This window comes from Ranitomeya imitator, chromosome 4 (genome assembly GCF_032444005.1).
Source record: "Ranitomeya imitator isolate aRanImi1 chromosome 4, aRanImi1.pri, whole genome shotgun sequence".
Lineage (NCBI taxonomy): Eukaryota > Metazoa > Chordata > Amphibia > Anura > Dendrobatidae > Ranitomeya > Ranitomeya imitator.
In genome coordinates, this window is record NC_091285.1 from 706,549,071 (window position 1) to 706,616,029 (window position 66,959).

The following is a 66,959-nucleotide window of genomic DNA, read 5'->3' on the forward strand; positions in this document are numbered from 1 at the left end:
TTTTGTCGGACAGGGCGTTGGAATGGGCTACGCCGCTGTGGGAGCGTGGTGATCTTGTGGTGCAGAGTGCTCTGCTGTTTCTGAGCACTCTGAAACAGGTCTTTTTAGGACCTCAAGTCACCCATGATACTGCGCTCCAACTGCTGGCATTAACTCAGGGTGAGTCCTTGGTCAGTCATTTTGCCGTCCAATTCCGCACGTTATCTTCTGAGCTGGATTGGTCGGATAGAGCTCTTATTCCCATATTTTGGAGGGGCTTGGCTGACCACGTTAAGGACGCTCTGGCCACTAGGGAGATTCCTGCCACACTGGAGGAGTTAATAACTGTCTCCACTCGAATTGACCTCCGTTTTAACGAGCGGAGGTTAGAGCGAGCCCAGTGTAGGCAGAGGTTTCGGTTAGCTCCTACCTTCGCCAAACATCTGGAATCTCCGGTCCTGGTACCTGAGTCACATGAGGCCAGGGAAGTGTCACAAGCGGGATCTAAGTCCCGGACCGCTTGTGCACTCAAGGTCTGTCATGTTTGCCAGCAGTCAGGACATCTAGCCACCAGATGTCCTCAGTGGTCGAGGAAACGTCAGCGTCTAGTGGTAGTAGGTGGAGGTACACTAGACACGGCGACGTTTGCCTCTAAATTGTCCATTAAGGGGACAATTACTATAGGCTCATTCTCCCACTCGGTAGAGCTCTGCGTGGATTCTGGGGCGGAGGGCAATTTCATGTCTTCTGCCTTCGCCCAACGTCACGCAATACCTCTGGTTATGCTAGCTCAACCAGTAACGGTACGAGTGGTGAATGGGTCGACACTGCCCTCACAGATAACACATCAGACCATCCCTTTTTCTCTGTCCATGTCGCCATCTCATCAGGAGATTATATCTCTGCTCGTCATTCCTGAGGGAATTGATGAGGTCCTGTTGGGAATACCTTGGCTACGGTACCACTCTCCTCATATCGAGTGGTCCTCAGGCAGAATTCTGGGATGGGGCGAATCTTGTGGGGGTAGGTATCAGAGGGAGTGCGTTCAGGTTGCTACTACAGAGGTATCCGCAGATCTATCCTCTCTCCCCAAGCAGTATTGGTCTTATGCAGACGTGTTCTCCAAAAAGGCGGCGGAGATCCTTCCGCCCCTTCGCCCCTATGACTGTCCTATTGATCTCTTGCCTGGTGCTGAGCCTCCCCGGGGTCGAGTCTATCCGCTATCTCTCCCGGAGATGGAGGCAATGTCACAGTACATCCAGGAAAATCTGGCAAGAGGATTCATTAGGAAGTCAGTGTCACCTGCTGGGGCAGGGTTCTTCTTCGTGCAGAAGAAGAATGGGGAATTGCGTCCATGCATAGACTACAGGGGTCTTAATGCTATCACCGTGAAGAATAAGTATCCTTTGCCCTTGATTTCTGAGCTCTTCGACAGGCTTCGGGGAGCTAGGGTATTTACTAAGTTAGATCTGCGGGGTGCTTGCAACCTGATTCGCATCCGTGAGGGGGACGAATGGAAGACGGCTTTTAACACCAGGGATGGGCACTATGAATATCTGGTGATGCCCTTCGGGCTCTGTAATGCCCCAGCCGTTTTCCAAGACTTTGTGAACGATATCTTCCGGGATATGCATTCCACCTCGGTCGTAGTCTATCTGGATGATATTCTCATCTACTCTCCAGATATAGACTCCCACCGGCGAGATGTTTGCAAAGTCTTCGACCTCCAACGGGCAAACTCCCTCTATGCCAAGGTGGAGAAGTGTATGTTCGAGCAGGAGTCCTTACCTTTCCTAGGCTACATCATCTCTGCCCAGGGATTGGCCATGGATCCTGCCAAACTACAGGCTGTGATGGACTGGCAGGAACCCCATTCTCTTAAAGCGGTGCAGCGCTTTATGGGGTTCATTAATTATTACCGCCAGTTCATTCCGCACTTCTCAACTTTGGTAGCTCCCTTGGTTGCCCTCACCAAGAAGGGGGCAAATCCCAAATTGTGGTCTGAGGAGGTCTCCAAGGCCTTTAACTCTATAAAGTCACACTTTGCTAGCGCTCCCATCCTACATCGCCCCGATGTTGATAAGCCATTTATCATGGAGCTGGATGCCTCTTCTGTTGGTGCTGGAGCAGTCCTCTTCCAAAAGGATGCTCAAGGTCGGAAGCATCCTTGCTTTTTTTTCTCCAAGACCTTCTCACCAGCAGAGAGGAATTATTCCATCGGGGACAGGGAGTTGCTAGCCATGAAGTTGGCTTTCTCTGAGTGGAGACATCTCTTGGAGGGAGTTTTCCCTTCCGAGTTTTCACAGACCATAAAAATTTGGTATACCTGCAGACAGCCCAGCGGTTGAATTCTCGCCAGGCCAGATGGTCCTTATTCTTCTCCCGGTTTCATTTCACCCTCCATTTTCTTTCTGGGGAGAAGAACATTCGGGCCGACACTCTCTCTCGCTCCGTTGTGTCTTCTGCGGAGGAGGAGCCTCGGCTTATTGTCCCCACCGAGAGCTTGAGAACTGTGGCTCCGGTTTCGCTAGAGTCTGTGCCTCCGGGCAAGACTTTTGTTCCATCCAGTTTGCGACCGGAGGTTCTCTCTTGGGCACACTCGTCCAGGGTGGGTGGACATTTTGGTTCCAAGAGGACATCTGAGTTACTGGCGAGGACATACTGGTGGCCGCATATGGCTCGTGATGTCGCAGAGTATGTTCGGGCATGTGTCTCTTGCGCCAAAAACAAGACTCCTCGGCAACGGCCAGCTGGTTTGCTTTACCCTCTGCCGGTGGCGGACAGGCCCTGGGAGATGGTCGGGATGGACTTTGTGGTGGGCTTACCCAAGTCTCGTAATTGCACCATTATCTGGGTGATTACCGACCATTTTTCCAAAATGGTGCATTTGGTGCCTCTTCCACGGCTACCTTCTGCACGGGCGTTGGCTGTCTTGTTCATCAAACATATCTTTCGCCTACACGGTATGCCAGACAAAATTGTTAGTGACCGGGGTCCCCAGTTTGCGTCTCGATTCTGGAGAGAGCTATGTCGTCTACTTTGTATTGAGTTGAATCTCTCTTCGGCATATCATCCCGAGACGAATGGGTTGGTAGAGAGGGCCAACCAGACCTTGGTCACATATTTACGACATTTTGTGTCTGCCAGGCAGGATGACTGGGCATCCTTGCTACCGTGGGCAGAGTTTGCGCTTAACAATGCCATAGCCGACTCCACCGGTCAAACTCCATTCCTCCTAAATTATGGCCAACATCCGCGTGTTCCTGTGCCCATGCCTGTGTCTTCTGCTGACTCCAGGGTGGCAGACTGGGCTGCGGAGGCACGGGGCATTTGGGATCGCACGCAGGATGCCATTCGGGCCTCCAAGGAGAGAATGAGGTCCTCCGCTGATGCTCATCGGCGTCCTGCTCCGACCTTTGCTCCTGGCGACTTGGTGTGGCTCTCCGCCCGTAACATCAGGCTGCGAGTTGAGTCCACTAAATTTGCTCCTCGCTACTTGGGTCCCTTCAAGGTCCTCGAACAGGTTAATCCTGTGGTCTACCGTCTGGCTCTTCCTCCACGCTTGGGTATCACCGACACCTTTCATGTGTCCCTCCTGAAACCCGTATACATGTCCCGGTTTTCTGAGTCATCTGCCGGGACATCGGGTTCGTCTACGGACGATTACGAGGTGAACGCTATTTTGGGGTGCAAGGTGGTACGTGGCAAAAAGTTCTATCTGGTGGATTGGAAGGGTTATGGTCCAGAGGACAGGTCATGGGAGCCTGCTGAGAACATTCGGGCCCCACAGCTCATTGCTGCCTTCGAGCGTAGCGAGGCCCAAGGAGGGGGGGGCCTTAGGAGGGGGGGTAATGTTAGGTCTCGAGTTTCCGCTTCTGCACAGGGGGAATCTTGAGCCATCTCCGCTGCAGTCTCCCATTCTTATCCAGCCACAGCGGAGTCTGCTCAGCAGGGACGTCGGTCTCAGCGTCTTGCTCGGTCTCACTCTGTACCAAGAGTCACTGCTGCTTCTCCAGCTTCTGCCATTAAAGCTAGTGCTGGTCAGCAGCGAGCGGACTTCTCTGGGACTAAGTCCTTGTCTGCACACACTGAGCATGCCCAGGGCGAGATCTCCCGTTGGAGATCGAGGGTCAGGTGCTCAGGCTCTGCAGCACATTCCATTGGTCCTTTTGGCAAGTCTTGGAAGGGCAAAACTTCTGTAGCCACTTCCTGTGCTGCAGCTTTATAAACTGCGCATGACCGCACGGCCATGCGCTAGTATAGTCTTTGATATTATGTGTGTGTGTAGATGGATGTATGTCGAAGGATGAAAGCTCCTAAATATCCCTCCCTAGTGTTGTTGACTGTTTGCGGATGATGGTAGCTATCTAGCGCCCGACTTGCCATCTGCACGTAACACACATCACAGCGTCCAGTTGCTGTGTCCGCCAGTACGGCGCCGTGCGCTTGCCTTGCGCTTTCCATACCCAAGCCTGGGTGGTTAGTGGCGTCCGTCAGTGCGGCATCGCACGCACTGTTGTGCTTATATATTATTATTAAGTTTCCTTATACACCCAGTTGCGGTGTTGTGCCAGCAAGGGTCTAATCGGACTTCAATTCCAGTTGGGGTTAAGTTCGCTGACTACTTGCTCGCGCTCTATGTGCGGTACAGCGTGTTAGGGCTAGCGGAACGCACCGAGTAGAAATAGATATTTATTATTAATGGTGCGTTCGCAGCCCGGGGTCCACCGTGCAGAAAGAACCCGCTGCTAGTGAATGGTGGCACAATATGGCGGTGTAGACTAGCTCTGTTACCTCACAGAGCAGCCGCGAGAGGAAAGCACTGCGCCCTGTTAGCCTCACAGGAGCACAAGCTTACTGCCAAGCTGATAGCAGTCTGTGGTTAAGCAACACGCAATCTCCTCACCGGAGAAGCCGGTATTCTAGGGGCTTATTTCAGCCGGGTCCCTGAACACACTCATACAATCTCCTCACCGGAGGTGCCGGTATTCTAGGGGCTTATTTCAGCCGGGTCCCTGAACACACTTATGCTAACCACACTGGCGCAAAGCACATATGACTTGATACTAGCGCATGGCCGTGCGGTCATGCGCAGTTTATATAGCTGCAGCACAGGAAGTGGCCATAGAACTTTTGCCCTTCCAAGACCTGCCAAGAGGACCAATGGAATGTGCCGCAGAGCCTGAGCACATGACCCTCGATCTCAACGGGAGATCTTGCCCTGGGCATGCTCAGTGTGTGCAGATAAGGACTTAGTCCCAGAGAAGTCTGCTCGCTGCTGACCAGTATAGGCTTTAAAGGCAGAAGCTGGAGAAGCAGCAGTAACTCTTCTCACAGAGTCAGACTGAGCGAGACGCTGGGATCGACGTCCCTGCTGAGCAGACTCCACTGCGGCTGGAGGAGAATGGGAGACCGCAGCGGAGATGGATCGAGATTCCCCCTGTGCAGCAGAGGAAACTCGACTCCTAACATTACCCCCCCTCCTAGGGCCCCCCTCCTTGGGCCTCGCTACGTTCGAAGGCAGCAATGAGCTGCGGAGCCCGAATGTGCTCAACAGGCTCCCAGGACCTGTCCTCGGGACCATAACCCTTCCAGTCCACCAAATAAAATTTTTTACCACGCACCACCTTGCACCCCAAAATAGCGTTCACCTCATAATCGTCCGAAGACGAACCCAATGTCCCAGCAGATGACTCGGAGAAGCGGGACATATACACGGGTTTCAAGAGGGACACATGAAAGGTGTCGGTGATACCCAGGTGTGGCGGAAGGGCCAAACGATAGACCACAGGATTAACCTGCTCGAGGACCTTGAATGGGCCCAAGTAGCGAGGAGCAAATTCAGTGGACTCAACTCGCAGCCTGATGTTACGGGCGGAGAGCCACACCAAGTCGCCAGGAGCAAAGGTCGGGGCAGGGTGCCGATGTGCATCGGCGGAGGACCTCACTCTCTCCTTCGAGGCCCGAATGGCATCCTGAGTGCGGTCCCAAATGTCCCGTGCCTCCACTGCCCAGTCTGCCACCCTGGAGTCAGCAGAGGACACGGGCATAGGCACAGGAACCCGCGGATGCTGGCCGTAATTAAGGAGGAAAGGAGTCTGACCGGTGGAGTCGGCTACAGCGTTATTAAGGGCGAACTCTGCCCATGGTAATAAAGATGCCCAGTCATCCTGCCTGGCAGAAACAAAATGTCGTAGATATGTGACCAGAGTCTGATTGGCCCTCTCTACCAACCCATTCGTCTCGGGATGATATGCGGAAGAGAGATTTAACTCAATGCTGAGAAGACGACAAAGCTCTCTCCAGAACCGAGACGCAAACTGGGGACCCCGGTCACTGACAATTTTGTCTGGCATGCCGTGTAGGCGGAAGATGTGTCTTATGAACAACGCTGCCAAGGCCCGTGCAGAAGGTAACCGTGGGAGCGGCACCAAGTGCACCATTTTCGAGAAATGATCGGTAATAACCCAAATGACGGTACAGCCGCGAGACTTGGGCAAACCCACTACAAAGTCCATCCCGACCATCTCCCAGGGCCTGTCTGCCACCGGCAAGGGATAGAGTAACCCAGACGGCCGTTGTCGAGGAGACTTATTTTTGGCGCATGAGACACACGCCAGAACGTAATCTCTGACATCTCGCAGCATATGCGGCCACCAGTACGTCCTCGCCAGCAGCTCAGATGTCCTTTTTGTCCCAAAGTGTCCACCCACCCTGGAGGAATGAGCCCAAGAGAGAACCTCCGGTCGCAAATTTATGGGCACAAAAGTCTTGCCTGGAGGCACAGACTCAAGCGACACCGGAGCCACGGTTCTCAAGCTCTCAGAAGGAACAATAAGCCGAGGCTCTCCTTCCTCCTCCTCAGATGACACAGCAGAGCGAGAAAGAGCATCAGCTCGAATGTTCTTCTCCCCAGCGACATAATGGAGGGTGAAGTGGAATCGGGAGAAGAATAAGGACCATCTGGCCTGGCGAGAATTTAGCCGCTGGGCTGTTTGCAAATATAATAAATTTTTGTGGTCTGTAAATAATTGAAAGGGAAAACGAGCCCCCTCCAAGAGATGTCTCCACTCAGAGAAAGCCAATTTCATCGCTAGCAACTCCCTGTCCCCGATGGAATAATTCCTCTCCGCTGGTGTGAAGGTCTTGGAGAAGAAGAAGCACGGATGCTTCCGACCTTGAGCATTCTTTTGGAAGAGGACTGCTCCAGCACCAACGGAAGAGGCATCCACCTCCATTATAAACGGCTTATCGACATCGGGACGATGTAGGATGGGAGCGCTAGCAAAATGAGACTTAGTAGAAGAAAAGGCCCTGGAGACCTCTTCAGACCACACTTTGGGATTTGCTCCCTTCTTGGTGAGGGCTACCAAGGGAGCTACCAAAGTTGAGAAATGGGGAATGAACTGGCGGTAATAATTAATGAACCCCATAAAGCGCTGCACCGCTGAGGAGGTGGTGATGGCGAACTCAGTCGAGGGGTTCAAGAGAGGCCTGGATGTCCCATTCTTATCCAGCCGCAGCGGAGTCTGCTCAGCAGGGACGTCGGTCCCAGCGTCTTGCTCGGTCTCACTCTGTACTAAGAGTTACTGCTGCTTCTCCAGCTTCTGCCATTAAAGCTAGTGCTTGTCAGCAGCAAGCGGACTTCTCTGGGACTAAGTCCTTGTCTGCACACACTGAGCATGCCCAGGGCGAGATCTCCCTTTGGAGATCGAGGGTCAGGTGCTCAGGCTCTGCAGCACATTCCATTGGTCCTTTTGGCAGGTCTTGGAAGGGCAAAACTTCTGTAGCCACTTCCTGTGCTGCAGCTATATAAACTGCGCATGACCGCATGGCCATGCGCTAGTATAGTCTTTGATATTATGTGTGTGTGTAGATGGATGTATGTCGAAGGATGAAAGCTCCTAAATATCCCTCCCTAGTGTTGTTAACTGTTTGCGGATGATGGTAGCTATCTAGCGCCCAACTTGCCATCTGCACGTAACACACATCACAGCGTCCAGTTGGTGTGTCCGCCAGTACGGCGCCGTGCGCTTGCCATACCCAAGCCTGGGTGGTTAGTGGCGTCCGTCAGTGCGGCATCGCATGCACTCTTGTGCTTATATATTATTATTAAGTTTCCTTATACACCCAGTTGCGGTGTTGTGCCAGCAAGGGTCTAATCGGACTTCAATTCCAGTTGGGGTTAAGTTCGCTGACTACTTGCTCGCGCTCTATGTGCGGTACCGCGATCCTGTGACGCAACAGGATCGCTTCCTTCACGCTGGGTGAGGTTTAACCCTCGTTTGTATATTATTAGTACCGCCATATTGTCCGTCATTACTTAGCAGCAGGTTCCATCTCTGCACGGTGGACCCCGGGCTGCGAACGCACCATACTCTATCTGGTTTATTATTTGGTGCGTTCCGCTAGCCCTAACATTATACTAGCGCCAGGGTCTGGCTAGTAATGACGGACAAACAGCTATCCCTGCGGTATATCCAGCAGCTGGAGGGTAGGTTGGCAGCTCTTGAGAGCGCAACCTCAGCTGTGGATGTTACCGCAGTTGCTGTACAGGCTGCAAGCGTGGCTGCAGCAACCTTGTCCATTGCCACCCCTGTTCCGACATTTTCTCGCCTCCCGCTGCCAGAAAAATTTTCTGGTGATAGCCAATTTTGTAGGGGATTTGTCAGTCAGTGCTCTATTCACCTCGAGCTCCTGGCTGCACGTTTTCCCACAGAGCGGGCTAAGGTGGGATTTATAGTGTCTCTTTTGTCGGACAGGGCGTTGGAATGGGCTACGCCGCTGTGGGAGCGTGGTGATCTTGTGGTGCAGAGTGCTCTGCTGTTTCTGAGCACTCTGAAACAGGTCTTTTTAGGACCTCAAGTCACCCATGATACTGCGCTCCAACTGCTGGCATTAACTCAGGGTGAGTCCTTGGTCAGTCATTTTGCCGTCCAATTCCGCACGTTATCTTCTGAGCTGGATTGGTCGGATAGAGCTCTTATTCCCATATTTTGGAGGGGCTTGGCTGACCACGTTAAGGACGCTCTGGCCACTAGGGAGATTCCTGCCACACTGGAGGAGTTAATAACTGTCTCCACTCGAATTGACCTCCGTTTTAACGAGCGGAGGTTAGAGCGAGCCCAGTGTAGGCAGAGGTTTCGGTTAGCTCCTACCTTCGCCAAACATCTGGAATCTCCGGTCCTGGTACCTGAGTCACATGAGGCCAGGGAAGTGTCACAAGCGGGATCTAAGTCCCGGACCGCTTGTGCACTCAAGGTCTGTCATGTTTGCCAGCAGTCAGGACATCTAGCCACCAGATGTCCTCAGTGGTCGAGGAAACGTCAGCGTCTAGTGGTAGTAGGTGGAGGTACACTAGACACGGCGACGTTTGCCTCTAAATTGTCCATTAAGGGGACAATTACTATAGGCTCATTCTCCCACTCGGTAGAGCTCTGCGTGGATTCTGGGGCGGAGGGCAATTTCATGTCTTCTGCCTTCGCCCAACGTCACGCAATACCTCTGGTTATGCTAGCTCAACCAGTAACGGTACGAGTGGTGAATGGGTCGACACTGCCCTCACAGATAACACATCAGACCATCCCTTTTTCTCTGTCCATGTCGCCATCTCATCAGGAGATTATATCTCTGCTCGTCATTCCTGAGGGAATTGATGAGGTCCTGTTGGGAATACCTTGGCTACGGTACCACTCTCCTCATATCGAGTGGTCCTCAGGCAGAATTCTGGGATGGGGCGAATCTTGTGGGGGTAGGTATCAGAGGGAGTGCGTTCAGGTTGCTACTACAGAGGTATCCGCAGATCTATCCTCTCTCCCCAAGCAGTATTGGTCTTATGCAGACGTGTTCTCCAAAAAGGCGGCGGAGATCCTTCCGCCCCTTCGCCCCTATGACTGTCCTATTGATCTCTTGCCTGGTGCTGAGCCTCCCCGGGGTCGAGTCTATCCGCTATCTCTCCCGGAGATGGAGGCAATGTCACAGTACATCCAGGAAAATCTGGCAAGAGGATTCATTAGGAAGTCAGTGTCACCTGCTGGGGCAGAGTTCTTCTTCGTGCAGAAGAAGAATGGGGAATTGCGTCCATGCATAGACTACAGGGGTCTTAATGCTATCACCGTGAAGAATAAGTATCCTTTGCCCTTGATTTCTGAGCTCTTCGACAGGCTTCGGGGAGCTAGGGTATTTACTAAGTTAGATCTGCGGGGTGCTTGCAACCTGATTCGCATCCGTGAGGGGGACGAATGGAAGACGGCTTTTAACACCAGGGATGGGCACTATGAATATCTGGTGATGCCCTTCGGGCTCTGTAATGCCCCAGCCGTTTTCCAAGACTTTGTGAACGATATCTTCCGGGATATGCATTCCACCTCGGTCGTAGTCTATCTGGATGATATTCTCATCTACTCTCCAGATATAGACTCCCACCGGCGAGATGTTTGCAAAGTCTTCGACCTCCAACGGGCAAACTCCCTCTATGCCAAGGTGGAGAAGTGTATGTTCGAGCAGGAGTCCTTACCTTTCCTAGGCTACATCATCTCTGCCCAGGGATTGGCCATGGATCCTGCCAAACTACAGGCTGTGATGGACTGGCAGGAACCCCATTCTCTTAAAGCGGTGCAGCGCTTTATGGGGTTCATTAATTATTACCGCCAGTTCATTCCGCACTTCTCAACTTTGGTAGCTCCCTTGGTTGCCCTCACCAAGAAGGGGGCAAATCCCAAATTGTGGTCTGAGGAGGTCTCCAAGGCCTTTAACTCTATAAAGTCACACTTTGCTAGCGCTCCCATCCTACATCGCCCCGATGTTGATAAGCCATTTATCATGGAGCTGGATGCCTCTTCTGTTGGTGCTGGAGCAGTCCTCTTCCAAAAGGATGCTCAAGGTCGGAAGCATCCTTGCTTTTTTTTCTCCAAGACCTTCTCACCAGCAGAGAGGAATTATTCCATCGGGGACAGGGAGTTGCTAGCCATGAAGTTGGCTTTCTCTGAGTGGAGACATCTCTTGGAGGGAGTTTTCCCTTCCGAGTTTTCACAGACCATAAAAATTTGGTATACCTGCAGACAGCCCAGCGGTTGAATTCTCGCCAGGCCAGATGGTCCTTATTCTTCTCCCGGTTTCATTTCACCCTCCATTTTCTTTCTGGGGAGAAGAACATTCGGGCCGACACTCTCTCTCGCTCCGTTGTGTCTTCTGCGGAGGAGGAGCCTCGGCTTATTGTCCCCACCGAGAGCTTGAGAACTGTGGCTCCGGTTTCGCTAGAGTCTGTGCCTCCGGGCAAGACTTTTGTTCCATCCAGTTTGCGACCGGAGGTTCTCTCTTGGGCACACTCGTCCAGGGTGGGTGGACATTTTGGTTCCAAGAGGACATCTGAGTTACTGGCGAGGACATACTGGTGGCCGCATATGGCTCGTGATGTCGCAGAGTATGTTCGGGCATGTGTCTCTTGCGCCAAAAACAAGACTCCTCGGCAACGGCCAGCTGGTTTGCTTTACCCTCTGCCGGTGGCGGACAGGCCCTGGGAGATGGTCGGGATGGACTTTGTGGTGGGCTTACCCAAGTCTCGTAATTGCACCATTATCTGGGTGATTACCGACCATTTTTCCAAAATGGTGCATTTGGTGCCTCTTCCACGGCTACCTTCTGCACGGGCGTTGGCTGTCTTGTTCATCAAACATATCTTTCGCCTACACGGTATGCCAGACAAAATTGTTAGTGACCGGGGTCCCCAGTTTGCGTCTCGATTCTGGAGAGAGCTATGTCGTCTACTTTGTATTGAGTTGAATCTCTCTTCGGCATATCATCCCGAGACGAATGGGTTGGTAGAGAGGGCCAACCAGACCTTGGTCACATATTTACGACATTTTGTGTCTGCCAGGCAGGATGACTGGGCATCCTTGCTACCGTGGGCAGAGTTTGCGCTTAACAATGCCATAGCCGACTCCACCGGTCAAACTCCATTCCTCCTAAATTATGGCCAACATCCGCGTGTTCCTGTGCCCATGCCTGTGTCTTCTGCTGACTCCAGGGTGGCAGACTGGGCTGCGGAGGCACGGGACATTTGGGATCGCACGCAGGATGCCATTCGGGCCTCCAAGGAGAGAATGAGGTCCTCCGCTGATGCTCATCGGCGTCCTGCTCCGACCTTTGCTCCTGGCGACTTGGTGTGGCTCTCCGCCCGTAACATCAGGCTGCGAGTTGAGTCCACTAAATTTGCTCCTCGCTACTTGGGTCCCTTCAAGGTCCTCGAACAGGTTAATCCTGTGGTCTACCGTCTGGCTCTTCCTCCACGCTTGGGTATCACCGACACCTTTCATGTGTCCCTCCTGAAACCCGTATACATGTCCCGGTTTTCTGAGTCATCTGCCGGGACATCGGGTTCGTCTACGGACGATTACGAGGTGAACGCTATTTTGGGGTGCAAGGTGGTACGTGGCAAAAAGTTCTATCTGGTGGATTGGAAGGGTTATGGTCCAGAGGACAGGTCATGGGAGCCTGCTGAGAACATTCGGGCCCCACAGCTCATTGCTGCCTTCGAGCGTAGCGAGGCCCAAGGAGGGGGGGGCCTTAGGAGGGGGGGTAATGTTAGGTCTCGAGTTTCCGCTTCTGCACAGGGGGAATCTTGAGCCATCTCCGCTGCAGTCTCCCATTCTTATCCAGCCACAGCGGAGTCTGCTCAGCAGGGACGTCGGTCTCAGCGTCTTGCTCGGTCTCACTCTGTACCAAGAGTCACTGCTGCTTCTCCAGCTTCTGCCATTAAAGCTAGTGCTGGTCAGCAGCGAGCGGACTTCTCTGGGACTAAGTCCTTGTCTGCACACACTGAGCATGCCCAGGGCGAGATCTCCCGTTGGAGATCGAGGGTCAGGTGCTCAGGCTCTGCAGCACATTCCATTGGTCCTTTTGGCAAGTCTTGGAAGGGCAAAACTTCTGTAGCCACTTCCTGTGCTGCAGCTTTATAAACTGCGCATGACCGCACGGCCATGCGCTAGTATAGTCTTTGATATTATGTGTGTGTGTAGATGGATGTATGTCGAAGGATGAAAGCTCCTAAATATCCCTCCCTAGTGTTGTTGACTGTTTGCGGATGATGGTAGCTATCTAGCGCCCGACTTGCCATCTGCACGTAACACACATCACAGCGTCCAGTTGCTGTGTCCGCCAGTACGGCGCCGTGCGCTTGCCTTGCGCTTTCCATACCCAAGCCTGGGTGGTTAGTGGCGTCCGTCAGTGCGGCATCGCACGCACTGTTGTGCTTATATATTATTATTAAGTTTCCTTATACACCCAGTTGCGGTGTTGTGCCAGCAAGGGTCTAATCGGACTTCAATTCCAGTTGGGGTTAAGTTCGCTGACTACTTGCTCGCGCTCTATGTGCGGTACAGCGTGTTAGGGCTAGCGGAACGCACCGAGTAGAAATAGATATTTATTATTAATGGTGCGTTCGCAGCCCGGGGTCCACCGTGCAGAAAGAACCCGCTGCTAGTGAATGGTGGCACAATATGGCGGTGTAGACTAGCTCTGTTACCTCACAGAGCAGCCGCGAGAGGAAAGCACTGCGCCCTGTTAGCCTCACAGGAGCACAAGCTTACTGCCAAGCTGATAGCAGTCTGTGGTTAAGCAACACGCAATCTCCTCACCGGAGAAGCCGGTATTCTAGGGGCTTATTTCAGCCGGGTCCCTGAACACACTCATACAATCTCCTCACCGGAGGTGCCGGTATTCTAGGGGCTTATTTCAGCCGGGTCCCTGAACACACTTATGCTAACCACACTGGCGCAAAGCACATATGACTTGATACTAGCGCATGGCCGTGCGGTCATGCGCAGTTTATATAGCTGCAGCACAGGAAGTGGCCATAGAACTTTTGCCCTTCCAAGACCTGCCAAGAGGACCAATGGAATGTGCCGCAGAGCCTGAGCACATGACCCTCGATCTCAACGGGAGATCTTGCCCTGGGCATGCTCAGTGTGTGCAGATAAGGACTTAGTCCCAGAGAAGTCTGCTCGCTGCTGACCAGTATAGGCTTTAAAGGCAGAAGCTGGAGAAGCAGCAGTAACTCTTCTCACAGAGTCAGACTGAGCGAGACGCTGGGATCGACGTCCCTGCTGAGCAGACTCCACTGCGGCTGGAGGAGAATGGGAGACCGCAGCGGAGATGGATCGAGATTCCCCCTGTGCAGCAGAGGAAACTCGACTCCTAACATTACCCCCCCTCCTAGGGCCCCCCCTCCTTGGGCCTCGCTACGTTCGAAGGCAGCAATGAGCTGCGGAGCCCGAATGTGCTCAACAGGCTCCCAGGACCTGTCCTCGGGACCATAACCCTTCCAGTCCACCAAATAAAATTTTTTACCACGCACCACCTTGCACCCCAAAATAGCGTTCACCTCATAATCGTCCGAAGACGAACCCAATGTCCCAGCAGATGACTCGGAGAAGCGGGACATATACACGGGTTTCAAGAGGGACACATGAAAGGTGTCGGTGATACCCAGGTGTGGCGGAAGGGCCAAACGATAGACCACAGGATTAACCTGCTCGAGGACCTTGAATGGGCCCAAGTAGCGAGGAGCAAATTCAGTGGACTCAACTCGCAGCCTGATGTTACGGGCGGAGAGCCACACCAAGTCGCCAGGAGCAAAGGTCGGGGCAGGGTGCCGATGTGCATCGGCGGAGGACCTCACTCTCTCCTTCGAGGCCCGAATGGCATCCTGAGTGCGGTCCCAAATGTCCCGTGCCTCCACTGCCCAGTCTGCCACCCTGGAGTCAGCAGAGGACACGGGCATAGGCACAGGAACCCGCGGATGCTGGCCGTAATTAAGGAGGAAAGGAGTCTGACCGGTGGAGTCGGCTACAGCGTTATTAAGGGCGAACTCTGCCCATGGTAATAAAGATGCCCAGTCATCCTGCCTGGCAGAAACAAAATGTCGTAGATATGTGACCAGAGTCTGATTGGCCCTCTCTACCAACCCATTCGTCTCGGGATGATATGCGGAAGAGAGATTTAACTCAATGCTGAGAAGACGACAAAGCTCTCTCCAGAACCGAGACGCAAACTGGGGACCCCGGTCACTGACAATTTTGTCTGGCATGCCGTGTAGGCGGAAGATGTGTCTTATGAACAACGCTGCCAAGGCCCGTGCAGAAGGTAACCGTGGGAGCGGCACCAAGTGCACCATTTTCGAGAAATGATCGGTAATAACCCAAATGACGGTACAGCCGCGAGACTTGGGCAAACCCACTACAAAGTCCATCCCGACCATCTCCCAGGGCCTGTCTGCCACCGGCAAGGGATAGAGTAACCCAGACGGCCGTTGTCGAGGAGACTTATTTTTGGCGCATGAGACACACGCCAGAACGTAATCTCTGACATCTCGCAGCATATGCGGCCACCAGTACGTCCTCGCCAGCAGCTCAGATGTCCTTTTTGTCCCAAAGTGTCCACCCACCCTGGAGGAATGAGCCCAAGAGAGAACCTCCGGTCGCAAATTTATGGGCACAAAAGTCTTGCCTGGAGGCACAGACTCAAGCGACACCGGAGCCACGGTTCTCAAGCTCTCAGAAGGAACAATAAGCCGAGGCTCTCCTTCCTCCTCCTCAGATGACACAGCAGAGCGAGAAAGAGCATCAGCTCGAATGTTCTTCTCCCCAGCGACATAATGGAGGGTGAAGTGGAATCGGGAGAAGAATAAGGACCATCTGGCCTGGCGAGAATTTAGCCGCTGGGCTGTTTGCAAATATAATAAATTTTTGTGGTCTGTAAATAATTGAAAGGGAAAACGAGCCCCCTCCAAGAGATGTCTCCACTCAGAGAAAGCCAATTTCATCGCTAGCAACTCCCTGTCCCCGATGGAATAATTCCTCTCCGCTGGTGTGAAGGTCTTGGAGAAGAAGAAGCACGGATGCTTCCGACCTTGAGCATTCTTTTGGAAGAGGACTGCTCCAGCACCAACGGAAGAGGCATCCACCTCCATTATAAACGGCTTATCGACATCGGGACGATGTAGGATGGGAGCGCTAGCAAAATGAGACTTAGTAGAAGAAAAGGCCCTGGAGACCTCTTCAGACCACACTTTGGGATTTGCTCCCTTCTTGGTGAGGGCTACCAAGGGAGCTACCAAAGTTGAGAAATGGGGAATGAACTGGCGGTAATAATTAATGAACCCCATAAAGCGCTGCACCGCTGAGGAGGTGGTGATGGCGAACTCAGTCGAGGGGTTCAAGAGAGGCCTGGATGTCTTCCTGGAGCAGAACAATATTGTATCATACAATTATTAGGTTCTGTAAAAGGACGTAGATCTGGGGATTTATTATGACGGAATATAGGCTGAACTGGATGGACAAATGTCTTTTTTCGGCCTTACTAACTATGTTACTATGTTACTATGTTACTATGCTTTAAGTGAATGAGGTTCTTGCCAGTCCATCACAGCCTGTAGTTTGGCAGGATCCATAGCCAATCCCTGGGCAGAGATGATATAGCCCAGGAAAGGTAAAGACTCCTGCTCAAACACACACTTCTCCAACTTTGCGTAAAGAGAGTTTGCCCGTAAGAGGTCGAAGACTCTGCCAACATCTCTCCGGTGGGAGTCAATATCTGGAGAGAAGATGAGAATATCATCCAGATAGACTACGACCGAGGTGGAAAGCATATCCCGGAAGATGTCGTTGACAAAGTCTTGGAAAACGGCTGGGGCGTTACAGAGCCCGAAGGGCATCACCAGATACTCATAGTGCCCATCTCTGGTGTTAAACGCCGTCTTCCATTCGTCCCCCTCACGAATGCGAATCAGGTTATAAGCTCCCCGCAGGTCTAATTTGGTAAATACCTTAGCTCCCCGTAGCCTATCAAAAAGCTCAGAAATCAGGGGCAGCGGGTACTTATTCTTAACGGTGATGGCGTTAAGACCCCTGTAGTCTATGCAAGGACGCAATTCTCCATTCTTCTTCTGTACGAAGAAGAACCCTGCCCCTGCTGGTGACACTGACTTCCTAATAAATCCTCTTGCCAAATTCTCCTGGATGTATTGGGACATAGCCTCCGTCTCCGGGAGAGAGAGGGGATAGACACGTCCCCGAGGAGGTTCTGCTCCAGGCAAGAGATCTATAGGACAGTCATAGGGACGGTGAGGCGGAAGGGTCTCCGCGGCCTTTTTGGAGAAGACGTCTGCATAAGACCAATAGTATTTGGGGAGAGTAGAGAGATCTGCGGGTATCTCAGTGGTGGAAACCTGAACGCACTCTTTCACACATCTGCCCTTACAGGATTCACTCCAACCCAATATCCTCCCAGAGGTCCACTCAATATGTGGGGAGTGGAAACGGAGCCAGGGTATTCCGAGCAGAATCTCATCCATTCCCTCGGGAAGGACAAGAAGGGAAATAATCTCCTGGTGGGATGGGGACATGGCTAACGTGAAAGGGACAGTCTGATGTGTGATCTGTAATGGAAGTGTCGACCCATTCACCACTCTAACGGTTACTGGTTTGGCAAGCATAACCAGAGGTATTGCGTGGCGCAGAGCAAAAGCAGAAGACATAAAATTTCCCTCTGCTCCTGAATCCACACAAAGCTCTACTGTAAGAGTGGATGTGCCTAACAGGATTGTCCCTTTAAAGGACAATTTTGAGGAAAATGCCGCAGTGTCCAGTGAACCTCCTCCAATGGACACTAGACGCGATCGTTTTCCCGACCGCCGTGGACATTTATTAGCGTAATGTCCCGGTTGCTGGCAATTTTTACATACCACAGGTACTCGAACGGTCTGAGACCTAGGTCCCGCTCGAGAAACCTCCATGGCCTCATGGGAGTCGGACGCCATAACAGGAGATTCTAGAGGTTTGGCAAAGGTGGGAGCCAACCGAAACCTCTGCCTACACTGGGTCCGCTCCAACCTCCGCTCGTTAAAACGGAGATCGATGCGGGTAGCTATAGTAATAAGCTCCTCCAGTGTGGCGGGAATCTCCCTGGTGGCCAAGGCGTCCTTCACATGATCTGCCAGTCCTTTCCAGAACACCGGAATAAGGACTTTATCCGGCCACTCCAGCTCAGAAGCTAGAGTCCGGAATAGGATGGCAAACTGGCTGACCATGGACGAAGCCTGAGTAATTGCCAACAATTGGAGCGCGGTATCGTGGGTGACACGGGGTCCCAGAAAGACCTGCCTCAGAGCGTCCAGGAAGATAGGAGCACTCTGTACCACACGATCACCACGTTCCCAAAGCGGCGTTGCCCACTCCAACGCCCTGCCCGACAAGAGAGATATAATGAATCCCACTTTCGCCCGTTCCGTAGGAAACCGTGCAGCCAGCAGCTCGAGATGTATGGAGCACTGGCTCACGAATCCCCGACATAGCTTACTGTCACCAGCAAACTTGTCTGGAAGCGGGAGACGGGATAAGGTCGGAGCAGGGGTGGCAGCGGACAAACTGGCTGCAGCTGCACTTGCAGCCTGAACAGCGACAGCAGTAACGTCCACAGCTGAGGTTGTGCGCTCGAGAGCCGCCAACCTACCCTCCAGCTGCTGGATGTACTGTGGTAGACGCTGACCGTCCGCCATTTACTAGCCAGACCCTGGCGCTAGTATTATGTTAGGGCTAGCGGAACGCACCGAGTAGAAATAGATATTTATTATTAATGGTGCGTTCGCAGCCCGGGGTCCACCGTGCAGGAAGAACCCGCTGCTAGTGAATGGTGGCACAATATGGCGGTGTAGACTAGCTCTGTTACCTCACAGAGCAGCCGCGAGAGGAAAGCACTGCGCCCTGTTAGCCTCACAGGAGCACAAGCTTACTGCCAAGCTGATAGCAGTCTGTGGTTAAGCAACACGCAATCTCCTCACCGGAGAAGCCGGTATTCTAGGGGCTTATTTCAGCCGGGTCCCTGAACACACTTATGCTAACCACACTGGCGCAAAGCACATATGACTTGATACTAGCGCATGGCCGTGCGGTCATGCGCAGTTTATATAGCTGCAGCACAGGAAGTGGCCATAGAACTTTTGCCCTTCCAAGACCTGCCAAGAGGACCAATGGAATGTGCCGCAGAGCCTGAGCACATGACCCTCGATCTCCAACGGGAGATCTTGCCCTGGGCATGCTCAGTGTGTGCAGATAAGGACTTAGTCCCAGAGAAGTCCGCTCGCTGCTGACCAGTATAGGCTTTAAAGGCAGAAGCTGGAGAAGCAGCAGTAACTCTTCTCACAGAGTCAGACTGAGCGAGACGCTGGGATCGACGTCCCTGCTGAGCAGACTCCACTGCGGCTGGAGGAGAATGGGAGACCGCAGCGGAGATGGATCGAGATTCCCCCTGTGCAGCAGAGGAAACTCGACTCCTAACACCGCGGTCCTGTGACGCAACAGGATCGCTTCCTTCACGCTGGGTGAGGTTTAACCCTCGTGTGTATATTATTAGAACCGCCATATTGTCCGTCATTACTTAGCAGCAGGTTCCATCTCTGCACGGTGGACCCCGGGCTGCGAACGAACTATACTCTATCTGGTTTATTATTTGGTGCGTTCCGCTAGCCCTAACAATGTATTAGGCTACTCCTCACACTTTGGTAAAACTGTGGGTTGGATAGGAAGTTAGAACAGAATGCAGCCTGGGAGAAAGTACAGAACGTACAGAGCTGCGCCTGCACTACCTTGCGGCGGTATCCTAAAGAAGGACACGAAGCGAAGGATATTGTGGAGAAGTGAGAAATGAAATCACAGCACAAGGAGATATCCAGTAGGAGTCGTGCCCCTTGATCGGCAACATCCTACTGAGGCGCGTAGCTGGTGGCCGGAACGCCGAGGAAGTAACAGACTCCAAGCATTACTTCAAACAGCGGCAGGACAGTTGATTTTAGGTTGGCTGTCTCCCTTACATCACCTAAGCAGTCATAGGGGCAAAGTTGGAGATGGGTGTCTCTAGGGTGCCAGAATAGCTCCGAGCCTTCCCGTCAAACGGGTGCATCCTATCCAGACAATATCTTGGGGGACGGAGAGAAAGAGAAAGAACAGATTCAAAAGTTGTGAGGACTATCCCGAATGCTCAGCAGGGAAGAACTACAACACACAGGCGCTAGTTGGTAGGCACTGATTTCCACCTGCAAGGGAACTCTGGATGTGCCTTCGGAACGGCCGGACTCAGCCAGCCCTGTTAGCAGTGCTCTGGATTGCGGATCCTGAAGTCTTCAGTAAAAGGTAAAGAGACTGCAACCTTGTGTCCTCGTTATTAACTGCGCCTCACACCATCGCCACCTACACTACTGGGAAGCCCTGGGGATACACTTCACCTGTGGGAAGGAATACCATCTAGCTGCCATTCCATCATCCCCAGCGGACCCCCAAGCAGCGTCAGGCACCTTGACCGAATACCACAGGTGGCGTCATGAACCTTTGATAAACTTTCATCATCCCTTTTATTGGACGCCCTTAAGCAGGGTCACGGACTGGGTCCAGCCACCGTGACAACCCCAGCACTGAGACAGAGAGGACCGGTACCGAGTAACCCATGGCCCTGAGTCTGGGGGTGCTCAAACTTGGCGTCACGAACAGGATCGTACTTTAGCCTGAAGAATCAGGTCTTGTGTGCCTTGGAACTGTGATTTATTGCAAAGACTGTGTATTGCTATTTGCCGCCAAGATTCCCGCCAAAACCGCCGCCATTGCCACGCAACGAGGAGCGCAGGAGAAGAAGAAAGATGTGGAGTTGTGGGCGTGAACGGATTTAGAAGCGCGAAAAGTAATGGCCGCCCAGTCTAAGTACTGTTGTACCTTGAGGACGTGTCCGTCAGTAGCCGAGATCCACCTCCTGATCCTCAGTGGAGGGCGGAGACAAAGGAAGCGAAACCGCCCACGAAGGAGAGCGGGAAAAGGACAAGGCGGGAGAAGAAGTGAGCCACGTGGGAGACGCCATGACCAGCCACCCGGGATCGGAGCGTGGGGTCGGAGCCGAGGACTCCCCCAGCTACCCAGAGAGATACCGCGGCCAGGCGTCACCTGTTGGCCCCGACTTCCTGCAAGCCGGAGTGGACGAGCTCAGCGATCAACTCCGGCGGACGCAGCTGAGCACTGAGGCCGGGTGGAAGGTGACCGTCATAGGCGCCTCACCAGACGTCTGTTGGCAGCCTCGTCTGGTCCGGAGCAAGAAAGAAGTTCCAGCGCTCTGAAGCCAGAAAGCAAGCACCTGCCAGAAAACGAGATACTGCAAACAGAGATGACAACGCCACAGCGCAAGGCCCCGCAGTCAGCGTTCCAGATCCCAGCGGAGACGGAGCGGGCCGGCACCGGTGGGACCGCATTTGAAGCAGGTATGAAGAACTACCCTGCCCCAGTGACAGAAGACCTACTGGTAGGCCCCGTAGCAGCACCACCTGCTGCCATGACTAAGACTAAAGGCCCCTTCACATTTAGCGACGCTGCAGCGATACCGACAACGATCCGAATCGCTGCAGCGTCGCTGTTTGGTCGCTGGAGAGCTGTCACACAGACCGCTCTCCAGCGACCAACGATGCCGGTAACCAGGGTAAACATCGGGTAACTAAGCGCAGGGCCGCGCTTAGTAACCCGATGTTTACCCTGGTTACCATGCTAAAAGTAAAAAAAAACAAACAGTACATACTTACCTACCGCTGTCTGTCCTCCAGCGCTGCGCTCTGCTTCTCTGCACTCCTCCTGTACTGTCTGGGAGCCGGAAAGCAGAGCGGTGACGTCACCGCTCTGCTTTCCGGCTCACAGCCAGTACAGGAGGAGTGCAGAGCGCAGCGCTGGAGGACAGACAGCGGTAGGTAAGTATGTACTGTTTGTTTTTTTTTACTTTTAGCATGGTAACCAGGGTAAACATCGGGTTACTAAGCGCGGCCCTGCGCTTAGTTACCCGATGTTTACCCTGGTTACCAGTGAAGACATCGCTGGATCGGTGTCACACACGCCGATCCAGCGATGTCTCCAGGGAGTCCAGCGACGAAATAAAGTTCTGGACTTTCTTCAGCGACCAACGATCTCCCAGCAGGGGCCTGATCGTTGGTCGCTGTCACACAGAACGATTTCATTAACGATATCGTTGCTACGTCACAAATAGCAACGATATCGTTAACAATATCGTTATGTGTGAAGGTACCTTTACTCTGAACTAACAAATCCTAATACTAGTACCACAGTGGGCATTATTGCCGCTACTGAACCTACTACCAAAATTGACATTCGAACCCAGATTATACCTGAAAAACCGATTAGTGACATTGATACCGCATCGGATGAGAAGTCGAACACAGATCTTACCAGGCCAGGAAGTGTTCGCTACCAACTGATGCCTTGCAACATACAGTCGCAAAAATAAACCTTGAAACCCTGAATATGTAAATAGTTAACTGTTTCCTGCTCTTTTGCTGCTTAGACCCGTTTAAGGGTTAACTCTTAAAGGGATCCCTTAGTTTACCCAGGATCCCTATTGTTTCTAAAGTTGTGTGGTTATCAAGAGACTACCGAATCATGGACGGTGAATGATTCACGAACCGGTTTTGTAAATAGTTTGCACCTTCTTAAAGGTGCTCCCTACTGGTTTTACAAAGAAAGAAGAGTTTGCGAAGAAACTATTCCTGATGACGTCGTGAAAGTTTCTCTTGTCTTAAAGTTTATTAGTGACTTGTTGATTGATTGCACTACCTCAGAAGAGACTGATTTTTCCTCTTAAAGGGAATGTTTACTTGTTGCATTCGATAATGTTACCTTAAGCAGTAAGATAGTAATAATGTTTACATGTAGCTAGAGAGCTAGGAAGTGAACCCGTAGGGGTAAGTGAGTCCTCCTGAGAACCATGTTAGCTTTGTACCATAGTGTTTTGTAGTAAGCCTTTAGTGGGTTCAGCCTATATGCCCTTAAAGGAAAAGTTAAATTATTGTTCAAAGATTTGCACTCAGTAGAATACCCGGCTGGGTAATAGAAATTATTTATAGTCAGTAGATTAGAATGTTATTTAAAAGGTTTCTATTTGTAACGTTCAAGTGACCTTACCTCCCATAAAGGGAAGCATTGTTATATTTACTTCTTCACAGCATTTCAAAATTTTGTATGTCTTTTTCCTAACATGTATTGTTGTTCTTCTTTTCTCAGTCCGAGAGTACTGGATTTAACCGGGGGGGAGTGCAGTGCCCCAGAGTCCTAGTCGTTGCAGTAATGTTGCTCTGCCACTAAGGGGAGTGATGTTATGTCTGATTGCACTAAAGGAGTTCACCTGACCAGGTCTCACAGTCACACATTACACTTCACACTCCGGCCACCAGGGGGAGCAAAAGGTACTATGTATTAGGCCACTCCTCACACTGTGGTAAAACTGGGGGTTGGATAGGAAGTTAGAACAGAACGCAGCCTGGGAGAGCTCCAGAGAGGACCTGTCAGGGGTGGGATCCTGGCAGGTACCTAGCAGAAAGGACAGAACGTACGGAGCCGCGCCTGCACTACCTTGCGGCGGTATCCTAAAGAAGGACACGAAGCGAAGGATATTGTGGAGAAGTGAGAAACGAAATCGCAGCACAAGGAGATATCCAGTAGGAGTCGTGCCCCGTGATCGGCAACATCCTACTGAGGCGCGTAGCCGGTGGCCGGAACGCCGAGGAAGTAACAGACTCCAAGCATTACTTCAAACAGCGGCAGGACAGTTGATTTTAGGTTGGCTGTCTCCCTTACATCACCTAAGCAGACATAGGGGGCAAAGTTGTAGAGGGGCGTCTCTAGGGTCTCAGAATAGCTCCGAGCCTTCCTGTCAAAGGGGTGCATCCTCTCCAGACAATAACTTGGGGGACGGAGAGAAAGAAAAAGAACAGATGCAAAAGTTGTGAGGACTATCCCGAATGCTCAGCAGGGAAGAACTACAACACACAGGCGCTAGTTGGTAGGCACTGATTTCCACCTGCAAAGGGAACTCTGGATGTGCCTTCGGACCGGCCGGACTCAGCCAGCACTGTTAGCAGTGCTCTGGATTGAGGATCCCGAAGTCTTCAGCAAAAGGTAAAGAGACTGCAACCCTGTGTCCTCGTTATTAACTGCGCCTCACACCATCGCCACCTACACTACTGGGAAGCCCTGGGGATACACTTCACCTGTGGGAAGGAATACCATCTAGCTGCCATTCCATCACCCCCAGCGGACCCCCAAGCAGCGTCGGTCACCTTGACTGAATACCACAGGTGGCATCATGAACCCTTGATAAACTTTCATCATCCCTTTTATTGGACGCCCCTTAGCAGGGTCACAGACTGGGTCCAGCCACCGTGACAACCCCAGCACCGAGACAGGGAGGACCGGTACCGAGTAACCCGCGGCCCTGCGTCTGTGGGCGCTCCATAAACTCTTTAATTTCTGCAAAAATTCATTAATGAGATCCTCCCTTAAGATTTTATACATATCCTCATCCTTTAAAATCCTGCTACACATCTGTAAGTATTTCACATGGTTCATTATAACAAGAAAGCTCACCTTAACCGAGGGTTTACTGTACAGATAAGTTCTTTATTACCCGCCTATTCATCAAGGGCCTCCCTTTCCATTATTATTATTATTATTATTATTATACATGTATATAGCACCATATAGCATTCCAGGAGGCAAAAAGCATTCTGTCCCTCCCGAGTCTCCCCGTATAGCTAAGTAGTAGTGCACAGCCAGATATGGGGTAGTGCCACATTCAGTAGAAATTGTGGGACAAATTTTGGTGCCATTTTTACCCATTTCCCAGTATGAAAATATAAAACTTGGGGCTATCTCAATCTTGGTGGTAAAAATGTAAATTGTTTTATCTTTACTGATCCATGGTATAAAAGTCTTTGACACACCTGTGGTGCCAATATAATCACTGCACCCCAAGATTAATTCATTGAGAGATTGGGGTTATTTATGCGGGTTTCTGCTGTGTTGGCACCTCATTGGCTCTGACAATGTAACGCGGCACCCTCAACCAAATGTAGCAAAATCTGCATTATAATTTGGCGTTTCTTCCCTTCTGAGATGTGCACCGTGCCTCAAAAGTAGTTTTCAATGACATATGGGCTATCAGGGAGCTCAAGCAAAATTGCACAACACATTTTTCAGGGCCATTTTCTCCTGTTACCTTTGTGAAAATGCAAAATTTGAAGCAAATTAAGATTCATCTAGGAAAAATATGAATTATTTATTTTCACAGCTTAAAGTTATAAACGTTTGTGAAGCACTTCGGGGTTCAAGGTGCTCAATACACATCTAGATCTAAGTTCCCTAAGGGGTCTAGTTTCTTTAATGATGTTACTTATGGGGTGTTTCCACTGGTTAGGCACATCAGGGGCTCTCCAAATGTGACATGGCATCCGCTTATTTTTCCAGCAAATTTTACATTCAAAAAGTCAAATAGCGCTCCTTCTCCTCCGAGCCTGGCCGTGCAGCCAAACATGCTCAAGAGAATTTGCACAAAAAATTGTATGGTGTGGTATTTTCTACTGTTACCCTAGTGGAATTTAAAAAAAAATAGGTCTGAAGGAAATTTTTTGTGAAAGAAAGGAAAATGTTTATTTTTCCATCCACATTTCAAAAATTCCTGTGAAGCACCTGAAGGGTTAATGTTATTTATTAACTATTTTGTGAGATTTCACTCTCTGATTAAAGGGGATAAAAATTAAAAGTTTAAAAAATTGTGAAATTTTCTAAATTTTTGTGAAATGTCCATTTTTTTCACAAATAAACACACGTCATATCAAAGAAATATTACCACTATCAGGAAGTAAAATATGTCATGAGAAAACTATCTCAAAATCAGTGGGATCCATTGAAGTGTTCTAGAGTTATGACCTCTTAAAGTGACAGTGGTCAGAATTGTAAAAATTGGCCTGGTCAAGAAGGTTAAAACAGGCTTTGGGGCAAAGGGGTTAATGGTTTATTTGTTTACTGCAAACAGTGGGTTAATTTAGGAATCGTCAAAGTTAGGGTTAACCAGCAGGACAGAAGGTGGGTAGCATAGACATAGCATAAATTGCTGGTAATTGGGACTTTATCCTTTAAAAATGAAAATTTTTAATAGGTGCCATCAGGTTGCACAGGCATATCATTATGAATGTGCAAACACTCACACACGAATAATGGACAAAGGGAAGATAAACCAAAAAGAGACACCGCACCTACAACCAACTGGTCCTTGCACAGACTAGAAAGGCACTAGCCACATAACTAAAAACACCACCTCAGATCTAACTCAATACTCAATGAAAGGTTATGTAGGAGTTTCTCATACCTCCTGAACAATCAGAGGGGAAGATGCAACACATCCCAATAAGGGGAGAGGAAAATGTTCAGATAGATATGAAAAGCCATGGTAAGAAATATGAACATTTATCTATTTAAATAATAAAAAAACAGTGTTGGGACCCCCCTGTTCTTGATAACCAGCCTTGCTAAAGCTGACAGCTGAGGGTAGTAGCCTCCAGTTGTCAGTTTTGTTTGGCTTGTTATCAAAAATAAAAGGGAACTTATGCTGTCCTTTATTTTTAGTTACTTATTCAGAGTCCAGGCGCCAGTTTATGAATACTCCCATCAGCTGCCGCCTGCTCTAGCTGTTAATAGCGGCAGTAATCTACCCGAAGATTTCATCCATTATAAGTTCATGCTAAAAACATACAACTCTGCCCTTCACCTTTCCAAACAAACCTATTTCAACACCCTCATCACCTCACTGTCAAATAACCCTAAACGTCTCTTTGACACTTTCCAGTCCCTACTCAACCCAAGAGAGCAGGCCCCAACCACGGATCTCCGTGCTGACGATCTGGCCAATTACTTCAAAGAAAAAATTGACCACATTCGACAGGAAATCATCTCCCAATCTCTTCATACCATTCACTGTCCTCCCTCCCCCACTGCATCTAGTTCACTCTCTGACTTTGAACCAGTTACAGAAGAAGAAGTAAGCAGGCTCTTTGCATCTTCTCGCCCGACCACTTGCACCAGTGACCCCATTCCATCACATGTCCTCCAGTCCCTTTCCCCGGCTGTCACCTCTCACCTAACAAAAATATTAACCTTTCCCTCACTTCCGGTATTTTTCCCTCCTCATTTAAGCATGCCATCATACATCCATTACTTAAAAAACCATCCCTCGATCAAATTTGTGCCGCTAATTATAGACCTGTCTCTAATCTTCCCTTCATCTCTAGACTCCTCGAACACCTGGTCCACTCCCGTCTTACCCGCTATCTCTCAGATAACTCTCTTCTCGACCCTCTTCAATCTGGCTTCCGCTCTTTACACTCTACTGAAACTGCCCCCACTAAAGTCTCTAATGACCTACTAACAGCTAAATCTAATGGTCACTACTCCATGCTAATTCTCTTGGATCTCTCCGCAGCATTCGATACTGTGGATCATCAGCTCCTCCTCACTATGCTCCGCTCCATCAGCCTCAAGGACACCGTTCTCTCTTGGTTCCTCTTTTTCTGGTTCCTCCTCCTCTCACCTTCCCTTTACTGCAGGGGTTCCTCAAGGATCAGTCCTAGGCCCCCTCCTCTTCTCGTTGTATACTGCCCCTATTGGACAAACAATCAGTAGATTTGGTTTCCAGGACCATCTCTATGCTGACGACACCCAGTTATACACCTCTTCTTCTGTTATCACGCCGACCTTTTTAGAAAACACCAGTGATTGTCTTACCGTTGTCTCTAACATCATGTCCTCCCTCCATCTGAAACTGAACCTGTCAAAAACTGAACTCCTCGTGTTCTCTCCCTCTACTAACCTACCTTTGCCTGACATTGCCATCTCCGTGTGCGGTTCCACCATTACTCCAAAGCAACATGCCCGCTGCCTTGGGGTCATCCTTGATTCCGAGCTTTCATTCACCCCCCACATCCGATCACTGGCTCGCTCTTCTTATCTGCATCTCAAAAACATTTCTAGAATTCGCCCTTTTCTTACTTTCGACTCTGCAAAAACTCTGACTGTTTCACTTATTCATTCTCGTCTGGACTATTATAACTCTCTACTAATCGGCCTCCCTCTTACCAAACTGTCCCCACTCCAATCTGTCCTGAATGCTGCATTCAGGATCATATTCCTCACCAACCGTTACACCAATGCCTCTACCTTGTGCCAGTCATTACACTGGTTACCCATCCACTCCAGAATCCAGTACAAAACTACTACCCTCATCCACAAAGCACTCCATGGCTCAGCACCACCCTACATCTCCTCCCTGGTATCAGTCTACCACCCTACCCGTGCCCTCCGCTCCGCTAATGACCTCAGGTTAGTATCCTCAATAATCAGAACCTCCCACTCCCGTCTCCAAGACTTTACACGTGCTGCGCCGATTCTTTGGAATGCACTACCTAGGTTAATACGATTAATCCCCAATCCCCACAGTTTTAAGCGTGCCCTAAAAACTCATTTGTTCAGATTAGCCTACCGCCACAATGCATTAACCTAACGATCCCTGTGTGGCCTATTAAAAAAAAAAAAAAAAAACATAATCAGGTTCCTCACATTATGTTCTCATACACTTTATGCAGTTAATAGCCCTCTGTGTCTGTACTGCTACATACTTAGGCAGTTAACTGGTTCATGCAGCTTTACATGAACACCCGAGCCTTACACTATGGCCGGTCCGAATAACTAAAGCAATTGTCACCATCCACCTCTCGTGTCTCCCCTTTTCCTCATAGTTTGTAGCTTGCGAGCAGCAGGGTCCTCATTCCTCCTGGTATCTATTTTGAACTGTATTTCTGTTATGCTGTAATGTCTATTGTCTGTACAAGTCCCCTCTATAATTTGTAAAGCGCTGCCGAATATGTTGGCGCTATATAAATAAAAATTATTATTATTATATTATTATTAAGCGTAGGCTGAAGGGAGCAATATTCCCGTCAGCCAACGCCAGTGACCAGAGGTAAACTTTTTACCTCTGATAACAGCTGCAGGCTCACATGTGACAGTGTGGGAACCGTGGCTGTCTGACCAGCGGTAATGATTTTACTGCCAATTAGAGGCAATGTTTACCGTGATGTCATGCACATGAAAACACGAGAAGCAACCAGTCGTCGGGGGACCGAACCTAAACAGTAAACCAGACATCCTAGCTGAGCCCGTTTTCGGTGTCCGTGTGAAAACAGTAGGTGTTTGGTACATACGCTAAACTTTACTATTCGAGAAATGGAAATACAACATTTTTAAAAGCTCTTTATCATTTTTAAAGATCACTGGAATGTTCGCAGACCACATAACACTGCATGGCTGAGGAATGGAAGCGCACAAAAGTTTTTTTTTAAAGCTTTTTCTTGGCTTTAGGATATGTGCACACGTTGCGGATTTCCTGCGGATCTGCAATGTTTTTTTCAAAGCCGAAACGCGGCAGATCCACAAGTGATTTACTGTACAATGTAAATCAATGGGGGAAAAAATGCTGTGCTAATGGTGCGGAAAAATCCACACAGCAGCAGATTCAAAGAAGGGGCATGTCAATTCTTTTTGCGGATCTGCAGAGTTTCAGCACCCATTCCAACATAGAAATCTGCAGGGATATAAAAAGGAAGAAATCCGCACAGAATCCGCAGTACATCCTCAACAAAAACGCACAAAATCCGTAAAAAAAGTGCAGATTTTGATCTGCGTTTTATGCCAAGAGATGCAGAATCCGCACAGAAAATTCCACTGACAAATCCGCAATGTGTGCACATACCCTTCTAGAGATCACAAAAATGTTCACAGCCCAAGCTACAATGCATGGCGGAGAAATGGACGCCTAGAGACATTTTAAAAGCTTTTTATTCCATTTTAGAGACCTTAGAAATGCTCCCAGACCACATAACACTGTATGGTTGAAAAATGGAAGCCTACAAAATTTTTAAAAGGGTTTTTTTTCAGTTTTAAAGGTTACAGAAATGTTCACATATCATGTAACACTATTTGGCTGAGAAATGGAGGCCAACAAATGTTTTAAAAGCTTTTTCTCAATTTTAGAGCTCACAGAAAGGTTCACAGACCACGTAACATGGTATGAATGAGACATGGAACCCTACACAATTTGTATAAGATTTTTCTCCCCTACACAATTTTTAAATGATTTTTCTCAGTTTTAGAGATCACAATAATGTTCACAGACCAAGTAACACTGTATAGCTGAGAAATGGAAGCCTAAAAGGTTTTAAAGCTTTTTCTCAGTTGTATAGATCACGGCAATGTACTCCAAATGATGTAATAGTGTATGGCTGAGAAATGGAAGCCTACAAACGTTTTAAAAAGCTTTTTCTCAGTTTTAGAGATCACAGAAATGTTTAGAGACCACGTAACACTTTATGACTGAGACATGGACCCTTACACAATTTTTAAAAGATTTTTCTCAGTTTTATACATCACAGAAATGTTCACAGACCAAGTAACACTGTATAGCTGAGAAATGGAACTCTAAAAGTTTTTCAAAATCTTTTTCTCAGTTGTATAGATCACAGCAATGTACTCCATACAATGTAATACTATATGACTGAGACATGTAGCACAGGAAAATGTTCCAACAATTTTTTTGTTTGCTATATTACACAAAAAAGGAACTCAAAGCACATAATACTTGATGGATCAAAATATATTACATTTTTGCATCCCCCACAGAAAGAGCTGCAGCTTTACATTTGCCAAAAGACTGCACAGACCTAGTCCCTGTCTACTGATTGTATTCACCCACTCGCACTGCTACTGTGACTCTGGTCTAATCTAGTATAAATGCAGATTGTATGTGATAGAAACAGTAAATTAAATGATTAGCCTTTAGAAGGGTTGTTAATATGATGGCTCGGCGTCAGCACAAGTATCAACACTACCGGCATTTGATTCATTATACTGTGCCCACAGGCCTAGTCAAGCTCTCTCTCCCTTTAATACAAAGTGTCACAGAGCTGTGCATTGACATCTGAGTGCCGATCCAGGTGGCTCCTGTCCTTTTATAATAGCTGATGAAGTCAGATGGACAGCCAATTTCAGTAATGCCACAACCAAGATGGCTTCGGCATTACAGTGACTCATAGGCAATCTCCGCATACTTATTGACCCGCGAAATAGTCATCAAAGAAGAGGGGCAGTGACTCGAGTTTGAACACGAGCAGCACCCATTGATTGTTGAGTAACGAGCAAATCCGAGCACCATTTTACTCGAATGATAAACCAGTATCCCCGAGCACGTTTGCCTATACCTAGTTAACATATGAAACCCAACCAGAAATGTGAAAGGAAACCAATATGGGAAAATGAGAAACATCTGTAGAGGCGCATACCAAGAAGGAAAAACAAAGACAATTGAAACCATCAGCATTTGGACTGGGAAGGAAAGGCAAGAGTTCATAACATGGGAAATGACCTCTCTGCAACAGGTCAATGTATCGAGTGCCCAAACCGAGACATGACACATAGCCATCTCCCAACATTTAAAGAGAGATACAGGTCCTTCTCAAAAAATTAGCATATAGTGTTGAATTTCATTATTTACCATAATGTAATGATTACAATTAAACTTTCATATAATATAGATTCATTATCCACCAACTGAAATTTGTCAGGTTTTTTATTGTTTTAATACTGATGATTTTGGCATACAACTCCTGATAACCCAAAAAACCTGTCTCAATAAATTAGCATATTTCACCCATCCAATCAAATAAAAGTGTTTTTTAATAACAAACAAAAAAACCAACAAATAATAATGTTCAGTTATGCACTCAATACTTGGTGGGGAATCCTTTGGCAGAAATGACTGCTTCAATGCGGCGTGGCATGGAGGCAATCAGCCTGTGACACTGCTGAGATGTTATGGAGGCCCAGGATGCTTCAATAGCGGCCTTAAGCTCATCCAGAGTGTTGGGTCTTGCGTCTCTCAACTTTCTCTTCACAATATCCCACAGATTCTCTATGGGGTTCAGGTCAGGAGAGTTGGCAGGCCAATTGAGCACAGTAATACCATGGTCAGTAAACCATTTACCAGTGGTTTTGGCACTGTGAGCAGGTGCCAGGTCGTGCTGAAAAATGAAATCTTCATCTCCATAAAGCATTTCAGCCGATGGAAGCATGAAGTGCTCCAAAATCTCCTGATAGCTAGCTGCATTGACCCTGCACTTGATGAAACACAGTGGACCAACACCAGCAGCTGACATGGCACCCCACACCATCACTGACTGTGGGTACTTGACACTGGACTTCAGGCATTTTGGCATTTCCTTCTCCCCAGTCTTCCTCCAGACTCTGGCACCTTGATTTCCGAATGACATGCAAAATTTGCTTTCATCAGAAAAAAGTACTTGGGACCACTTAGCAACAGTCCAGTGCTGCTTCTCTGTAGCCCAGGTCAGGCGCCTCTGCCGCTGTTTATGGTTCAAAAGTGGCTTTACCTGGGGAATGCGGCACCTGTAGCCCATTTCCTGCACACGCCTGTGCACGGTGGCTCTGGATGTTTCCACACCAGACTCAGTCCACTGCTTCCTCAGGTTCCCCAAGGTCTGGAATCGGTCCTTCTCCACAATCTTCCTCAGGGTCCGGTCTCCTCTTCTCGTTGTACAGCGTTTTCTGCCACATTGTTTCCTTCCAACAGACTTACCATTGAGGTGCCTTGATACAGCACTCTGGGAACAGCCTATTTGTTGAGAAATTTCTTTCTGGGTCTTACCCTCTTGCTTGAGGGTGTCAATGATGGCCTTCTTGACATCTGTCAGGTCGCTAGTCTTACCCATGATGGGGGTTTTGAGTAATGAACCAGGCAGGGAGTTTATAAAAGCCTCAGGTATCTTTTGCATGTGTTTAGAGTTAATTAGTTGATTCAGAAGATTAGGGTAATAGGTCGTTTAGAGAACCTTTTCTTGATATGCTAATTTATTGAGACAGGTTTTTTGGGTTATCAGGAGTTGTATGCCAAAATCATCAGTATTAAAACAATAAAAGACCTGACAAATTTCAGTTGGTGGATAATGAATCTATAATATATGAAAGTTTAATTGTAATCATTACATTATGGTAAATAATGAAATTTAACACTATATGCTAATTTTTTGAGAAGGACCTGTAAACATTTTTAGCAGCACTTAATTTTATACCTATTGAAGCCCCTTAGTGTTTTCTCCCACTACGGCATTATTTTATGTACTTGTGCCAAAATAATGCTTTAGTATATGTCATTTTTGCATTTTATGCTTGATTAACTCTGACCTTTTTTGCACTTAGTTGCATCCATATGGATTCATTTTGGATTCTATGATTTTGTGTCATCTATTATAGCCATATGGACGCCAACTGCAACAGGGGGTATTGTTAGTTTTTAGTTTTAACTGGTTTTATCTTGTTGTCTTGTCATTAATAGAGATGCTTTTCTGTCTATGATGTATATAGGTGTGCACATATATATACGCATGTCTTTTTTCATGGTTTCCAAACATATTATGAGGCCATTATTGACCCCAACACTTTATGATGGCACTCAACGTCCCCCAATACAGTGTAATGGCCCCACACAGCACTTCACACAGTAAAATAATGCCCACATATAAGATAAGGGACCCCAAATCTCCCAACTCTATATCATGGCCCCACAAGCATTGATACAATTAAATAAAAAGATGTAATGTACCTCACCCCATTGATCAGCTGTTCCAGTTTCTGCTGCACGTGTTCTGAAGCTACACATAGGGGGCATGATGTAGTGAAGTTATCATGCTCTCTGAACTGAGAAGGAGCTGATAGCATTACTGCTTTCAACTGCATCAAGGAGTGTGACAGCGAGGGATCCTTGTGTTGACGTCACAGCCCCCCCGACCTCTGGGACACATACCAACAGTATTGTATTTTCCTATTCGCAGTGTGTGACTGCGATTACGTGCCAAATAGCTTCTCTTCCTAATTCCTCAATGAAGCAGGGGCCTGTAGTTCTTCACTGAACATTGAGATAATCAAGAAGAAGCTAGGTGACACGTGACTGTACGTGAGCAAATTGCGTATGAGCTGTCATATGACGACTATTCAAACAGCCTAATCTATATATAGGAGGGGTCAAAAACTCAACTTTTACCCTGGGTGCAGGAAAACCTGTATTTGCCTCTAAAACTTTTTGCCGGTACTGAAGAAGGGTTCAGCGACTTTTAGTTTTTTAGGGTCGAGTCGGGTTTGGCGAAACCCGACTATCTCAAAAGTCGAGTGGAATCGGCCGATTATCACGAAAAGTCGGGGATCGACCGAAACACGAAACCCAATGCAAGTCAATGGGGGAGCATAGTCGGCAGTGAGTAGAGGCCAGGAAAACATGTACAGTGCCCATTTTAATGGCAAAAACATACATTCTTGTTACTGAAGCTTGTCAATCTTAATTTACCTTATAATAATAGTAAGGCATTGGAAAATGGGGGTCATTTGGCTAAAGTTGTGGGGGGTAGGGCTGGTTCAAGTATTTAGTGGGCCCAGGAAATCTGGACCACGTCACGGCAGTGGAGCAGGGAGAGGTAAGTATTTCAACTTTGCAAATGCTGTGATCCTGAGCAAGCAGGGGGTGCCCACTCATTGGCATTGGCACTGGCCCAGGTCCCCTCAAAGTACGGCGGTGTGTTTGCACGGCGGGGGCGCCTCCCACCGGCCGCAACACTTTTGCGTACTATGAGGGGCCCTGTGCCAGTGACGTCGCCAACGAGTATTCCTCCCCCAACCTGATGAAGGAACCTGCACTTTCATCTGCACCTTCCTCTTTGTCCCCGTGTAAGGTGGTATGGTATGCGGGAAGGGGAACCTGACTTTCAGCAGGGTCACAATCTTGCTGTGTAGCGTGCAAGGGGAATGTAGCGTTATGGGTCAATGTACCAGCAGACTCATCTATCACTGGCTGGGCAATGGGCAGGATGAGGAGGAAACACAGATATAGGCCCAAAGAATAAAGTGGGCTAAATGCAGTTCAAAATTGGTAACAGGACTAACCAGGGGGCATTGCTTTGTTCAGTGGAGTACAACTGTAATGAGAGGCTGATACAGTGAGTAGGCCCAAATCAGTAAGTAGGCTAAATGCAGTTCAAAATTGGTAACAGAAGTAAACAGGCGGCACTGGTTTGTTCAGTGGAGGAGAACATCAAGGAGCGGCAGACACCGATAGTAGGCCCCAACCCAACTAGTAGGCCAAATGCAGTCTAACATTAACAACTACTTAACGAGAGCCTGAAAATGGAATTTCAGGACAGGAAACCGGGAGAACACCTTGGAGCGGCAGACACCGTTAGTAGGCCGCAACCAAACTAGTTGGCCAAATGCAGTGTTATATTAAAAAGTATTTAACAAGAGCCTGAAGATAGAAGCTCAGGAAAGGCAACCAGGAGAACACCTTGGAGCGGCAGACACTGTTAGTAGGCCCCAACCAAACTAGTAGCCCCACTGCAGTTTTAAAATTCCGATAGGCTGAAAACCTGATAATTGCAGGTCATTTTTTAAAGAGGACAGCTGTATTGAGTGGTGCAGCCAGACACTGCAAGTAGGCCTTACACCACACAGTTGGCTCGACGCAGGTTTAAAAAAGGTTATATGGGTACACGGTCTTCATTGGTGTGCTCAGTGGAGGACAATTGGAAGTTGGGACTGCAGAAAGACTTAGTAGGCCTAAAATAACAAAATAGGCTCTATGCAGCTTCGAATATGTGGCAACCTGGAGAACACCTTGGAGCGGGAGACACCGTCTCTACAAGCCAGACCCAACTTGTAGGCCTAATGCAGTGTTGTTTCAACAACTACTTAACGAGAGCTAGAAGATAGAAGCTATGGAGAGGCAACCTGGAGAACACCATGGAGAGGCAACCTGGAGAACACCTTGGAGCGGCAGACACCGTCTCTACAACCCAGACCCAACTTGTAGGCCTAATGCAGTGTTGTTTCAACAACTACTTAACAAGAGCATGAAGATTGAAGCTATGGAGAGGCAACCTGGAGAACACCTTGCAGCGGGAGACACCGTCTCTACAACCCAGACCCAACTTGTAGGCCTAACGCAGTGTTGTTTCAACAACTACTTAACAAGAGCATGAAGATTTAAGCTATGGAGAGGCAACCTGGAGAACACCTTGGAGCGGGAGACACCGTCTCTACAACCCAGACCCAACTTGTAGGCCTAATGCAGTGTTGTTTCAACAACTACTCAACGAGAGCTAGAACAGGGGTCCCCAACTCCAGTCCTCAAGGCCCACCAACAGGTCATGTTTTCAGGATTTCCTTAGTGTTGCACAGGTGATAATTGCATTAACTACTTAACAAGAGCATGAAGATTGAAGCTAGGGAGAGGCCCCCCTGAGAACACCTTGGAGCGGAAGACACCGTCTCTACAACCCAGACCCAACTTGTAGGCCTAATGCAGTGTTGTTTCAACAACTACTTAACAAGAGCATGAAGATTGAAGCTATGGAGAGGCAACCTGGAGAACACCTTGGAGCGGCAGACATCGTCTCTACAACCCAGACCCAACTTGTAGGCCTAATGCAGTGTTGTTTCAACAACTACTTAACAAGAGCTTCAAGATAAAAGTGAAGGAGAGGCAACAGAGAGAACACCTTGGAGCGGGAGACTCAGTATGTAGACCACAACGAAACTTGTGGCCCCAATGCAGTTTTATAATTCTGACAAGCTGAAAATCCGCCATTTTTTTTTATTAGAGGAGGACAGCTGTATTAAGTGGCACAGACAGACACTGCTAGTAGGCCTTACACCACAAAATAGGCTCACCGCAGGATGACAAAAAGTTACATGGGTACACGGTCGGCATTGGGGTGCTCAGCGGAGGACAAATGGAAGGAGGGACTGCAGACAGACTTAGTAGGCCTAAAATAAAAAAATTAGCCCCAAAGCAGTTTCAATTATCTTCCAGGGGTACACAGGCAGCATTGGTGTGTTCAGCGGAGGACAATTGGAAGGAGGGACCGCAGACAGACTTAGTAGGCCTAAAATAAAAAAAATTAGGCTCAAAGCAGTTTCAATTATCTTGCAGGGGTACAAAGGCAGCATTGTTGTGTTCAGCAGAGGACAATTGGAAGGAGGGAACACAGACAGACTTAGTAGGCCTAAAATAAAAAAAATTAGGCTCAAACCAGTTTGAATTGTCTTGCAGAGGTACACAGGCAGCATTGGTGTGGTCAGCGGAGGACGATTGGAAGGAGTGTCTGACACAGTTAGTACTCCCAAAAAATAAATAGATGTTAATGTCTCGCAAAACAACAAAAACAAAAAACAAAAGGGTGGCATACTTAGGTACAGGGGTGGGCTCCTCTGCTGAATTTCAAACATAGTAATTTGGCGCTAAGTATTTACAGGTGTCAATATACGACACTGACCCTGACTATTTTAACTAGCATCATACTTTCAACAAATTGGTATTGTCAGTGCCAGGCATTGAAGGATATCAGCGCATAGACTAAACATTGATGGAGCTGTGAGAGATAATTTTGCAAGTGGTAGAGCACTGTTTGAGCTGGGGGAGGGGAACTCTCTTGTGGCCGGCGGTACAGGCCCAGGGCCCCTCATGTTACAACGGTGTGTCTGATGTTGGGTGTGCACCACCACCGCCAGAGACACTTTATTGTACTATGTGTTATGATGAGGTAATTCAGTACCACAATGGACATAGAAGTCAGAGCACATACAGTGATCTGACAATAACCCCAAAAACATAGAACGAGCTCTGAGACGTGGGAACTCTGCTGACCGCAATCCCTAATCCTCTCCAACCACACTAGAGGCAGCCATGGATTGCGCCTAACGCTCCCTATGCAACTCGGCACAGCCTGAGAAACTAGCTAGCCTGAAGATAGAAAATAAGCCTACCTTGCCTCAGAGAAATACCCCAAAGGAAAAGGCAGCCCCCACATATAATGGCTGTGAGTTAAGATGAAAAGACAAACGTAGAGATGAAATAGATTTAGCAAAGTGAGGCCCGACTTACTAAACAGAGCGAGGATAGGAAAGGTAACTTTGCGGTCAACACAAAACCCTACAAACAACCACGCAAAGGGGGCAAAAAGACCCTCCGTACCGAACTAACGGCACGGAGGTACACCCTCTGCGTCCCAGAGCTTCCAGCAAGCAAAGAAAAACAATAAGACAAGCTGGACAGAAAAAAAACAGCAAAGCAGAACTTAGCTATGCAGAGCAGCAGGCCACAGGAACGATCCAGGAGGAAACAGGTCAAATACTAGAACATTGACTGGAGGCCAGGATCAAAGCACTAGGTGGAGTTAAATAGAGCAGCACCTAACGACTTCACCACATCACCTGAGGAAGGAAACTCAGAAGCCGCAGTACCACTCTCCTCCACTAACGGAAGCTCACAGAGAGAATCAGCCGAAGAACCACTTGTGACCACAGGAGGGAGCTCTGCCACAGAATTCACAACAGTACCCCCCATTGAGGAGGGGTCACCGAACCCTCACCAGAGCCCCCGGGACGACCAGGATGAGCCATATGAAAGGCACGAACAAGATCGGGAGCATGGACATCAGAGGCAAAGACCCAGGAATTATCTTCCTGAGCATAACCCTTCCACTTAACCAGATACTGGAGTTTCCGTCTTGAAAGACGAGAATCCAAAATCTTCTCCACAATATACTCCAACTCCCCCTCCACCAAAACCGGGGCAGGAGGATCAACAGATGGAACCATAGGTGCCACGTATCTCCGCAACAATGACCTATGGAATACGTTATGTATGGAAAAAGAATCTGGAAGGGTCAGACGAAGAGACACAGGATTAAGAACCTCAGAAATCCAATACGGACCAATGAAACGAGGTTTAAACTTAGGAGAGGAAACCTTCATAGGAATATGACAAGAAGATAACCAAACCAAATCCCCAACACGAAGTCGGGGACCCACACAGCGTCTGCGATTAGCGAAACGTTGAGCCTTCTCCTGGGACAAGGTCAAATTGTCCACTACATGAGTCCAAATCTGCTGCAACCTGTCCACCACAGTATCCACACCAGGACAGTCCGAAGACTCAACCTGCCCTGAAGAGAAACGAGGATGGAACCCAGAGTTGCAGAAAAACGGCGAAACCAAGATAGCCGAGCTGGCCCGATTATTAAGGGCGAACTCAGCCAAAGGCAAAAAGGACACCCAGTCATCCTGATCAGCAGAAACAAAGCATCTCAGATATGTTTCCAAGGTCTGATTGGTTCGTTCGGTCTGGCCATTAGTCTGAGGATGGAAAGCCAAGGAAAAAGACAAGTCAATGCCCATCCTACCACAAAAGGCTCGCCAAAACCTCGAAAGAAACTGGGAACCTCTGTCAGAAACGATATTCTCTGGAATGCCTTGTAAACGAACCACATGCTGGAAGAACAATGGCACCAAATCAGAGGAGGAAGGTAATTTAGACAAGGGTACCAAATGGACCATCTTAGAGAAGCGATCACAGACCACCCAAATGACTGACATCTTTTGAGAGACGGGAAGATCTGAAATAAAATCCATAGAGATATGTGTCCAAGGCCTCTTCGGGATCGGCAAGGGCAAAAGCAACCCACTGGCACGAGAACAGCAGGGCTTAGCCCGAGCACAAATCCCACAGGACTGCACAAAAGAACGCACATCCCGCGATAGAGATGGCCACCAAAAGGATCTAGCCACCAACTCTCTGGTACCAAAGATTCCAGGATGACCAGCCAACACCGAACAATGAACCTCAGAGATAACTTTATTCGTCCACCTATCAGGGACAAACAGTTTCTCCGCTGGGCAACGATCAGGTTTATTAGCCTGAAATTTTTGCAGCACCCGCCGCAAATCAGGGGAGATGGCAGACACAATTACTCCCTCTTTGAGGATACCCGCCGGCTCAGATAAACCCGGAGAATCGGGCACAAAACTCCTAGACAGAGCATCCGCCTTCACATTTTTAGAGCCCGGAAGGTACGAAATCACAAAGTCAAAACGGGCAAAAAACAGTGACCAACGAGCCTGTCTGGGATTCAACCGCTTGGCAGACTCGAGATAAGTCAAGTTCTTATGATCAGTCAAGACCACCACGCGATGCTTAGCTCCTTCAAGCCAATGACGCCACTCCTCGAATGCCCACTTCATGGCCAGCAACTCTCGATTGCCCACATCATAATTTCGCTCAGCAGGCGAAAACTTCCTAGAAAAGAAGGCGCATGGTTTCATCACCGAGCAATCAGAACTTCTCTGCGACAAAACAGCCCATGCTCCAATCTCAGAAGCATCAACCTCGACCTGGAATGGAAGCGAAACATCCGGCTGACACAACACAGGGGCAGAAGAAAAACGACGCTTCAACTCTTGAAAAGCTTCCACAGCAGCAGAAGACCAATTGACCACATCAGCACCCTTCTTGGTCAAATCAGTCAATGGTTTAGCAATACTAGAAAAATTGCAGATGAAGCGACGATAAAAATTAGCAAAGCCCAGGAACTTTTGCAGACTTTTCAGAGATGTCGGCTGAGTCCAATCATGGATGGCTTGGACCTTAACAGGGTCCATCTCGATAGTAGAAGGGGAAAAGATGAACCCCAAAAATGAAACCTTCTGAACACCAAAGAGACACTTTGATCCCTTCACAAACAAAGAATTAGCACACAGGACCTGAAACACCGTTCTGACCTGCTTCACATGAGATTCCCAATCATCCGAGAAGATCAAAATGTCATCCAAGTACACAATCAGGAATTTATCCAGGTACTCTCGGAAAATGTCATGCATAAAGGACTGAAACACTGATGGAGCATTGGCAAGTCCGAATGGCATTACTAGATTCTCAAAATGGCCCTCGGGCGTATTAAATGCAGTTTTCCATTCATCGCCTCGCTTAATACGCACAAGATTATACGCACCACGAAGATCTATCTTGGTGAACCAACTGGCCCCCTTAATCCGAGCAAACAAATCAGATAACAACGGCAAGGGGTACTGAAATTTCACCGTGATCTTATTAAGAAGGCGGTAATCTATACAAGGTCTCAGCGAACCATCCTTCTTGGCTACAAAAAAGAACCCTGCTCCTAATGGCGACGATGATGGGCGAATATGCCCCTTCTCCAAGGACTCCTTCACATAACTCCACATAGCGGCGTGCTCAGGCACAGACAAATTAAACAGTCGACCTTTTGGGAATTTACTACCAGGAATCAAATCGATAGCACAATCACAATCCCTATGCAGAGGTAGGGTATCGGACTTGGGCTCATCAAATACATCCCGGTAATCAGACAAGAACTCTGGAACCTCAGAAGGGGTGGATGACGAAATAGTCAGAAATGGGACATCACCATGTACCCCCTTACAACCCCAGCTGGACACAGACATGGATTTCCAATCTAATACTGGATTATGGACTTGTAGCCATGGCAACCCCAACACGACCACATCATGCAGATTATGCAACACCAGAAAGCGAATAACCTCCTGATGTGCAGGAGCCATGCACATGGTCAGCTGGGTCCAGTACTGAGGCTTATTCTTGGCCAAAGTCGTAGCATCAATTCCTCTCAATGGAATAGGACACTGCAAGGGCTCCAAGAAAAACCCACAACGCCTAGCAAACTCCAAGTCCATCAAATTCAGGGCAGCGCCTGAATCCACAAATGCCGTGACAGAATACGATGACAAAGAGCAGATCAAGGTAACGGACAAAATAAATTTTGACTGTACCGTACCAATGGTGGCAGACCTAGCGAACCGCTTAGTGCGCTTAGGACAATCAGAGATAGCATGAGTGGAATCACCACAGTAGAAACACAGCCCATTCAGACGTCTGTGTTCTTGCCGTTCAACTCTGGTCAAAGTCCTATCGCACTGCATAGGCTCAGGTTTAAGCTCAATATTGTATCATACAATTATTAGGTTCTGTAGAAGGACGTAGATCTGGGTATTTATTATGATGGAATATAGGCTGAACTGGATGGACAAATGTCTTTTTTCGGCCTTACTAACTATGTTACTATGTTACTATGTTACTATGACTCATTCAAACCAGCAGGCATAGGAAATCCCACCATGACATCCTTAAGGGCTTCAGAAAGACCCTTTCTGAAAATAGCTGCGAGCGCACCTTCATTCCATTGAGTGAATACGGACCACTTTCTAAATTTCTGACAATATACCTCTATCTCATCCTGAGCCTGACACAGAGCCAGCAAATTCTTCTCTGCCTGATCCACTGAATTAGGTTCATCGTACAGCAATCCGAGCGCCAGGAAAAACGCATCGATATTACTTAATGCAGGATCTCCTGGCGCAAGAGAAAATGCCCAGTCCTGAGGGTCGCCACGTAAAAAAGAAATAATGATCAAAACTTGTTGAACTGGGTCACCAGAGGAGCGAGGTTTCAAGGCAAGAAATAGTTTACAATTATTTTTGAAACTCAGAAATTTAGTTCTATCTCCAAAAAACAAGTCAGGAATAGGAATCCTTGGTTCTAACATAGATTTCTGATCAATAGTGTCTTGAATCTTTTGTACTCTTACCGAGAGCTGATCCACACATGAAGACAGACCTTTAATGTCCATCGCTACACATGTGTACTGAACCACCCAAATGTCTAGGGGAAAAAAAAGGCAAAACACAGTGCAGAGAAAAAAAAATGGTCTCAGAACTTCTTTTTTCCCTCTATTGAGAATCATTAGTACTTTGGTCCTCCAGTACTGTTATGATGAGGTAATTCAGTACCACAATGGACATAGAAGTCAGAGCACATACAGTGATCTGACAATAACCCCAAAAACATAGAACGAGCTCTGAGACCTGGGAACTCTGCTGACCGCAATCCCTAATCCTCTCCAACCACACTAGAGGCAGCCGTGGATTGCGCCTAACGCTCCCTATGCAACTCGGCACAGCCTGAGAAACTAGCTAGCCTGAAGATAGAAAATAAGCCTACCTTGCTTCAGAGAAATACCCCAAAGGAAAAGGCAGCCCCCACATATAATGACTGTGAGTTAAGATGAAAAGACAAACGTAGAGATGAAATAGATTTAGCAAAGTGAGGCCCGACTTACTAAACAGAGCGAGGATAGGAAAGGTAACTTTGCGGTCAACACAAAACCCTACAAACAACCACGCAAAGGGGGCAAAAAGACCCTCCGTACCGAACTAACGGCACAGAGGTACACCCTCTGCGTCCCAGAGCTTCCAGCAAGCAAAGAAAAACAATAAGACAAGCTGGACAGAAAAAAAAACAGCAAACAAAATAGCAAAGCAGAACTTAGCTATGCAGAGCAGCAGGCCACAGGAACGATCCAGGAGGAAACAGGTCAAATACTAGAACATTGACTGGAGGCCAGGATCAAAGCACTAGGTGGAGTTAAATAGAGCAGCACCTAACGACTTCACCACATCACCTGAGGAAGGAAACTCAGAAGCCGCAGTACCACTCTCCTCCACTAACGGAAGCTCACAGAGTGAATCAGCCGAAGTACCACTTGTGACCACAGGAGGGAGCTCTGCCACAGAATTCACAACAACTATGAGGGACCCAGTTGCAGTGCCGTTGACCAAAAGCGGGCAACACCCACCTCTTCAGACAAACGGCACTCTCACGGGTTCTTGCGCCAAGTGGCGCGACCACGGCCCCGTGGGGGGAGTTAACCCATTTAGGGAGGTGTAAACATGTTGTATGCTGGACAAACAGCTGCTGCAAATTAAGAGATAGGAACAGTCAGTAAGACGAGTCCACAAGCAAGACCTTTTTATAGGAAAGCTAGGTGTCAGCCGGGAAAGGTGGGGCAAAATAATTCAAAATCCATGAGTGGTTCATTTTAATGAAGGTTAGATCATCAACATTTTGGGTAGCCAGACGAGTCCTTTTTTCGGTCAATATTGAACCAGCAGCACTGAATACTCTTTCTGATAGCACACTAGCTGCTGGGCAAGCAAGCTCCTGCAATGCATATTCTGCCAATTCAGGCCAGGTGTCTATTTTGGATGCCCAGTAATCAGATGGGAATGATGGTTGAGGGAGAACATCGATAAGGGATGAAAAATAGTTAGTAACCATACTGGACAAATGTTGTCTCCTGTCACTTTGAATTGATGCTGCAGTACCTGTCCTGTCTGCGGTCATTGTGAAATCACTCCACAACCTGGTCAGAAAACCCCTCTGTCCAACGCCACTTCTGATTTGTGCAACTCTAATACCTCTGCCCTGTTGCCCCCTGCAGCTCGTGTGAGAACCATCACCGGCGCTGTGTGCTGGGAATGCCTGAATCAAACGGTCTACAAGAGTTGCTTGTTTGGTTGCTAATATTTGTTCGAGGTTCTCATGTGGCATGATATTTTGCAATTTGCCTTTATAGCGAGGATCAAGGAGGCAGGCCAACCAGTAATCGTCATCGGTCATCATTTTAATAATGCGTGGGTCCCTTTTGAGGATACGTAAGGCTTAATCCACCATGTGGGCCAAAGTTCCAGTTGTCAAATCTGCGGTTGTGCTGGGTTGAGGGGCAGTTTCAGGCAAATCTACGTCACTTGTCTCCCTAAAAAACCCTGAACCCGGCCTTGCTATGCCACCAGTTGCTATTGGCCCCGGAGAAGCTTCCTCATACAAAAAATACTCATCCCCATCATCCCCCTCGTCCTCCTCCTATTCGCCCGCTACCTCGTCCTGTAGACTGCCCTGACCAGACAATGGCTGACTGTCATCAAGGCTTCCCTCTCCTCGGCTGCAGACGCCTGATCCTTTATGTGCGTCAAACTTTGCATCAGCAGGCGCATTAGGGGCATGCTCATGCTTATTATGGCGTTGTCTGCACTAACCAGCCGTGTGCATTCCTCAAAACACTGAAGGACTTGACACAGGTCTTGTACCTTCGACCACTGCACACCTGACAACTTCATGTCTGCTGTTGTGAATTCAGCTTTTTGGCTCCCTCCGGTGGTTGTAGAGGGTAATGCAGTTGTGCCCGGACTGCAGGAGTGGACAGGTGTATCTACTAATTGAAGGACTGACTGGGTTATATAGCTTTGCAGTATCATTTAGTCAGTGCCAGTTGTCCATTGTTCTGGAAGGATTCACTTCCCTGCTGGTCTCTCCAGTTTGCTGTGCTTTTCTACAAAGATAAGTTCTGGTTTGGTTTTTGCTGTCCACCTTTTGCTGTAGACTTTATAGTTTTGTGCATTTTCATGTTTTTGTTTTGTCCAGCTTAGTCTTTGAAGGATTTTTTGCAGCCTAGATATTTCTCTGGAGATGCAGATATACCCTCCATGTCTTTAGTCAGATGTGGTGATCCGTATTTTCTGCGTGGATATTTTCTAGTGTTTTTATACTGACCGCCTAGTACTCTGTTCTATTCTTTCTTTTTAGCTAGTATGGCCTCCTATGCTAAAACCTAATTTCATATATGCGTATGTTATTTCCCTCTCCTCTCACAGTCAATATTTGTGGGGGGCTATCTATCCTTTGGGGATTTTCTCTGAGGCAAGATAGGTTTCCTGTTTCTGTCTTTAGGGGTAGTTAGATCTTAGGCTGTGCCGAGGGGTCTAGGGAGTGTTAGGTACCCCCCACGGCTACATCTAGTTGTGCTGCTAGGTTCAGGGTTTGCGGTCAGTACAGGGACCACCTTCTCCAGAGTCCGTCTCATGCTGCTCCTAGGCCACCAGATCATAACAGTCTGCCATCCAACTGCCTGCCCGTGTATGTGCATCCTCCCACAAATACATAACAGCACGCCTCATTTCGCACAGTCTCTGAAGCTTGTGCAGTGTGGAGTTCCACATTGTTGCAACGTCGATGATTAGGCGATGCTGGGGAAGGTTCAACGACCGCTGATGGTTCTGCATACGGCTGGAGTGCACGGGCGAACGGCGGATATGCGAGCAAAGTCTGCGCACTTGGAGGAGCAGGTCGGGTAACCCCGGATAACTTTTCAGGAAGCACTGCACCACCAGGTTTAAGGTGTGAGCCAGGCAAGGAATGTGTTTCAGTTGGGAAAGGGCTATGGCAGCCATAAAATTCCTTCTGTTATCACTCACTACCTTGCCTGCCTCAAGATGTACAGTGCCCAGCCATGACTGAGTTTCTTTCTGCAAGAACTCGGACAGAACTTCCGCGGTGTGTCTGTTGTCGCCCAAACACCTCATTGCCAATACAGCCTGCTGACGCTTGCCACAAGGTGTCCCATAATGGGACATCTCGTGTGCAACAGTGGCAGCTGCGGATGGAGTGCTCGTGCGACTGCGGTCTGTGGACGAGCTCTTGCTTCTGCAGGAGGACGAGGAGGAGGGGGGGCGAACGCCTACAGCCAACTGTTTCCTAGACCGTGGGCTAGGCAGAACTGTCCCAATATTGCTGTCCTCTGTGGACCCTGCATCCACCACATTAACCCAGTGAGCCGTGATGGACACGTTACGTCCCTGGCCATGCCTACTGGTCCATGCATCTGTTGTCAGGTGCACCTTTGTACTCACAGATTGCCTGAGTGCATGGACGAGGCGGTCTTTTACATGCTGGTGGAGGGCTGGGATGACTTTTCTCGAAAAGAAGTGTCGACTGGGTAGCTCGTAGCGTGGTTCTGCGTAGTCCATCAGGGCTTTGAAAACTTCGCTTTCAACTAACCGGTAGGGCATCATCTCTAATGAGATTAGTCTAGCAATGTGGGCATTCAAACCCTGTGTACGCGGATTCGACGATGAGTACTTCCCTTTCCTAACGAGAGTCTCATGCAGGGTGAGCTGGACTGGAGAGCTGGAGATCGTGGAACTAGCGGGGGTGCCGGTGGACATGGCAGACTGAGAGAGGGTTGGAGATGGTATTCTTGCTGGTGCCCTACATGCAGTGTTTCCTACTATGAAACTGGTGATTCCCTGACTGCTTTGGCCTGGCGACAAAATCTGCACATTTGCTGCAGGTGGTGCGGGAAATGGTGGGCTTACAGTGAGGGAAGGGATGTAGCGTTGCTGACTAGCTTCATTGGCCGAGGGTGCTACAACCTTAAGGGACGTTTGGTAGTGAGTCCAGGCTTGCAAATACATGGTGGTTAAATGTCTACGCATGCAACTTGTATTTAGACTTTTAAGATTCTGACCTCTGCTTAAGGAAGTTGAACATTTTTGACAGATGACTTTGCGCTGATCATTTGGATGTTGTTTAAAAAAATGCCAGACTGCACTCTTTCTACTATCGGATACCTTTTCAGGCATTGCAGACTGAGCTTCTTTAACCGTATGTCCACGCTGTCCTACAACTGGTTTTGCCACGCGTTTTTGGCCAGATACGGGCCTGGCAGATGGAACCTGTTGCGATGTTGATGCCTGCTGCGGCTCCTCCTCCTCCGCTTCAGAGCTACTGCCGCCTGCACCCTGTTCCCCCAATGGCTGCCAATCGGGGTCAACAACTGGGTCATCTATGACCTCCTCTTCTATCTCGTGTGCAACTTCGTCTGTGTCACCATGTAAGCCGGTGGTATAGCGTTCGTGACGGGGCACCATAGTCTCATCAGTGTCTAATTCTGGATCAGTACACTGTGAGGGCAATGTTGTGGTCTGAGTCAAAGGAACAGCATAGTAATCTGGCTGTGGCTGTGCATCTGTGCACTCCATGTCCGATTCAACTTGTAATGGGCATGGTCTGTTAACTGTTTCACTTTCTAACCCAGGAACAGTATGTGTAAAGAGCTCCATGGAGTAACCCGTTGTGTCGCCTGATGCATCCTTCTCTGTTGTTCTTGGTGAAGAAGACAAGGAAGCGACTTGTCCCTGACCGTGAACATCCACTAACGATGCACTGCTTTTACATTTAGCAGTTTCAGAAGAGGAGGCGAAAGAGCTAGAGGCTGACTCAGCAAGGAAAGCCAAAACTTGTTCTTGCTGCTCCGGCTTTAAAAGCGGTTTTCCTACTCCCAGAAAAGGGAGCGTTCGAGGCCTTATGTAGCCAGTCGACGAACCTGGCTCAACATCTCAAGACTTAGGTGCTATATTGCTTTTCCCACGACCACCTGATGCTCCACCACTACCATCATTACCAGCTGGCAATGACCGCCCACGGCCACGACCTCTTCCACCAGACTTCCTCATTGTTTGAAAAACGTAACCAAACTAACGGTATTTGTTACTGTAAAACCAGTTACAAGGTGAACTCAAACTTCTTTTGGATTTATATATCCCTTTATAGGTGGGTCAGACTGCAGGGAAAATCAGGCCCAATGTATAACAGTACACAGCTTCAGTGGCAGGCAGATATGCCACTAACAGGACTGACGCTGATGCAGACACTAACAATTCATATCTCCCCCTTTTTATTTTTTCTGGGAGAATATTGAAGAAATGTGGCCCACTCTCATACAGTATATGTTTTGTGGCACAAAATTTGAGACAGGTGGCACACACAGGAGTGGCACTGAAGCAGAAATGCCAATCTTAATCTCTCACTTTTTTTTTTCAGGGAGAATTTAATAGAAATCTGGCCCAGTATTACACACTAGGTTTAATGTGGCACACAATTTGAGACAGGTGGCACACACAGGAGTGGCACTGAAGCAGAAATGCCAATCTTTTTCTCCCACAATTTTTTTTTTCAGGGAGAATTTAAAAGAAATCTGACCCAGTATTACACACTAGGTTTAATGTGGCACACAATTTGAGACAGGTGGCACACACAGGAATGGGACTGAAGCAGAAATGCCAATCTTAATCTCCCACTATTTTTTTTTCAGGGAGAATTTAAAAGAAATCTGACCCAGTATTACACACTAGGTTTAATGTGGCACACAATTTGAAACAGGTGGCACACACAGGAGTGGCTCTGAAGCAGAAAAGCCAATCTTAATCTCCCACTATTTTTTTTGTTTTCAGGGAGAATTTAAAAGAAATCTGGCCCAGTATTACACACTAGTTTTAGTGTGGCACACAATTTGAGACAGGTGGCACACACAGGAGTGGCACTGAAGCAGAAATGCCAATCTTAATCTCCCACTATTTTTTTTTCAGGGAGAATTTAAAAGAAATCTGACCCAGTATTACACACTAGGTTTAATGTGGCACACAATTTGAGACAGGTGGCACATTTAGGAGTGGAACTGAAGCAGAAATGCCAATCTTAATCTCCTACTATTTTTTTTTCAGGGAGAATTTAAAAGAAATCTGACCCAGTATTACACACTAGGTTTAATGTGGCACACAATTTGAGACAGGTGGCACACACAGGAGTGGCACTGAAGCAGAAATGCCAATCTTAATCTCCCACTATTTTTTTTTCAGGGAGAATTTAAAAGAAATCTGACCCAGTATTACACACTAGGTTTAATGTGGCACACAATTTGAGACAGGTGGCACATTTAGGAGTGGAACTGAAGCAGAAATGCCAATCTTAATCTCCTACTATTTTTTTTTCAGGGAGAATTTAAAAGAAATCTGACCCAGTATTACACACTAGGTTTAATGTGGCACACAATTTGAGACAGGTGGCACACACAGGAGTGGCACTGAAGCAGAAATGCCAATCTTAATCTCCCACTATTTTTTTTTCAGTGAGAATTTAAAAGAAATCTGACCCAGTATTACACACTAGGTTTAATGTGGCACACAATTTGAGACAGGTTGCACACACAGGACTGCCACTGATACAGATTTGCCAATTTTAATCTGCACTCTTTTCTTCTTCAGGGAGACTAGTGAATAAATCTGGGCCACTGTATTAGAGTATATTTTCTGTGGCAGAAAGTGGCTTGAAGAGATATAACAAAACAAAAAAAAAAAGGGACTGTCCTACAATTACTATCTCCCTGCAGTAATCTCAGCCAGGTATGGCAGGCAGCAATAACAAGGAGAGGACTGCTGCACAAAAAAAGTCAACAGTGTGGACGAACAAACAAGATAGCTGTGCAGAAAGGAAGGAGCAACAGGACTTGTGCTTTGAAAAAAGCAGTTGGTTTGCACAGCGGCGTACACACAGCAATGCAGCTATCAGGGAGCCTTCTAGGGCAGCCCAATGAGCTACAGCGCTGAGGGGAAAAAATGTAGCCTCCACTGTCCCTGCAAACAAAAGGTGGTGTTGGACAGTGTAAATCCCTACAGTACAAGTGGTTTGGGGGTTAATGTACCCTGCCTAACGCTATCCCTGCTTCTGACGAAGCGGCAGCAACCTCTCCCTATGCTCAGATCAGCAGCAGTAAGATGGCGGTCGGCGGGAACATCCCTTTATAGCCCCTGTGACGCCGCAGACAGCAAGCCAATCACTGCCATGCCCTTCTCTAAGATGGTGGGGACCAGGAACTATGTCATCACGCTGCCCACACTCTGCGTCCACCTTCATTGGCTGAGAAATGGCACTTTTCGCATCATTGAAACGTGACTTTGGCGCGAAAGTCGCGTACCGCATGGCTGACCCCACACAGGGATCGGGTCGGGTTTCATGAAACCCGACTTTGCCAAAAGTCGGCGACTTATGAAAATGACCGACCCGTTTCGCTCAACCCTATACCGAAGGATCTTTATTATTTAGGAGTGTATAACAAAATATATAAAGAAACTCCATGAACAGAAACTAAACTAAAGTTTGTCAGGAGTTCATTGAACTTTCCTAATTTATTCTACACTTTTCTTTCTTTACAAACAAAACTTTTTTATCAAAGTTTTAGGTTCACCTATTCTTAAAATTAAATAATTAATCATAGTTTTATTTTTATGTTTTACCTAAGTAGACTCTAGAGAAAATGACAAACAAAGCTTCAAAGACTTTTGATAACTGGAACTTTTCTTTATATTTTGTATTTCCTATGGCTCACGTTCATTTGTCTGATGGTCGCACAGCACAACTATGATGCTGTCAAATATTTCTACAATTTCCCTCTGCTGGGTCTTTACTACACAGCAAAACTGAGATCTATGAAATAAGCTGAAAGAAAACGTATATATCTGATGTAAGTAAACTAAAGAAACCTTTGGGATCCATTAGATTAGGCACCATGAAATGTAATTTAATGGTAATGTCATAGCAAAAAGGAAAATGTATTGGCTTTGTTTCTATTAGAAGCTTATTACCTTTTTAATTATTTGTATTTTCTGTTTCTTCAATGTTGAGACAAGAACATATATTTAGAGATGAGAACATGTATTTTATTTGATTATTCTTCTCCATATTTTATTTTTTTTGTCTTTGTTTTTTTAGCCTTGTTGGAGCAGTTCTTCTACCTTCATTTTTGCTGTAAAGAAAAGGCAATGAATTCTAATCTCCGCAAGTCTAAGGTACAACAATTTGTGTTAAATTAAAAGAAAAAGTAAAATCAGATTTGGGTTATTTGGGGTTTTCATGATCAGATACCTCCATCGTTATTTTTTTTTTTTTTTTTTTGCACAACTATGCTATTTTTTAAAAGTCTTAATTTTTTTGGCCTATTTTTGCAGACTAAATCAATTTGTATGTTTCTTAATTACCATTTTCTAGCAAATAAATAATTTAATTTGGCAATATTGTTAAAATTTTGCAATAATTTTTTTTAAAAAGTTAGGGATTTTAGGGATTTATTCAGTGTTGCTATTTTTTTCATACACACTCAATATAGGGTATTTGTGGTGGTGCAATACCCGGCTGTTCCGGTGCCAGTAACTGCACATCAATAAGGTGCAGATCTGTAGTACCCTGCCACAGTCATTGACAGAACTCTGCTGTGCAGCTCCACTTTAAGCTGCCACCGGCTTAGGGAACAGCTGATTATTGGGGTGCTGAGTGTCATACCCCCAACAGTCAGATATGGAAGACCTATCTTATCAATAGGCCAGCATTGTTTTTGTTTTGGACAACCCCATTAAACATTCACTTGTATTTGTCTATGTCACAGATTTGAAGGGTTGATTTTAATCAATAGATCTTGGAATTATAATAATTTCCAGTATTGGATGAGTTAAAAAATGTTCCTGTGCTGAGATAATCTAATAATTGTGCCCCTGCTGTACTGTGCAATGGTTGTGTCCGACTGTTCAGGGACCTGGTCTGATCACACCTCATCTCCTGGGCAGGCGAGGAGAGTATACAGACAGGACAGCCGGGATCACGGCTGATTCTTTCTGTGAAGGAAAACATTTCCTGCCTGTTTTTAAGCAATGTTGCCTGACCTTGCCATCTCTGTGTGTGGTTCCACCATTACTCCAAAGCAACATGCCCGCAGCCTTGGGGTCATCCTTGATTCTGACCTTTCATTCACCCCCCACATCCGATCACTGGCTCGCTCTTCTTACCTGCATCTCAAAAACATTTCTAGAATTCGCCCTTTTCTTACTTTCGACTCTGCAAAAACTCTTACTGTTTCACTTATTCATTCTCGTCTGGACTATTATAACTCTCTACTAATCGGCCTCCCTCTTACCAAACTCTCCCCGCTCCAATCTGTCCTGAATGCTGCTGCCAGGATCATATTCCTCACCAACCGTTACACCGATGCCTCTACCCTGTGCCAGTCATTACACTGGCTACCCATCCACTCCAGAATCCAGTACAAAACTACTACCCTCATCCACAAAGCACTCCATGGCTCAGCACCACCCTACATCTCCTCCCTGGTATCAGTCTACCACCCTACCCGTGCCCTCCGCTCCGCTAATGACCTCAGGTTAGCATCCTCAATAATCAGAACCTCCCACTCCCGTCTCCAAGACTTTACACGTGCTGCGCCGATTCTTTGGAATGCACTACCTAGGTTAATACGACTAATCCCCAATCCCCACAGTTTTAAGCGTACCCTAAAAACTCATTTGTTCAGACTGGCCTACCGCCTCAATGCATTAACCTAACGATCCCTGTGTGGCCTATTTATAATAAAAAAAAAAAAAAAAACAATCAGGTTCCTCACATCATGTTCTCATACACTTTATGCAGTATTAGCCCTCTGTGTCTGTACTGCTACATACTTAGGCAGGTAACTGGTTCATGCAGCTTTACATGAACACCTGAGCCTTACACTATAGCTGGTCCGAATAACTAAAGCAATTGTTACCATCCACCTCTCGTGTCTCCCCTTTTCCTCATAGTCTGTAGCTTGCGAGCAGCAGGGCCCTCACTCCTCCTGGTATCTGTTTTGAACTGTATTTCTGTTATGCTGTAATGTCTATTGTCTGTACAAGTCCCCTCTAGAATTTGTAAAGTGCTGCGGAATATGTTGGCGCTATATAAATAAAAATTATTATTATTATTATATTATAATGTTCTACCTCCTATAAAGGATCAGCTGTGATCCCCGGACTGTCCTGTCTGTATACTCTTTTTTGCTTCCTCCTCTGCCTAGAAGCTGTAGAACATTTGTACCGTGCTATTACACGGTCAGACACAGACATTACACAGTACACAGCAGGGGCACATTTATAAGATTATCACTGCACAGGAACATTATTTTTAAATACATAACATTGGTAAAGTTATTAGTATTCCAAGATCTATTAATTAAAATGTTGATTAAAGTTAATTTTGCTGGGGGGAATAACCCCTTTAACCCCTTCATGACCCAGCCTATTTTGACCTTAAAGACCTTGCCGTTTTTTGCAATTCTGACCAGTGTCCCTTTATGAGGTAATAACTCAGGAACGCTTCAACGGATCCTAGCGGTTCTGAGATTGTTTTTTCGTGACATATTGGGCTTCATGTTAGTGGTAAATTTAGGTCAATAAATTCTGCGTTTATTTGTGATAAAAACGGAAATTTGGCGAAAATTTTGAAAATTTCGCAATTTTCACATTTTGAATTTTTATTCTGTTAAACCAGAGAGTTATGTGACACAAAATAGTTAATAAATAACATTTCCCACATGTCTACTTTACACCAGCACAATTTTGGAAACAACATTTTTTTTTGCTAGGAAGTTATAAGAGTTAAAATTTGACCAGCGATTTCTCATTTTTACAACGAAATTTACAAAACCATTTTTTTTAGGGACCACCTCACATTTGAAGTCAGTTTGAGGGGTCTATATGGATGAAAATACCCAAAAGTGACACCATTCTAAAAAATGCACCCCTCAAGGTGCTCAAAACCACATTCAAGAAGTTTTTTAACCCTTCAGGTGCTTCACAGCAGCAGAAGCAACATGGAAGGAAAAAATGAACATTTAACTTTTTAGTCACAAAAATTATCTTTTAGCAACATTTTTTTTATTTTCCCAATGGTACAAGGAGAAACTGAACCACGAAAGTTGTTGTCCAATTTATCCTGAGTACGCTGATACCTCATATGTGGGGGTAAACCACTGTTTGGGCGCACGGCAGGGCTTGGAAGGGAAGGAGCGCCATTTGACTTTTTGAATGAAAAATTGGCTCCACTCTTTAGCGGACACCATGTCACGTTTGGAGAGCCCCCGTGTGCCTAAAAATTGGAGCTCCCCCACACGTGACCCCATTTTGGAAACTAGACGCCCCAAGGAACTTATCTAGATGCATAGTGAGAACTTTGAACCCCCGGGGGCTTCACAAATTGATCCGTAAAAATGAAAAAGTACTTTTTTTTCACAAAAAAATTCTTTTAGCCTCAATTTTTTTCATTTTCACATGGGCAACAGGATAAAATGGATCCTAAAATTTGTTGGGCAATTTCTCATGAGTACACCGATACCTCACATGTGGAGGTAAACCACTGTTTGGGCACATGGTAAGGTTCGGAAGGGAAGGAGCGCCATTTGACTCTTTGAATGAAAAATTATCTCCATCGTTAGCGGACACCATGTCGTGTTTGGAGAGCCCCCGTGTGCCTAAACATTGGAGCTCCCCCACAAATGACCCCATTTTGGAAACTAGACCCCCCAAGGAACTTATCTAGATGCATATTGAGCACTTTAAACCCTCAGGTGCTTCACAAATTGATCTGTAAAAATGAAAAAGTACTTTTTTTTTCACAAAAAAATTCTTTTCGCCTCAGTTTTTCATTTTCACATGGGCAATAGGATAAAATGAATCCTAAAATTTGTTGGGCAATTTCTCCCGAGTACGCCGATACCTCATATGTGGGGGTAAACCACTGTTTGGGCACACGGCAGGGCTCGGAAGGGAAGGCGCGCCATTTGACTTTTTGAATGGAAAATTAGCTCCAATTGTTAGCGGACACCATGTCGCGTTTAGAGAGCCCCTGTGTGCCTATGCATTGGATCTCCCCCACAAGTGACCCCATTTTGGAAACTAGACCCCCCAAGGAACTTATCTAGATGCATATTGAGCACTTTAAACCCCCAGGTGCTTCACAGAAGTTTATAATGCAGAGCCATGAAAATAAAAAATAATTTTTCTTTCCTCAAAAATGATTTTTAGCCTGGAATTTCCTATTTTGCCAAGGGTAATAGGAGAAATTGGACCGCAAATGTTGTTGTCCAGTTTGTCCTGAGTACGCTGATACCCCATATGTGGGGGTAAACCACTGTTTGGGCGCACGGCAGGGCTCGGAAGGGAAGGCACGCCAATTGGCTTTTTAAATGGAAAATTAGCTCCAATCATTAGCGGACACCATGTCACGTTTGGAGAGCCCCTGTGTGCCTAAACATTGGAGATCCCCCACATATGACCCCATTTTGGAAACTAGACCCCCAAAGGAACTAATCTAGATGTGTGGTGAGGACTTTGAACTTCCAAGTGCTTCACAGAAGTTTATAACGCAGAGCCATGAAAATAAAATAAAAATTTTATTTTCTCTAAAATGATTTTTTAGCCTGCAATTTATTATTTTCCCAAGGGTAACAGGAGAAATTTGACCCCAAAAGTTGTTGTACAGTTTCTCCTGAGTACGCTGATACCCCATATGTGGGGGTAAACCACAGTTTGGGCACATGTCGGGGCTCGGAAGTCAAGTAGTGACATTTTGAAATGCAGACTTTGATGGAATGCTCTGCGGGCGTTACGTTGCGTTTGCAGAGCCCCTGATGTGGCTAAACAGTAGAAACCCCCCACAAGTGACCCCATTTTAGAAACTAGACCCCGAAAGGAACTTATCTAGATGTGAGGTGAGCACTTTGAACCCCCAAGTGCTTCACAGAAGTTTATAACACAGAGCAGTGAAAATAATAAATACGTTTTCTTTCCTCAAAAATAATTTTTTAGCCCAGAATTTTTTATTTTCCCAAGGGTTACAGGAGAAATTGGACCCCAAAAGTTGTTGTCCAGTTTCTCCTGAGTACGCTGATACCCCATATGTGGGGGTAAACCACTGTTTGGGCACACGTCGGGGCTCAGAAGGGAAGTAGTGACTTTTGAAATGCAGACTTTGATGGAATGGTCTGCGGGCGTCACGTTGCGTTTGCAGAGCCCCTGGTGTGCCTAAACAGTAGAAACCCCCCACAAGTGACCCCATTTTGGAAACTAGACCGCCCAAGGAACTTATCTAGATATGTGGTGAGCACTTTGAACCCCCAAGTGCTTCACAGACGTTTACAACGCAGAGCCGTGAAAATAAAAAATCATTTTTCTTTCCTCAAAAATGATGTTTTAGCAAGCAATTTTTTATTTTCTCAAGGGTAACAGGAGAAATTGGACCCCAGTAATTGTTGCCCAGTTTGTCCTGAGTACGCTGATACCCCATATGTGGGGGTAAACCACTGTTTGGGCACATGTCGGGGCTCGGAAGTCAAGTAGTGACGTTTTGAAATGCAGACTTTGATGGAATGGTCTGCGGGCGTCACGTTGCGTTTGCAGAGCCCCTGGTGTGCCTAAACAGTAGAAACCCCCCACAAGTGACCCCATTTTGGAAACTAGACCCCCCAAGGAACTTATCTAGATATGTGGTGAGCACTTTGAACCCCCAAGTGCTTCACAGACGTTTACAACGCAGAGCCGTGAAAATAAAAAATCATTTTACTTTCCTCAAAAATGATGTTTTAGCAAGCAATTTTTTATTTTCTCAAGGGTAACAGGAGAAATTGGACCCCAGTAATTGTTGCCCAGTTTGTCCTGAGTACACTGATACCCCATATGTGGGGGTAAACCACTGTTTGGGCACACGTCGGGGCTCGGAAGGGAAGGAGCACCATTTGACTTTTTGAATAAAAGATTGGCTGGAATCAATGGTGGCGCCATGTTGCGTTTGGAGACCCCCTGATGTGCCTAAACAGTGGAAACCCCTCAATTCTTACGCCAACACACCCCTAACCCTTATCCCAACTGTAGCCGTAACCCTAACCACAACCCTAACCGCAACACACCCCTAACCACAACCCTAACCCCAACACACCCCTAACCCTAACCACAACCCTAATTCCAACCCAACCCTAACCCTAAGGCTATGTACCCACGTTGCGGATTCGTGTGAGATTTTTCCGCACCATTTTTGAAAAATCCGCAGGTAAAAGGCACTGCGTTTTACCTGCGGATTTCACCTGCGGATTCCACCTGCGGATTCCTATTGAGGAATAGGTGTAAAACGCTGCGGAATCCGCACAAAGAATTGACATGCTGCGGAAAATACAACGCAGCGTTTCCGTGCGGTATTTTCCGCACCATGGGCACAGCGGATTTGGTTTTTCATAGGTTTACATGGTACTGTAAACCTGATGGAACACTGCTGCGGATCCGCAGCGGCCAATCCGCTGCGGATCCGCAGCCAAATCCGCACCGTGTGCACATAGCCTAATTCTAAAGGTATGTGCACACGCTTTGGAAAACGCTGCGGATCCGCAGCAGTTTCCCATGAGTGTACAGTTCAATGTAAACCTATGGGAAACAAAAATCGCTGTACACATGCTGCAGAAAAACTGCACGGAAACGCAGCGGTTTACATTCCGCAGCATGTCACTTCTTTCTGCGGATTCCACAGCGGTTTTACAACTGCTCCAATAGAAAATCGCAGTTGTAAAACCGCAGTGAAATGCGCAGAAAAACCGCGGTAAATCTGCCATAAATCCGCAGCGGTTTAGCACTGCGGATTTATCAAATCCGCTGCAGAAAAATCCGCAGAGGACCAGAATATGTGTGCACATACCGAAACCCTAACCCTAACCCTAACCCTACCCCTAACCCTAACCCTACCCCTAACCCTACCCCTAACCCTAACCCTACCCCTAACCCTAACCCTAACCCTAACCCTAACCCTAACCCTACCCCTACCCCTACCCCTACCCCTAACCCTAACCCTAACCATAACCCTAACCCTAGTTCTAACTCCAACCTTAGTGAAAAAAAAAAAAAATTCTTTATTTTATTATTGTCCCTATCTATGGGGGACAAATGGGGGGGGTCATTTACTGTTTTTTTATTTTGACCACTGTGATAGATTATATCACAGTGATCAAAATTCACATTGGAACGAATCTGCCGGCCGGCAGATTCGGCGGGCGCACTGCGCATGCGCCCGCCATTTTGGAACATGGCGGCGCTCGGGGAAGAAGACTGACGGACCCCGCCAGGATCGGTAAGTATAAGGGGGGGAGATCAGGGCACAGGGGGGGGGAGATCAGGGCACGGGGGGGCGTCGGAGCACGGGGGGGGAGGGATCGGAGCAAGGGGGAGAGTGATCGGTGTGCGGGCGGGTGGATCGGTGTGCAGGGGGGGGGGATCGGTGTGCAGGGGGGGTGGTTCGGAGCACGGGGGGGGATCGGAGTGCGGGGGGGTTTGATTGGAGCACGGGGGGGTGTGATTGGAGCACGGGGGAGCGGACAGGAGGACGGGGGAGCGGAGCACAGGACGGAGGGGAGCGCTGCACAGATCGGGGGGCTGGGGGGGCGATCGGTGGGGTGGGGTGGGGGCACATTAGTATTTCCAGCCATGGCCGATGATATTGCAGCATCGGCCATGGCTGGATTGTAATATTTCACCATTTTTTTAGGTGAAATATTACAAATCGCTCTGATTGGCAGTTTCACTTTCAACAGCCAATCAGAGCGATCGTAGCCACGAGGGGGTGAAGCCACCCCCCCTGGGCTAAACTACCACTCCCCCTGTCCCTGCAGATCGGGTGAAATGGGAGTTAACCCTTTCACCCGATCTGCAGGGACGCGATCTTTCTGTGACACAGCATATGCGTCACAGGTCGGATTGGCACCGACTTTCATGACGCATACGCTGTGTCACAGGTCGGGAAGGGGTTAAGATCAGAATCACATGCCATGAGCTTAAAATACATTACATAACATTACTTGACCTTTTATATTCCCCCCAGGGCCCAGAATAACAGAAATAAAGCATATCTACCTTACAGACCTGCTCCGCTCCTCTCGTTTAAGCATTGTCTCCACTGCAATCTTAAGTAACAGGAGTACTGCAGTCTATGAACAGCCGCTGATTATCTGCAGCCTTCACAGTTCCGCTAGAGTAGACATCCACCCTGATGGAGCTATGAAGGCATCTGTCGATAGGCTGCAACACTCACATGACACAACAATGTCAGAAGACTGCCGGGGAACACAGATCTCAGAGCGGAGGACCAGTGTTGGCCATGTTTTTTTTTTTTTCTAATTTTATTCAACACATTGGTGGACATTTAAAACATGTCCAGTAGCATTTATTTATAACATGTTATCCATACCGTGCACTTAAGACATTTGAGTGATTAATAATCAGGTGTAAAAAAAGAAATGTGATGTTTATTAAACTATACCAACACGATTTTTTATTCTGCACACAGGAGAACAATCTGACTGCAGTCACAGAATTTTTCATTTCGGGATTTCAAGTCGACCAAAGTATAAGAATTTCACTTTTCTGTGTTTACCTTGTTATTTACTGTGGGACAATATGTGGGAACCTCCTGATCATCACCCTGGTGTCCACCAGCAGGAACCTCCACACTCCAATGTACTTCTTCATCTCACAACTGTCCGTCGGTGACATCTTGGTGATCTCAGATATTGTCCCCAACATGCTCCATATCCTACTGAATAATGGGGCGACCATTACTTTTATTGATTGCATCACTCAGTTTTATTTCTTATGTGCCTCAGAAACTTTTGAATGTCTTCTCCTCGGTGTGATGTCTTATGACCGGTATGTGGCCATCTGTAATCCCCTTCGTTACGCTTCTATCATGACAGGTGGATATTGTGTGAAATTGGCCTTATTCTGCTGGTTGTTTGGATTTTCCATTGTTTTAATTTACATGATTACAACAGCAAAACTAAACTATTGTGGAACTAACATCATTGACCACGTGTTCTGTGACATTATCCCTTTACTAGAACTTGCCTGTTCTGAAACTTTCATTGTTCATTTGGAGATTTACTTAACATGTATTCCTATTGTCCTTGTTCCAGCCACAATTATTGTAATAACTTATACTTATATAGTTTTAGCAATCTTAAGGATCTCATCCAGCACCGGTAGGCAGAAAGCCTTCTCCACCTGTAGCTCCCACCTCACTGTGGTCTCCATATTCTACTGGACTCTGCTCAGTGTTTATATCATCCGAACAAAAGGTCGAACCCTTACAATGAGTAAGATCCTATCATTGTTTTATACAGTGTTTACTCCTTTAGCCAACCCTATTATATACAGTCTTAGAAATAAAGACATTAAAAAAGCTGCAGAACAAGCAATTTATAAGTATGCAGCCTAGAAAATTCTCACTAATATCTTAAATATTACCGAGGCTAGACTTAATGAACTATTTGTCAAACTTTATTTCGTAAGACCTGATTACAAATTGTATGTTTCTGTTGTACAAAAAAGAAATACAAAACTATATTTGCTCAATACAAAGTTTAATTACGGTATGTTTGTATAAATTATTAATTGTTATTATTGACCTTCAGCTCGATCATGAGCCATGGTGATTTGATGGATGAACACCGTGTAGAAAGACTGATCTTGTGCAAGCCTAGGTATGTCCACCATTGTCTTCTCGGCTCTTATCTTGAATGTATTATGCCATCGGGTTGCTGATCTTCTTTACCTTGTTCCCTTTATTCTTCTGAACATGATATCCTTCTTCAGTAATTTCTTTCTTTGGGTGATGTGTCCAACGTTGCCAAGTCGTAACTTGGTGATCCTTGCTTCGAGTGACATATCTGGCTTACCGTAATTTGTTGCAATATTTTTATTCTTCTTGCCATCCATGTTATTGAGAAAATCTTTCTCCAGTGCCACATTTCAAAGGTGCTGTTTCTTCTTCTGTCTTGTTGCTGTGTTTGTATAAAATCAGTGTGTTGCTAGTATGTTAGGTCTAGCAGTGGTATTACAAACTGTTAGGAGTCGAGTTTCCTCTGCTGCACAGGAGGAATCTCGATCCGTGTCTGCTGCAGTCTCCCATTCTGCTTCGGCCGCAGTGGGGTCTGCTCAGCGGAGGCGTCGCTCCCAGCGTCTCGCTGAAGCTGATTCTGTGCATAGGGTCACTACTGCCTTTTCTGGCTCTCCTGTTGTACCCTGCACTGATCTGCGGCGAGCAGGCTTCTCTGGGACTAAGTCCTTATTTACACACACTGAGCATGCCCAGGGCAAGATCTCCCATTGGAGGTCAAGGGTCACATGCTCAGGTACTGCAGCGCATCCCATTGGTCCTCCAGGAAGGTCCGGAAAGGGCAAAACTTCGGTAGCAGCTTCCTGTGCTGCAACTATATAAGCTGCGCATGACCGCACGGCCATGCGCTAGTATTGTCTTTGGTATTATGTGTGTGTAGATGGATGTATGTCGAAGGATGAAAGCTCCTAAATATCCCTCCCTAGTGTTGTTGACTGTTTGCGGTTGATGGTAGCTATCTAGCGCCCGACTAGCCATCAGCACGTAACACACATCACAGCGTCCAGTTGCTGTGTCCGCCAGTATGGCGCCGTGCGCTTTCTCTGCGCTTTCCTTACCCAAGCCTGGGTGGTTAGTGGCGTCCGTCAGTGCGGCACCGCACGCACTCTCGTGCCTTTATATATTATTATTTATGTTTCTCTGACACCCCAGCTGCGGTGTCGAGCGCATGAGATCTTCTGAACTCAAATCCTCAGTCTCGGGTTTGAGATTAGAGACTTCTTGCTTGCGCTCTATGTGCAGTACCGCGGTCCTGTGACGCAACAGGGTCGCTTCCTTCACACAGGGTGAAGTTAACCCATGTGTGTATTCTTATAGTACCGCCATATAGTCCATCTTTACTAGCAGCAGGGTTTTTACCTGCACGGTGGACCTCGGACTGCGAACGCACCTAGTTCCATATCATCTTATACTTGGTGCATTCCGCCAGTCCTTAACACAAACACATGCTGTGGATTTCTTCCCCGGTGCCCTAGATCTCCTGTTAGCACCACTATGATCTGATTTGATATCTGGAGGACAATGATACAGTTTGACCCAGTGGTAGAACAGGGAGGCATATGTCCTACAAGACGTCTTTATGTCTCTGCAAGTCATTGCATTATTTATGATGTTGACTCTGCACAGGGGATAAAAAAGCTAGGTTGCTGTGGGAACACTTTTAGGAGAGTGATATTTTTTGCAAAGTTTGAATTTCACAAATGTGGCTAAATTTGTTTCAATGGGCACACAGAGGGCACTATTACTTTTTGAGAATGTTCGTAGGGAAAATGTTGCTTTTTTCAGGGAAACTCCTGGGCAAATACTTTATTGAGTCACTCTGAGGGCATTGCTACCTGAAGAGGGCACTTGGAGCTCATTTTAACTAGAAATGGGCAAATCCGAGAAATAAAGTTTGGAGTCCGTACTAAACACCTACTGTTCGGGCACGGACACAGAACACGGACTTCACCAGGAAGCCCGTTTTGCTGTTCGGGTTCGGCTGACCGAGCGCTGAGTGTTTATTGCATTCTCATGTGCATGGCTGAGTGGAAAACACTGCTTCTGATCAGCGGTGAAATCATCCCCGCCGGTCACAGAGTCAATGTTCCCAAGCTGTCAAAAGACAGCGCAAATGCTCAGCTGTGATCGGAGGTATAAAGTTTACCTCCGGTCACTGTTATCAGCAGATGGGACAACTGTTCTCATCATCTGAAACCTGCTGCCGTTAATAACAGTAAGGGCAGGTGCGGCGGACTGGAGTATTCATCAGCGGCTTCTGTGCTGTAAATAAATAATTTAAAAAAAACAGCGTGGGTTCCCCAATATTTTAGTTAATCAGCAAGAAAAAGGTCACAGGTGGGTGCTGCAAGCCTCAGCTGTCAGCTTCAACAAGGATGGATATCAGAAGTAAAAGGGTCCCTATGCCATATTTTTAATTATTTACATAAATAATTTAAAAAAATGTCATGAGTAGTGTTGAGCGATACCGTCCGATACATGAAAGTATCGGTATCGGATAGTATCGGCCGATACCCGAAAAATATCGGATATCGCCGATACCGATATCCGATACCAATACAAGTCAATGGGACATCAAGTATCGGAAGGTATTCTCATGGTTCCCAGGGTCTGAAGGAGAGGAAACTCTCCTTCAGGCCCTGGGATCCATAGGGATGTGTAAAATAAAGAATTAAAATAAAAAATATTGATATATTTACCTCTCCGGCGGCCCCTGAACTCAGCGCGGGTAACCGGCAGGCTTCTTTGTTCAAAATCAGCGCTTTTAGGACCTGAGAATCACGTCCCGGCTTCTGATTGGTCGCGGGCCGCCCATGTGACCGCCACGCGACCAATCACAAGCCGCGACGTCACCGCAAGCTATTAACGCGCTCATTTTTAAAAATGAGCGCGTTAATGACTTTCAAAGACGTAGCGGCTTGTGATTGGTCGCGGCCACGCGACCAATCACAAGCCGCTACGTCTTTGAAAGCCATTAACGCGCTCATATTTAAAAATGAGCGCGTTAATAGCTTGCGGTGACGTCGCGGCTTGTGATTGGTCGCGTGGCCGCGACCAATCACAAGCTGCTACGTCTTTGAAAGTCATTAACGCGCTCATTTTTAAAAATGAGCGCGTTAATAGCTTGCGGTGACGTCGCGGCTTGTGATTGGTCGCGTGGCGCTCACATGGGCGGCCCGTGACCAATCAGAAGCTGCTACGTCTTTGAAAGCCATTAACGCGCTCATTTTTAAAAATGAGCGCGTTAATAGCTTGCGGTGACGTCGCGGCTTGTGATTGGTCGCGGCCACGTGACCAATCACAAGCCGCTACGTCTTTGAAAGCCATTAACGCGCTCATTTTTAAAAATGAGCGCGTTAATAGCTTGCGGTGACGTCGCGGCTTGTGATTGGTCGCGTGGCCGTGACCAATCACAAGCCGCTACGTCTTTGAAAGTCATTATCGCGCTCATTTTTAAAAATGAGCGCGTTAATAGCTTGCGATGACGTCGCGGCTTGTGATTGGTCGCGTGGCGGTCACATGGGCGGCCCGCGACCAATCAGAAGCCGGGACGTGATTCTCAGGTCCTAAATGCGCTGATTTTGAACAACGAAGCCTGCCGGTTACCCGCGCTGAGTCCAGGGGCCGCCGGAGAGGTAAATATATCAATATTTTTTATTTTAATTCTTTATTTTACACATCTCTATGTATCCGATACCGATACCCGATACCACAAAAGTATTGGATCTCGGTATCGGAATTCCGATACCGCAAGTATCGGCCGATACCCGATACTTGCGGTATCGGAATGCTCAACACTAGTCATGAGGTCTCCCTCATTTTTGACAACCAACCTTGCTAAAACAGACAGCTGGGGGCTGGTATTCTCAGGCTGGTAAGGGGCAAAGGATATTCCCCCCCAGCCTAAAAATAGCATCTCTTTAATTGTGCCAATTCTGGCGCTTTGTCTGGCTCTTCCCACGTGCCCTGTAGTGGTGGCAAGTGGGGTTCATATTTGTGAGGTTGAAGTCACCTTTGTATATTCATGTGACATCAAGCACATGTATTTCTAATGGAGAGGCTTCTATAAGACACCTCCATTACTAATCCTATAGCTGTATTATAAATAAAGACACAGCAAGAATAAAGTCCTTTAATTCAAAAAATTACAAATACTACTTGAATAATCTTAGTTAAACCATACTTATGAACGCATCTAATTCCATCAAAGCCCTCATTCTCCTGTAATAAACCAAAAATAAAAAAAAAGAAGAATATGCCATACCTGTCCGTCATTCTGTCCCACACTGTAATCCATGTCTGGAGGAACCTGGATGGTGCCAAGATGTGACCGTCCAGGTTGAGACCACTGGTGATTGAGCTGCTGCAAGCACAGCTTTAGTGAAAAGCAGTGATTAGTGATGAGTGAGCATGCTCGCCACTACTCAGTACTCGCCAGAGTGTCACAGTACTCGGTGTACTCATCGAGGATCAAGCATTTCCAGGATTATTCGGCGGGAGCTCAGGTCTCCGCCTTTAAATTTTGGCGCTTTTTGGAGGGCCAATGAACATGCAGGGATTGTCTGTCATGCACTGTAATGCCGCAGCCATCTTTGTTGTGGTATTACAGTGATTGGCTGGCCGCTCAGCGTCATCCGGTCTATAAGAGACCTGGCGCCGCCCTGCTTGGCACATACTGCTCCAGACTCAGCTACTGTAGGGAGAGCTGATGCTGAGATAGAGTCAGATTTGCTCTTTTATTAATTAGTGTGGGTCTACTAGTGTGCAGTCCACAAATCCTGATAAAGCAACAGTCCTGTTTAGGGCTAATTCAGGGGTCCCGAGATTGCAGCGCTAGGTAGGCAGGGGAGTCTATGTGCACATATCCACATCAGTCAAAGGCCTGCAGGCACCGTATGTGTGTATATAGATCCCACTGCATACATCAAGAGGGTCCATTACTGCCTGCTGTTGTTTAATTTATATATATGTAGCTACAGATATCCGTGAGGAGGATTTTTTTTGCACCTTATACCTGCTAATTTTATTACAACGCAATCCATAGCCCCCTTTTTTCTACATATTTTTGCTTGGTCACACTGCAGACTACAGCCAGGTCATTGCAATACAAGAGCATAACAATCTAACAATGTATAAAGTTTTTTGTGTCACAGGCATCAGATGTGAGTGCGCAGAAAATTCTGGCCTTTTTTTGGTACTATAGTATTTTTTGGAGTGTCTTACAATATTTTTGGACACCATTTTGCTGACCAAAAAATCTTTAGCTGCCCCAAAATATTTAGCTACAGTTCTTATGTTTGTTACTGTGATTTATATGCCACAGGCATCACATATCATTGCTCTAAATAATTTACAATTTTAGTACCCCAATTTTTTTTTATTGTCATAACCTACTTATTGACACAATTTTGGCGGGCCACATTTTGATCAGTCTGTTATCACTGTGACACGCCCGGCCTATCTGTGCTCTGCAAATACTTTCTTTTCAGGCATACATTTCACTTTTTTTGTCTGTCTACTACCATTGGTCTATACAGTATGTTGGGGTGAAAAAAATAAAAAAAACTTTAGGCCACATATTGAAGCAGTCTGTTATCTCCGTCTGACGCCTGGTCTATCTGTGCTGTACAAAGACATACTTTTAAGGCATACATTCCACTTTTTTGTCTGTCTGCTACCCTTTGTCTATACAGTGTATTGTGGCAAAAAAAAAAAAACTCCAGGCCACATATTGAAACAGTCTATGATCTCAGTCAGACGCCCGATCTATCTGTGGTCTCCAAAAACTTGCTTTTCAGGCATACGTTCCATTTTTTTGTCTGTCTGTTACCCTTGGTCTACACAATATTTTGGGGTTAAAAATTTTTTTTAAAACTCCAGGCCACATATTACAACAATCTGTTATTCAACTTTTTTGTCTGTCTCCTGTTATGAACAGGTGATTCAGAACCACAATGGACCTAGTGGTTAAGAGCACACAAGTGACCTGTTTAGTTACTAAAAAGGACGAGCTCTGAGACGTGGGAACTCTGCTGACCGCAATCCCTGATCCTATCATACCACACTAAAGGTAGCCGTGGAGCGCTCCTGACCAGAACCTAGGCGCCTCGTCACAGCTAGAAAAATAAGCCTACCTTGCCTCAGAGAAATTCCCCAAAGGAAAAGGCAGCCCCCCACATATAATGACTGTGAGTAAGATGAAAATACAAACACATAAATGAAATAGATTTTTAGCAAAGTGAGGCCCGACTTACTGAATAGACCGAGGATAGGAAAGATAGCTTTGCGGTCAGCACAAAAACCTACAACAACCACGCAGAGGGGACAAAAAGACCCTCCGCACCGACTAACGGTACGGAGGTGCTCCCTCTGTG

The 66,959-nt window shown here is 47.2% G+C and overlaps 1 protein-coding gene across 1 annotated transcript; it reads left to right on the forward strand.

The window, feature by feature from the left end:
• The first annotated feature begins 21,177 nt into the window (after positions 1–21,177).
• Positions 21,178–60,405, forward strand: LOC138674837 (olfactory receptor 5AR1-like). Its single transcript, XM_069762654.1, has 3 exons — positions 21,178–21,271; positions 51,067–51,143; positions 59,479–60,405. The coding sequence occupies exons 1-3, from the start codon at positions 21,178–21,180 to the stop codon at positions 60,403–60,405; spliced, it is 1,098 nt and encodes a 365-aa protein (XP_069618755.1).
• Positions 60,406–66,959: the final 6,554 nt, after the last annotated feature.

Bases quoted from the DNA above. Each gene is read 5' to 3' on its own strand.
- LOC138674837 (XM_069762654.1), top strand. From the start codon at position 21,178: ATGACAACGCCACAGCGCAAGGCCCCGCAGTCAGCGTTCCAGATCCCA. The intron at 21,272-51,066 runs GTATGAAGAACT...TTGTTTTTTTAG, and splicing joins TGGGACCGCATTTGAAGCAG to CCTTGTTGGAGCAGTTCTTC. The intron at 51,144-59,478 runs GTACAACAATTT...TTCTGCACACAG, and splicing joins CTAATCTCCGCAAGTCTAAG to GAGAACAATCTGACTGCAGT.